General features: G+C 38.0%; 3 protein-coding genes across 10 annotated transcripts; 2 read left to right on the forward strand and 1 right to left on the reverse strand.

The window, feature by feature from the left end:
- Positions 1 to 13,620: 13,620 nt before the first annotated feature.
- LOC131240589 (pre-mRNA-processing factor 39-1-like) lies at positions 13,621 to 37,523 on the forward strand. Of its 8 annotated transcripts, none has more exons than XM_058238888.1 (14): positions 13,621 to 13,851; positions 15,083 to 15,611; positions 16,601 to 16,704; positions 18,818 to 19,047; positions 19,719 to 19,886; positions 27,524 to 27,884; positions 28,408 to 28,551; positions 30,149 to 30,301; positions 30,390 to 30,506; positions 31,681 to 31,761; positions 31,868 to 32,017; positions 32,546 to 32,851; positions 34,119 to 34,226; positions 36,727 to 37,523. In XM_058238888.1, the coding sequence occupies exons 1-14, from the start codon at positions 13,636 to 13,638 to the stop codon at positions 36,826 to 36,828; spliced, it is 2,769 nt and encodes a 922-aa protein (XP_058094871.1). In that variant the 5' UTR covers positions 13,621 to 13,635; the 3' UTR covers positions 36,829 to 37,523. The 8 variants fall into 8 exon arrangements, with proteins under 8 accessions (XP_058094871.1, XP_058094872.1, XP_058094873.1 ...); XM_058238889.1 differs by having other exon boundaries at positions 36,730 to 37,523; XM_058238890.1 differs by having other exon boundaries at positions 15,083 to 15,605.
- Positions 37,524 to 39,034: 1,511 nt separating this feature from the next.
- LOC131240590 (pentatricopeptide repeat-containing protein At4g02750-like) lies at positions 39,035 to 41,807 on the reverse strand. Its single transcript, XM_058238897.1, has one exon. The coding sequence runs from the start codon at positions 41,790 to 41,792 to the stop codon at positions 39,720 to 39,722; it is 2,073 nt and encodes a 690-aa protein (XP_058094880.1). The 5' UTR covers positions 41,793 to 41,807; the 3' UTR covers positions 39,035 to 39,719.
- A 1,333-nt stretch (positions 41,808 to 43,140) lies between these two features.
- On the forward strand, positions 43,141 to 47,747 carry LOC131240591 (28 kDa ribonucleoprotein, chloroplastic). Its single transcript, XM_058238898.1, has 4 exons — positions 43,141 to 43,649; positions 44,372 to 44,473; positions 46,797 to 47,069; positions 47,464 to 47,747. Exons 1-4 carry the CDS (start codon positions 43,248 to 43,250, stop codon positions 47,515 to 47,517), a joined length of 831 nt encoding a protein of 276 aa, XP_058094881.1. The 5' UTR covers positions 43,141 to 43,247; the 3' UTR covers positions 47,518 to 47,747.
- Positions 47,748 to 50,936: the final 3,189 nt, after the last annotated feature.

Below are 50,936 nucleotides of genomic sequence, written 5' to 3' on the forward strand. Positions count from 1 at the left end.
TTTTACTTTTTAAGGTAGATCTTTTTTTCAGTGGTGGGTGGATTACGTGATTTGGATGGGACCAATGAACCTGCCTCTCGTCACTTAGCAACTTTACACACGTGTGTAATGTCAGGGCCCATCATGACTGGGCCAGGCTCCGGTCCAAAATTTATCTGCCCGTTGATCATCGGCTACGCATGCACACAGATTCTTCAAGTTGCCACCACTGGCCAATGGTCAAGGCCTTGAATACTTGTGTGACCTAGGGTTGCCATGAACCTCCTAACCAATAACATTTGAAAGTTGTTCAATGGCTATATAAGTTTATTCTTGACCATAAGTATGGACTTGGGTTATTCCACTTCGATAAGGTTAAGTAAATATTATAGTTTGACTTGAAATTCGGTTAATAACATATGTGTACACTGTGGGGTGTGCCAGAGCTTATTGTAGTCATTAACACGTGTATGCAGTACGAGTCATGTTGAAATCAATGCAGCTTGATTCAAACCGAATGCCTCTAACCCCAAGCTAAGAAAGAGAGATATTGAAAACTTGACAATTCAACTACCTATTTAGCCACTTGTAATTAACGTTGAGGTAGTTCCTCGTGCATATTTATGACACCTCCTATTAAGAAACATTCTTCTCTTCTTTCGTGTGTATGTATGCATGCATGTAAGGTTGTAATTGCGGTCTTATTTTCTATGACATTCTTCACATTCTATCTCTAGTAGTGGTCTATACAATGAGATGCGCAATTAGAGAGAGATATTCTATTAATTCATTTTTTTAGGTATTTCTTATTTGGAATTCCTTGTACGAGTGAGAGATAAGTAAACATTGTATTTTTATTTCTTTTATTTCCAATGAAGAAGAAAGTTCCGTGTTACTACCCTATGGAGTAGGTATATTATCTAACTACGTAAATTCATATACATCATCTCTTGTTTTGGTTTAGCCTTTTTAGCCCCTTGTTTAATCATTTTTATATTTTATATTTCGACCTCACTTACATTTATCACGTGCCGTGTGTGAGTGTTGTTCTGCAACAATTAAAATTGAGCAATTTTCAAATGAAAGGGTTTATCATTTTATTGAGTTCTTTTCACAATGATTTTTTACTTACTGTGATAGCAAAAGTTTATTAATTAACATGGCATGGGCATGATATATATATGTGTGTGTGTGTGTGTGTGTGTGTGTGTGTGTGTATATATACATATGTATATATACATATGTATATATATACATATGTATACATATCGAAAATAAACATTACAAGTAAAAGAGAAAAATCTTGGCGATATAGCGATTGTGACATAATGACATATCTTAATGCTAAGGTCTTTCTCAATCTAATGACTTGCACCTAAATGAAGAAAATTACACTACAAACTAAGTTAAAGTCAATTCATCGTAGCAACGTAAATAAATTGGATTACATTACTTATATAACAATGTGAATTGACTAAATTACACTAAGAGTTATGATAAGCTAAGAACTAAACTAATATAAGCAGCGTTGTACTGTAGAATTGTGTTGGGTTGGGTTCAAAAGGGCATAGAGCTCTTTAATCTTTCTCATATTTATAGAATTCCTAGGTACTTATTGTAAATAAATTTTCGTAGCCACTCTTTATGGTTGTTAATTTAAAAATAACTATTTGGGCCTCTAAACATTTGTGGCCAATCATGCAAAGCTATGTGTATCAATTGTTTGTTGCGGGTTGGCAATTGGTTGTGCGCATGTCCTCGGTTCACTATACAATACGGGAGTTCTCCATAGGCCACGTATATATAATTGTTATCTTTCCGTATACTTAAACTTGTATTGTGGCCCCTAAAAAAATTGGCTAACTTGGTGTTGTTGTTTCATTGCTACGTAGTTTCTTAAGCAATCTTTCACTGTAAGAATCTTTTTTATATAATGATATGGTGCATTGGTCATATCCATCACTAAATATAGCCGTATTTCAGTCATTACCTATTATCAGTCATGAGGTCGTCAAAATTAGTAGTTGACTCTGACACAGGAGTAGGATATGTGACATGCATCTCATGAAAGTAGGTCAGTAGCTAATTGGACTTGTTTCTTTTTAGATTACTTACGAATTTTTTATTGTGATCAAATTCAACTATCAAAGTAGCTGAAAAGATTTTCCATTTATTTCTTATTGCGATTTCGTTACCACGTAGCATTATATGAGTCGTTATATCTAACATGGTCCAATTAGGCATAAACAATTACTAAATGAATTTAATATTATGGATCTTTTTAATATCATCTATTATATTAGTTTTTGAAAAGAATATTTTATTAGAGAAAAAATGCCTATTAAACCTGAAAAATGATAGGCTATTCAAGGTTTTTTTTTTTTTTTTTAAATGTCATACTGTTTTCTTACTATTAAAAAAAAACTTGACACCTACCACGTAACATTATATGAATCATTATATCTAACATGGTCCAATTAGGCATAAACAGTTACTAAATGAATTTTAAATTATGGATCTCTTTAATATCATTTATTATATTAGTTTTTGAAAAGAATATTTTATTAGAGAAAAATGCCTATTAAACTCGAAAAATGATAGGTTGTTCAAGATTTGTTTTTAATGTTATGCTGCTTTGCTACTACTAAAAAAGAAAAAAACTTGACACCTACTTATTCATGTTACCTTGCATGTTGAACTATTATCTTATAATGCATATTTGATATGTCTCAGTATGCAACAAATCTTGTTATCCATCTTCAAGTGTAATAAATATGTCACATGTAACATGTGTCTATCATATGCTATACTTGTCACATGTGTTAGCTTGTGCTTGCTTTACACATGCTATGTATATCATTATACATCGACAAACACCTTATAAGTGCTACATATTTTACCATACATTTTAAGATCATTACATGTACTTCATATGTCAGTGCATATATTCAAATATTTCACATGTGCCACGTGTATAGAGTTTTCAATATCGATAAGTTATACATGTGTAAAATAATCTTTATTTGAAATGCTTAATAAACATCATTGGAATTAGTCAAGACGGAATGACTAAGATAGACAATATGAAAATAAATTTTGGCATAGACAAGTTACCTAAGAGTAACATTTTATTGTTACCAAATGTATCATTGGTTAAGTAAAATAAAATGTCTACTTGTTAAAACATAATAAAAAATCTTACTCACTCATACATGTAAAGTTAAAATGGGTGATAAATGAAAATTTGTTAATTCATAAGAATTTGAATAGGCAACTTGACACATGTGTCAAATTAGAGTAGTTATACATGGTTTGGACCAATGTATCTGTTGGATATATGTAAACATATCATATCTTGAGGTTGTCAAAAGACCAGATTGGGTCAAGCCAAGATTTGTCTAAACATTGCCTCCACAGTAAAACCATAACAATGAGCCCATGCTTACCCTACGATAAATATATCCATTTGAGTTAATGCCCACCCAAGCCTGAGCTATTTACCTTTCGTGAATGCCCTTCAAATCTTCATTGGAATAAAGAGCTATGTGTACAGACACACACAATTCAACACAAGTTCATTAATGAACAAATTTAAATTTTAGACCTAGCTTGGTCCTATACCTAATATGCCAGCCTAACTCAGAACTAGAGCAGGGCAACTCAAAAACCCAATGAGCTAGCTAACTCGTTGATTGTTATATCCTTTGTTGAAATGTACACTTTTAGACTAATGAATAATATAAATAATATATATATATAATGATTTATTTATTGTTTATTATTCATTATAAATATATATATGTGAAACGAATATAATTAAAGATGGATTTACTGTAAGACTTCACCAAGGTCTATATATCACCAATGAAAAAAATATAATAAGTTCGATATGAAATGTATTGTGAAGATTAACTTGTTTTGATTCTTCATTGGACCTAAAATATTGTTATAGCTAGCAGATAAGTTAGGATAGCTTAATCAATGGGCTTCTCTACATGGTGTGATTGTTGTATATACGGTGATTCTCTACCTCATGATATCATCCCCACACATATGTAGGTGTGTGCATGTGTATAGATTGAATGGATTTGAAAAGTCGAATTAAATTTAACTACTTCGCATTAACTTGCACTTCGTACACTTGTTATGCTTATCCTCGGATTTGAGAGAACTTATGGTCCTAGTGAAAATCTGATCTGCTCAAAGGATCATGGTAAATTAGGTGGTTGATTATGTTCCCATGAAAAATTTCACGAATAATATATAATTACCGTAAGTTCAACCTTATATCAGGAATTGAAATGATTAATCAACATGACCAGCAAATTAAATATTATAAATCACTTTTTATTAAACAAATGATTTAAAAATCATTACATGCATTATTTTATGAAATCAATGGTTTGGATTTATTTATAGATAATCAATCATGGCTGTGAGATATGACATACTTAAAATAGTGAACCTTAAAGCGGTACGTATGAAGACACACACACACACATATACATACGATAGCATGAGATAAGGTAATCATGTATATACATGTGATGAATAAGTATAAATGTTTAAACTTGCACTAGTTTAACTTTAATAAAGTTATTCTGTAACAAAGCAAGTGTATTATAGGTGTTGCTTTTAATTTAAGTAACTTACATGGATTGCTTTAAAGAGATCCATCTGCAATAAGAAAAACTTTATAGTAAAGGCTTATAAGTTTATAAATATATGAGAATAATATAGAAGACCAGTATAGTTTCATACCTTAAAGAAACTTTCTTTGCACATAGTAGAAACTTTTGGGTGATTGGTTTTAAAGAATGAGTAAAAAACAATTAGAGGCAATCATCTTGCATTTTTCATTACAAGTACGTTTTAAGTTCATGTTAATACATGTGTGTGCAAACATTTTTCACAATTTTCACAAATAATTTAAATGTTCATATTTGATGGCCATTAGAACATTAACTTTGGGGTGGTTTAAGATAGAGTAATGGTCACTATTTTAAAATGGGTTATATATATAGTTGCAACTAATCTTCCTCATACGTGATTATTTATTCATTTTACACTGTGGAAGAATTGTGAATACACATTTATCAAACGATGATGATAAAGAAATTTCAAGGCTTATTTAAATGCATGAATTCAATCAATTCATGAATTTAAAAGTTCATTAACTAATCTCTTTGTGAAATTAAAAATTCATTCATTAGTTAATTTGTTACTTCAGATTGTGATTATCAAATTCATGATTTTTTAAAATTATTATTTGATTGGCATGATCAATTTAAACTTTAATAAATGTTCATTCACTTGGAATTAGATGATTCAAACATTCTAATTTATATTCATCAAAATTAATTATGAAAATCAAGTATAGCATAAAGAATCATTGTTGTGGGATCACGTGATTTTTTTGTCATTGATAAATTAGTATCTACTTTTAAATTGTTTATATGTCAGTACCTAAGTTTTTAAAAATATGATTAATACATTGTCTGCTTGACTTTAATTTACAGATGAGTAACGGAAAACTTTATTTTCTTGAAAAAAATCAATTTTACTATCAAGAATATGAAAAGACAGTTTTACCCTTGATTTTATACGAGCAAAAATTGATAATTGCACAAAGGTATATTTGGATAACTAAATTTTAATAGGTTTAAAGGAAGATTTGGATAATACACATACACTCTGGTGGGACCTGCAGAATTGTTCTAATACAATCCAATACCAAAGAAAGAACTCCTTATAGTACTTTTGGTTCACCGGCCTTTATATTTGGAGATGACTTTATAGTCATGCACGCAGCAACCCTATATAGTTAATAATACTTTACAAGTGTGATTTCAGAGACATGCTTCATCAACAATCTTACTCAAAAATTGTATGGTTTGGATGTTACCTACTAAGAAAAAAACATTCACGTATGCCATAATAGATACCATTGATATTCATGCACATGACTTCACATTTTGTATGCTTTTACATCCATCCAAAAGTTGAATATAGAGTTTGACTAATAAAATATTTTTGTTGAGTCCATAGCCACTGATAAGGCTTAATCATCCAATATATGTGATTTTTGTATTGTGACACATCAATGATGAGCCTCATGATATGGACGGTTTTAATCAGTGTACCATATATACAAGGTTTGATACCATGAGACAGATGTTGGCCTATGCCCATGCACACATCCATTACACATGTAGCATACCCGTACCATAATTCAAAATGTCCAAGTCAGGGGGCCTATTGTGGTTTGGTTAAAACAATGAAACCACATTAGGCAGATGATCATCCTAATCGTCTATTTGGTGACCATCAAATGCACGGTTATAGCCAACGAAGTTCCGTCCAAATTCAATAAATGAAATGTCTATTGATCAATAATGTTGTTGGTCCTATCCAATCAATCTGATAATGGATTTGTGGCCCACCATTTAGACCGTTTGGAGTAACACACATGTATCCCATGTGTAATATGGTCATGTCCATTTGTATGGGCAACTATACTTCAATCAAGTGATTAGAGAGTAGAACTATCACATCCATGCACTTGTAGACACGTAGATATGAAAACACTTGTGAGATAAGATCCTTCCATGATGTTGGAAATAATAATTAAATCTTCTACCTAAAAAAGCATAAGAGGAATGGAATGACCCCCCAACATCAACCAACTAGGTGGTGTTGGATGCCATACGGTCCGATGTGATGTACGTGTTTTATATTCACATCACTCATCTATTTTTTCATCTTATTTTAGGGCAAGAGCCTAATAAAAGGCAAATCCAATTACAAGGCGAAGCATACTACGGGAAAACAATGGTGATTGAATGCCTACTGTGGAAACCCTCATAGGGCCCAGTTTGATGTTTATTTTCCACCCAACCTGTTGATTAGGCCAAATAAACCTAGAAGAAGGGAAAACTCAAATATTAGCTTGATCCAAAAGTTTTATTGCTCCCAAGAAGTTTTCAACAGTAGGTGTTCAAGCCCCACTATTGTAGTGGTAGTCAACTTGATCTTCAGATGTCTTTAATTTTTTTATTAATACTCTAAAATGAGTTGCCAAATAAATGGATAGCGTGGATAAAATAATACATTATGATGGGGCCCATAGAGCACTATCCATAAGCGACTCTCGTTACTAAAAGTGTCAATATGCAATTTAAGTTATTAAATATGAGCATTCTCACTATTTACTAACCCATAAGTATTCAAAACAGACTGTGGTCAATAATATGACTAACGACTTGAAATCTTAGGCGCTAACATGAAAATACTTTGAAAGCAGGCGTTGACTTATCAATGGCGAAAGTGGCAGACATGCGTACAATAGTGACTCCAATACAAATTGTCCAATCGTGAGTATGAGACATCCATTATATATCTCACCTTTAATGGTTCATCTCTCCAAAACTACTTTGATTGGGTGAATTTAGCTATCCGATAAATTATTTGGAAAATGTATAGTTCATATACATGCTTGAATGTGTTATAATAAATTTGATCATTGATCTAGCCTATCCATCTTAAGAGCCCTGCCTTTAATTTTTCTTTCATATCAAACCTCACCCCAGTCCAATGATCCCAATCAACTACCAATAACTATGAAAATGGATAGTCCACATTGATTTACTATAAAAGTATTATCATTGATTAGACTACCCTTGATGCGAAGCCCGCCATTGAGTGCCTTTTAAGGAACCACTCCAATGTGATCTTGACCATCTAATCAATGGATGTGAAATGGACAGTCCATATTTATATACTTAAAGAGCTCATATTAGTGATTTAGACCATCCATCAAGTGAGGTTAACTTCTCTTTGTCAATCCTTCATGAATAAGATGATCTTGACTATCCAATTAACAAATGAGAAATTAATTATCCATATTCATTATACCAAAGAAAACACCTAACAATTGTTCCAACATTTAGATCATGCATCCCTCTCGTATGATATGAATCATCTGTCATGTGAGCCTGCTATTAATTTTCACCATTCTTAAAAGTCACACCAATGCTTTTAACTATTCGATTGATGACTATGAAAATGAATGACATATATTAATTACAACAAATAAGCTTTTACATTGATTTTATTTAGCTTGATTAAGGTTGTAAATGGTCAGGTTTATAATGGGTTTAGCCAAAACCAAACCCATCCGTTTACTAGATGGGTTTGGGTCCAAATTTTAGATCCAAATCCTTTTACTAAATGGACGGTCTGGGCCGACTCTGTGTCAACCTCATCAGACCCATTTATAAATGGGTTTGGGTTTGGTAGGGAGAGATCCACCCAACCCTTTATTAATAGGTCAGGTCTAATGGGTCCTGTCCTCTTGCATAGCCCACTTGAGTTTTTTATCCATCATTTTGATGTCATGTCTTAAGTTGAGCCGACAAAATGGATGGACAATGCATATTTCTCACAAACATCATGCATACCAGCACAAGAACTTCCTGCAAAGGTCTTTCACATGCAATCACATACATCCTAATTCACTAATCTCACCATTTTTGATGCATTGATTCGGATTTTGTGGATTCCCGTATTATCAGTCGGACATGGGGTGGATTGCTCATTTTCCCATGTTACTTGTCAAGGTATGAAAGTATTTTTACCAAGTTTAAAATCGAGTCTAGATGGGTCCATTGCAACATAGACCAAACCAACCCATTTACTAAATAGGTTCAGGTCGGGCCTAATATAAAGGAAACTAGATATAGTCCCATTTAGTGACTAGGTTAATTCTTTGACCTAGACCCGTACCATTTAACAAATGGGTCGGGTCTAACTGGGTTGGGTATAAATATCTTGTTGAGTCCATGGGCTATATATGATACATGACACTTTTGGTTGCCTAATCCTCCAAGAAATCACTAAACAATGATCATAACCATTAAATCATAGCCTAATTATGCCCTTATAGGTACATTATTTGCTTGAGCTAACTATGAAATGTTCTTTGTTAATTACTGACAAAATGAGGGGAGAACTAACTACTACCAAAGTGCCAATTATCTTTTTTGTATGCTTTCTTTACTGCAAGAATTTAGGGGAAGCATATTATGAAGATTGTGTCAATTGTAGATGTTCAATTTTGTAATTCCTTGATAGAAAACATGTATATAGTGGCATCTAAATATTGATTTCATTTTTTGGGTTGTCATTGGTATGGACCATGACATGTGTAGGTTAGGTTTTGTCATGTATTTGACAATGGAGGAGGTTGTAAGTGCAAGTATTTGTCAATTGGTGTGTGTGTTGTGTTATGAGTCCAATGAGCTCCCGTGAAAGTTGAAGAATTGAAGACTCGAAGACTTATAACACTCAAAGGCTTAAAGATTTAAAGATCATAAAGCTATGCCTTAGTTGAACCTCAACCTTATAACTCCTAGAACAATGCAAACCCTAAAACATCTCCCTCTAGATGGCCTAAACTTAAAAGTTTTGACTAATTGTAAAAACTTAACAATATTTAAATTGTGATTAATAGGATATGTTCCATTTATTTAGACCATCACTACATTGCTAGACTATAAGTTCTGCTTGAGAGCTTATATTTGGAATACACTGGATTCCAAATCACAGATTAATGTGATTTTGAATCCTCAACTGTGTTTGGTTGCTTATAATTAAACGCATTGGAGTAAAAAAATGCATTGAATTCTGTAACATATTTACAAGATTTTGATTTAATGTATCAACTTTAATGTCCCTAATTAATAGCCATATATGATGTTTGACAGAATGATTGTAATAAATCTATTGAAGTATATACTTTGGCAAGAAATAATGAAATTTTATGCCTTCGGTGGGCCACAAACACATTATCGTAAATGAGCAACTCACCAACAAAATTTAATTATTAATTTATATGGGCAATGCTTAGACCATTCGAGTCATTCTATTGATATAATTTTAATGATCCGGATGATAATTTGATTGTTTTAGGAGATCATGAGCGTCTAACATGTATGATGGATTATAAGCCCAGCGATACATTTGTTACATGCATGACTCACTTGCCTTTAAAAAGGGGCCAAAAAAGTCATTTGATTTTGAATAACAAAAAAAAGAGAGAAATTTCAAAACATAACAAAATTACATAGTTCAAATGCCTCCGATTTCAAATACATATGAATCACGTTGCAAGATGACTTTTAGATTCATAGCGCACTTAAATACATTCAAATCCATGCTGCCAATCAACCCTAACAGCATGATCCATCAATAGCCATACCTATGGGTCAATGTTTGGCTTGCAAAGTAAAATTTAGGCCTGATTCATGATGGAGTAAAATAAATAGGCATGGGACCAGCTCGAGCATGAGTCCAACACTTGTTTTTTTTTTTTTTTGTTAATTGAGGCTATTTATTAAGCATGCTTAAACCCAACCCAATTATTAAACACGCTTAATTTTTAGGCCCGAAGTTGGCTCTCAGGCCCAATATTCCAACTCAAGGATGGCCTGAAGCAGGCTAGGCCAGAAAGGTTAATAAGCTAACCCTACTCATTGATAGCACCATCAAAGTTTTTATTTATTTATTAAATTTTTTTTTTTTCAGAAACAGGAAACAAGTGAATTCCATTATAAATGCAGGCCAATGCTACAAGCCATGCACATGAATAGGCCGTGAGGTCATGCATCCAAGCCGCTCATCAAGTAGGGCCCCAACAGGATGTGGTGAGTTCGAAAGGCCAGTTGGACGGGAAGTGAATTTGCTTCATGCCTTTGCCTAAATGGACTTTGTTCAGGTAGGGGGTCCATGAGGCCCACTATGATATACGAGTTTTATCCGCATCGTCATATTGTTTGGCTCGAAATTCGGTCGTTGATATGTGTGTGCAGCGGCAGGCATGCCAAAGCTTGATATAGCTTGATCCAAATTGAATGCCTTTGACTCAAAGCTCCGAGATAAATTGAGAAGCTGAGAACTTAGCAACTTAGCCATCCATGATCAATCACCTATAATAAAGTTAAGGTGATCTGTGAATGGAAAAGTTCGTAATTCTAATGAGTCCCTTATTCCTTTCACCCGAAATGATTTTTTCTCGTTTGATGACAAAAAATTAACAATTAACACAACATGTGAATGATTAAAATATAAATAAAAGAAATTGTATTTATCAAATATAAACACTTACAAATAAAATATAGAATCTCATATGATCCAACCACTGCGGCATATATGCTGAGGTCATAAAGCTAAAGTCATCATTTGTTAAGCAACTCGAGCGTAAACGAATGGAATTATAGTATAAGCTAAGCTAAAGTCAGTCCAACATAGTAGCATAGGTAACTGAATTATACTACTCCTAACCTAAAGCCTGTCCGACATAACAACGTAAATGGATTGAATTACACAAAATGGCCAAGTCAAACTAATATAAGTAGCATTGCGCTTTGAGATATGTTGTGTTGGGTTAGCGATGGCTTAGAGCTCTTCGATCTTCCTCTTATTTATAAAATCAAAGAAGCACTTTAGTAGAGGCCCAAGTGGTTTATAAACAATTGTTTGAGAGAGATCTTTATAGCCACTCTACATATTTACTAACGTGGAAATAACTATTTTGGCTTGTAAACAATTGAGGCCTATTATGTAATGTTGTGTATAGTTGTTTGTCGTAGGTTGCCCATTAGTTGCACACATCTTTAGTGTATTATACAAGTGGCAGTTCTTTGTAAGACACCCACATGTAGACAATTGCTGTCTTTTTTTTTTCCCCATTTGAATGGACATTGTGCACTATAAAAATAGGCCAACCTGGCATTACTTTTACATTACTTTTTACCTCCTTGAATGATTTTGAACATAAAGGTTTTTTCTATATGATTGTGCATATAGTTTGAATCCGTCATTAGCTATGATTGTATTTCGGTCCGCAAGGCCAGCAGGTTGAATAGCTGGCTCTGTCATGTGACACGCATCCTATATTATTATCTAGGTGAAGGTTGCTTATAATTTTTTGGTTTTTAATAAAATCCGGTATTTGAGGAGGTAGGAAAGATCTTTCCATTCATCTCTTACTCATATTTGTTACCACATGGCATCACATCTAATCGAGCCTGTCAAGGTGAATAGTTGACTTCATCAAGTGAGTGAAAAATGTGATACATGTCCAGTGATAGTAGTTAGTTCTTAAATTCCAACCAAATTTCATCATTGAAAAGGTACGATAGATATTTGCATTAATCTCTCACTGGAATCTATTGTCACATGACATCATCAATGTTAAAAAAAAGAAGAGGTGTAAACACATATTCATACCATTCATCCATTTTCCAAATTATTGTGAAACACGAGTTAACAAATGAGCCAAATTCAAAGTGGAAGTAAACCACACATTATAACTGCCAGCTTTCTTAGCCAAAGGTGATACTTATCTGCCATCCAACTTGTTGATCAGGTCAAGTAGACCTCTCTAAAACGGGAAAACACAATTATCACTTTTGAAACTGGCTCTCACGAAGTTTTAAATGGCCGGCGTTGAATCCCCACTGTGTGTGGTCCACTTGAGCCTAGGATCTGCCTAGTTTTGGGTTTATATCTTAAAATGATTTGATAAAATGAATAGTTCGGCGTGTATAAAAGCCATACATTGTGGTGTGTTCATCAAACCCGTTGTCTGGACAGAGTCCACGGGCGGGGCAGGACGCAACCTCTTCCATTCCGACGCATTTAAGTTGAATCATTTACTAACACCTGTCTAACTTCCTCTAAGCCATCCATTGCTTTCCGTCAACTCCAATGGCCAGAATGTCCCAGAAGGCCCGATTTCTGAATGAATCAGGTCATTGCCAATGCAGGTGGGCCCTGACCGGCTTTGATCTCGAATCCGCATGACGAATGGCGTTGTGTGAAGCTAGCCTGTGAGAGATTCCATGTAGGTTCCCGAGGAAATACTGAAGAAAGAAAGGAGCTCTCGCCGGAAATGGATTGACTACCCCTGCCACCGGCCAATGGCTGATGGTCGGTGCTCTGTGGGCCCACCATGATGAATGTTTCTTATCTATGCCGTTCATCTATTTTTCTAGATAATTTTATGATATAAAACCAAAAATGAGGTATAATACAGGAAACATTTTTGAATGAGCTTCGACCATTAAAAACCTTTTAGGGGCTATAAAAGTTTTGGATCAAGCTGATCATTGTTTTCCCTTTCATCTAGGCCTGTATGACCTAATTAACAGATTGAATGTCAAATAAACAGTACAATGGGCTTTAGGAGGATTTTAATGGTGGATATCCAATTACTATTGTTTTCCTGTGGAGTGGTCCCCTTGAGATTTATATACCTCTCATTTTTGGAATCAAGCCGTAAAATGATATGTAAAAATGGATGAACGGAATGGATGAAACACATTCATCATGGTCGGCCCACAGAGCACCGACTGGTGGCAGGGGAGTACCCCATCCGTTTCCGCTCTTGCCACACTTGGTATTTGGGGGCACCTGTAAGATCCATCCATTCATCAGGTAGGTCCCACAATGTACAGTCTTGGCAAAGAAAATCAGGCGGGTCCAGTCAATGGGCGAAATGTGCACGATAAATATATACGGTTCATATTCGACATGCAGTCGAGGGCCACCTGATGGATGGACCACCCGACTGGGCCAGGGCGGTCCACGTGACGAATGGCGCCTAGCTCGCACACGTGTACCCCGAATCCTCTTGAATCAGCCCTGACGCATCCTAACCACTCATCTTCCTCAAAAGAGCTTCACCCCGTAAGTTCACTTCATCACCAGCACAGCTCGTATTCTCTTCTCCCACCACTTGAGCTACACCACCTTGCGAGCGAAAACGAAACCGTCCTTTTGAAAGCTCTCTCTCTCTCCCTCTTCCTTTCCGTGCGCAAGTAAGTGTCCTTTTCGTTCTCTTCGATCCTCTCTGCATGAATTCTTTTTCTCATTACTACGCCGAAACCCTATTTTCACCTTCTACGACTGCTCTTTTTTAAGGCTTGTGGTTCTTTTCTCTGGTTTTTAGGGTTTTTCATGGATGACTCTATCATTTTTCCTTCGCTTCTCGATGTATCGATGCAGGAATTAGAGTTTCTACAGTTCTTTCTTTCTTGATTCTGCTTCTCGTGTAGTACATGGGCTTATATTTTTATAACACAGAAATCCCTGGGACGCTGAAGAAGCTATAAATCAGGGTTTCAAAATAGGGCTTTGTTAATCTCCTTTGCGATATTTTCCAGCTTTGATCTTGCGTTCGAGTAACAAAGTAGTTTACCTGATTGTATTTTGAGGTTTCATTACTGCTGCGATTTTTTATTTTTTATTTATTTTTTGATTCAGTCTTGCAGGAAGTGTTTCTCAATTGCGACGTCCATTTCTTATGTTTGTTGCATTGCATTCTACGAAGATGCTGATTGAAAATAGATGATTAGACATTAGGGCTCGTTTGGCAGACCCTGAAAATGAGTTCATCTCATTTTAGTTAATCCAAATTATGTGTTAAAGTTCATATTGTTGGTCATTAAGTTCATTTTTAATAATTAACAAATAGAAATATGGTCTCTAATTCATAATTACGGTTAACAAAAATGAAATGAACTCATTTTTAGGGGAAAAAAAGTCGATTTGTTACTTTTTTGTAGTCTACGATTGTCATCATTTGCACTTGGATGCTCAATTGGACTAAATTGCAATAGTTCAATCAAGCACAGAGGAAATAATCAGAATGGAGCCGGGGTTATTTCAAATTGCAGTTTGGTGCTGATTTAGGTGGGAGGTAGCATGATTTTGAATTCTTAACTGCTATTTGGAGCTAGTCAGACATCCCTTTGCATTTTAACGAATTTTATTATTGCAATTCAATTCAATTCAATTGAGCCATCCGAATGCAGCCTGTAAGTTCCAATACGTTTCTTTATCTGTTTTCTTTTTCCCACTGTGCATGCATTGGTCAAAAAGTATGCCAGAGAAGTCTCAAACCTGAAAGTCTGAAACTAAACAATGCTTTGCTTGCCATCCAGAACTTCTGTTTTTTCCCCACATTCAGCTTGATGATGCATTTCTGTTTTGTTTTCCCCCCTTTCTCAAACGCTAAAAGAGATATATTTGCAATTTGTAGCTTATCCACCCCTGGCTTGCGTTGGCATCAACAAATAGAATGGCAGATAGTGAACCTGTGTTTGCACAAACAGCGACTGTCATGGAATATCCACCCATGGGATATGCCTCTGCCGACTACGCTGTGGCCCATTCGACCACTGTTTCCGACGGTGTTTGTACTGCTGGTGCTGCTAGCGGGGATTCAACTGTCTCTGCCGCTCCCACAGATCCTGTTCATCCCGTGCCAGATGGTTCTAGTGTAGGCATCGGAAATACATACAATATGGATCCAGATTTAGTTAAGTCAGAAGCTCCCCTCGACCCAACATACAATGTCAAGGCTGTTGGAGTGACTGATGCCAGCGCGAACGTTGGCAGCGAGGAAAGTGTGGTGGTAGAATCGAATCCTCCCCTTGGTTATGATTCTACAAATGGCAATCATGTCAGTGAAACAAGGAGTTTCGCTGCGGCAGGAAATGGTGAGAATGGGAGTGCTTTGAATGAGGCTGGTGAAGCTGCTGTTGACCCGCAGTTTGAGGAGGGTACTGGTATTTCTTTCTTGCCAGTCATTGACTTGTGGAGTTCTCTTAGCCATTTATTGTTTTTTTTTTTGCCCTGAAAACTGTTCTCCTTCTCCCTTTTCTTTCCCCTCTTTTGTTATGGATTGCGGACAACTGTTGTCCGTATGCAGATTCTCGGATTCTTTCAAATTTAATCGTCGGTTTTTATTTTTCATTATCTATTTGTAATAGACATATTGGTTTAGAGAATCTATTTGGCAAAAGATATAGAAGTCACTCATGGTGCACACAAGGGTGAGGTGACAGTAAAAAAGGTAATGATATTCAATCAAATAAAACCACTATAGATGACTCAAAAGAGTAGATTCACATTCATTCGACTTCATGGATTGATGGTAAATTTGTATATAGTTGAATCAAATCAATTACGTAGAAATCAATTGTAATATATTTAGATAAGCATGCCATTAAAAAAGAAAACTATTTAGGTAAGCAACAGTTAGATTTGCTTGAATTTGGTTCCTAGGCATGATTATGATCTGTGATGTTGTCAAGGATGTCTGAAAATTAGAGTTCTAGTCTTATGAAATCCAACAGTTGTATTTAGTTTATATCCACCCACTACCACAACCACTTCTACTAGCAATGACACATCATTGTACCCTCCCATACATGCATTCGTGAACAACTACCCCTTGTACATTCCCTGTGGTTGGAGCTTGTTAATAAATTTTCAATTCGGATCCATAGCAGCTGGTAGGAATCTTATCATTTGGCTGTAGTTCAACATTGAGATCTTTCCATGCTTTTGTTTGTGATATGGTTCGAAACTTGGAGTCCCTACATTTTTCTAGTACTGACGTCTTGTTTGTGGTCAGACTCAGAGCCTTCTGTTTTTTTTTTTTTTAAATTTTTTTTTTTATAATTGTTATTTTTTTTTAACAACCTATTTTGTGATTAAAAAATCAGGATGATGTTGGGTTTTCTTTGATGGACTTTTTTCATCCTTTTTCCAGCGATTTCTACTGAAGAAGATCGACTATGGAGCTCTGTAAGGGCTAACTGTCTGGACTTCAATTCCTGGACTGCGCTCATCCAAGAGACAGAGAAAGTGGCAGAGGTATCTTTATTCTTCACAATGGAAATGATTCATCCCAGCTTTTCTGTTTGTTATTTTTGTGGATTGGGTTAATCGAAATGAGTCAAATGACTATTGCTCGTACTCATGGTTTAAACAACGACGGTGTATCCATTAATTTATTCCTACTATTTTTCATCATTGCTTCCTATTGTTACTCTGTTATGAAAATAGACTATTTTAATAGCTAGGTGCTGTTTTCCAATTTTTAATAGTTGGTTATGCAGAAACTGTAGGCTGAATTTCTGTGTTGAAATATGTAACGTGTAAGAGAAACCTTGGTTTGACAATGGTACGACTTTGTAACTCTTGTTTGAATTTCAACGGCTACGTAACTCTTGAAAGGAGGCTATTGTCTAAAACTTTGCTTCATGTAACATGCATCAAAGAGGTGTTCAGGGCCTGTTGGCACTTGACAGTTGACATGCTTCTGCAATCAGTGTTTCCTACACCCGTAAAAAACCATTTTCCTTTGGTGTTAGATTCGGCACTACTTTTTATCTATATATCTTTTCTAGGTACTATCCTTATAAATGAATTATATTTCATGAAATGTTTCTTTTAAGAGCATGGTATAACTGTAGGTACACAATTAACAATATGGAACTCAAAATTAGCAAGGTCTGCTCCGAAGTGCAAACTTTCAATTTAAAACAAATCTAAATGATCACAATTATTGATTAAACAGTCATTTTGTGGTTTGCAGCAATTGTGCTTGTATTCATTGCTTCACCTATTCATTGACGGCAACCACATGGCTGCAAGATGATCCATGCACCCATCTGGAGGGCCAGATTGTGGATGCCTCACTCCAATCTTGGTCTGTGAGTAGTGGATTTTCCACATTAAACATGGACAATGCATTTCTTTCATTTCTAAATGTCCGTTCAAGTGGCATTAATCATTAAGTGAGGGTTATCACATCAGCACGATATCAGTCATGACTCATGTGTGCAAAACAAGTTGGGGACCACCAGATGGATGCTTTGGATTATCCGACCATGCATCCACGTGGCCTTCACTGATGGATGGGGTCAAGCCACTGCATGACTGCAGCGATCTCAAGCCCTGCCCATAGAAAACACTACTCTGAAACAAAATGCGAGTACACAGTACACCAAAAGAATTCAAGTTGCCACAGGACTCTAATGTATGCTGCGTAGACAATTTACGAGTGCCTACGTATCAAGTGTCATATGCAGCCAGAGTATCCAATAACTCCCCAAAGTCCAAAATAGAGGGGGTCAGGCCATTCGAGCCATCACTCTCTCCCCCCAACACACACGTGCACAAAAGAGAAAAAAAAAGAAAAAGACAGCAATGAATAGAAAAAAGCAGGCAGAAGAGAGTTTCTACCTGACAATAGGGCTGTCACGGGCCAGGTGTAGGGTTGTCTTAGATCCTCGTTTTGAACTGTTCGGGATGGACCATCTATCACGGGGTCAGGCGACTTGAGCCATCATTCACTCTCCCCCAAACACACACACACGCACACAAAAGAGAAAGAAGAAAAAAGCAGCTCCCCCCAACACACACACACACAAAAGAGAAAAAGAAGAAAAAAGCAGGCAGAAGAGAATTCGTACCTGATACTAGGGCTGTCACGGGCCAGGTGCAGGGTTGTCTTAGGTCCTCATTTTGAACTGTTCGGGATGGACCATCTGTCCAGGCCCATTCAAAATTTCACATTTCCAAGGCCTAGGCCCAGCCCATTGACAATCCTACCTGATACCACTGATTCTGGATTGCCGGAATCTGGACTCTGGTTTACTCACCCTAGGAAGTTGGTAAAATTGCCAGAGAGGGAGGGAGGACCCTTTTCACACATCCAAACAACCCCGTAAAATATATTTACAGAAGTGGGATTTTACCTACATGCAAATGACCCTTAGTACAATCATGTTACCTTCCCTTCTCTTGGCTGGGCCATTCACCAGTAAAGGTATTCCTTTGAAAGATGTCCAATTAGATATGCAATTTAAGCATTTAAAAAAAATAAAATAAAAATGCAATGTAGCTGTGTCTTCACTAAAAGAACAATCTTGAAGCTGTTTGATTCTAGTGGCTTTAACCCATCTATTTTCCTTGTCTGCAGGATAATATATTAAAAATTCAAAAAGTATATGATGCATTTTTAGCAGAATTCCCGTTGTGTTATGGTTACTGGAAAAAGTATGCGGATCATGAGGCACGTTTGGGTGCTATTGACAAAGTTGTTGAGGTGTATGAGCGAGCTGTTCAAGCTGTGACCTATTCTGTCGACATTTGGCTGCACTATTGCATGTTTGCAATATCAACATATGGAGATCCAGATACTGTTCGAAGGTAATAACAGTTTATTTCTTCTCCCCTTCACTTTGGGAGTCGTGTTGCAGGTTGAAGTTCTGTTTTCTTGCTTGGCTTTCTTATTATGACCATAATCTGCTTGTGATTATGTATTGCTTTCTAACCTTTATTTCGGTATGCCTGGAACAGTGATACCTCACATGTATGGGTATGGCGGAAAGGTTTGGTGGGTATGCGCTTTAGAGATACTATTCTCTAATTTGCAAATCCTTGATTCTTTTGAGGCTACTATTTACAGTAGCTGCTTCTATTTCCTTATAGGATTTGATTACATCTTTACATCCTCATTGTGTCCCTTCCCTTTCTCTTTTCCAAAAGGCCTGTCTAGTAGTCTTATAGTCCTGCACGAATTACTGGTGTCTTTAACTTTGACACTCTTGAGGCTATCATGGGTGCGTCACTATACAAAATGCTGCTGGGAAGATCACGTTCAGTTAAAGGCTAAGATGGCCTCTGTGCTCTGCTCCATTTCACGGACATAGTATGGTTTTTTCAGGAAGGTAAATGCAGTGCATTTGTGCCTAACTTTGGAAGTGTGATATATGTTCGACATTTGCGGCAACTGTCTCCCTTATTTGGATGGTTTCACTGGTCAAATTAATGTCAATATAGTTACCGTAACCAGATTACATAATTTCATGGTGTTTCAGGCTGTTTGAGAGAGGATTGGCATATGTTGGAACAGATTACTTATCTTATCCCCTTTGGGATAAATATATAGAATACGAATACTCACAGCAGGAATGGGGCCACCTGGCTATGATATACACCAGGATATTGGAGAATCCTATTCAACAACTAGATCGCTATTTTAACAGGTAATTCCGGTAATTCCTCTTCTCACAAATTTGCATGCTCATTTGTCACTTCATAATACCTGTGGCATTTATGCTTCTTAATCTTCTTTTTTTATTCACATGTCCTGCTGTTTACATGCCATCCCTTTGGGGTCGAAGTGTAAAGTACACTTACAATTGACAGTACTGGAAACATTGTTCCAATTGTAAATACAGCAAAATGTAGCATACCATGACTTCGATAAGTTTCTCTTCAATTTTCTTTCTTTCCCTTTTTTCTTGAAAGATCTCTCCTTTGGGCAACGGGCTATTCCAGAGTTTGGTATTGTTAACCAGTGTTTTAAATAGCGTGTAGCGTGTTGTGTACTGTTCAGCCCTCTATAGCGTGTAGCATAGGCTATATGATACTTCTATTTTTTAAATTAAAATAATAAGGAAATATATGATAACTAGTAAGAACAAATATAAAAAACAGCAAAAAAAAAAAAAAGAAAAAAAAAAAGAACAGAAAAGAAGCCTAAAAAATGCTTCATTTTTACAAGTATAAGCATATGTCAAAACAAGTTATCAAAAGGCAACCTACTTATATCCAAACCAAATCATTATCAGTTCAACAATTTTCTAAGTAAACTATCTTAATTAATGTCTAAGTGAAACCACGGATCACAAGTTTTAAAAGAGATTATAGAATCCCACAAGTCATAAGTTCAAATGGTACAATACTCAAAAGTCTCAAACCATGAAACCCGGACTCTAGACTCTAGACTTGAGGTCACCTTCATCATCTAATAGATCGTCATCATTGTCCTCATTCATTTTGTCGCTAAGCCTTCTATCGTCAACATCTCCATTTGCATCATTCATCTCATGAATGGTCTTGTCCATATCTCCTTTCTTTGCTACAAGAGCAACAAACTGTCCCAAAGGACCACCTAAACATTAAGGAAAGAGATTCATTTGTTACTTCTTTTTTGGAAAAATGTTCATGTAAAATTTAATCTTGGTAGCTATAACTAGAAGTACTCACTTGTAGCCTTTCTTTTTTTAAAGGAAGGGGGAGGATTTGAGGGACAAAGGAGGATTAGAACCACTAGTTGATGTCGATGGTGCACTGTTGCTAGTTGGATTATCAGAATCCAGAATAGTTGCGATGGCACTAATATCAAATGCTATGTTTTGGTCTTTGAGCCACGATGCATCACTTTGGGAAACATGCCCTTCTTTCTTAGCAATACACTCATCATCTGTAGCGATGTGGTCAACCCATATAGCATCCATTGCCGCCCTTCGCTTTATGCTTCTCTCACTCAATTTCATATTGTACGTAACATGTACTAAAGAGTTTATCTTTTGTTACTCTAGCTGATTTCTCCTTTGTGTGGATCTACCAATACCATATGATGATTTATGTCAAAAACTTGTTAATATACTAAATGACAAATTTAGAATATTGAAGTATAAGTCACCTGCTCAAAAGTACTCCAAATTTCTCAAACAGCTAAAAACATTTCATGTGAGGCTTAAAAGCCGGATTGCAAACCCCGTAAACTGTGGGGTTCAATCTCCAAAACGTGCCTATCAATCAGCTACACAAATTAATTAGAAATTAATGAAATCCTTTTACCAATTATAGAATTATTTATTATTATTATTATTATTTTTTTAGAATTATATTATACATAAAAATGCAAATATAAATCACCCGGGGAATGCTTCATTATGGTATCTTCTACCAGCCAAGAGCCAAAAAACCCTTATCCAAATGAATATTAGCATTGACATGCTCATTCTTGTTGGGGATCATCCTATTCATGTACTCTCACAACCCTCTTTTTATCTCTGGTTGAGTAGGGAATTTATTTAAGGATTCAAATAGTACCCAACATCATATAGAGGATGATGAAGCTGGGGAGTCCATCTCTCATATCTTGTTTCAAATTGGAACATGTTTCGTATTTACATTATTGCAATTCAATGCCATCTTCACCTTTGCCAAGCCTATCGATTCATAAATGAAGTCCATTGCAGGCCCACTCCTCTGAATTGACTTCTCTCAAAACACTCACCAAGGGCATGGTGCTCTTAACGCATAAGGCAACTTGCGGCCAAAACTTTGGACCAAACATTGTGATGGCCTGTACTTTTACTCTTGGTCTTTTAGCGTAAGAATATGAGCACCATTGTTATGATGCAAACATGGATTGAAGATCTTTATTTTGCTTATAAATACTTCGTAGGGTGAGATACGCAGTTGTAAAGTGTGTCACCGCTGGGCGTAAAGGATTATTATTGTTTGCTTTTCATCGTGTTGAGGACAATTCTATGTTCATAAATAAACTTGGTAACTGTTCTTTCAATATAACGTTCTTCCCTTCTCCATAGCTTTTTCTCGAACATAGCTCGAGTTGTTATTTTAGATAACCTAAACCGCATTTTCTTCCATGATCTCTTGCACAATATCATCAACATACTTAAACAATAAATTTCCATCCTTTATTGAATATGAAGCATCAATAGATTTGTAAAAATCATTGTTAAAAAAAAGATGTGTAAAAGAAAATGTCGTTAAAAAAAAAAGACTTGTAAAAATCATTCCTAGTCGGACTATTAATCAAGAATTGATGATGCTTCTACTCTTTCCATTTGTCCAACCATTTGACGTCATTGAGCATCCACTCCAAGATTCTTGTATGCTTTCATTAAATTTGTCAATATTATTAACTTCCTCCTTAAATACCTATGCTCTCATCTATTGCATGGATGGTGTCTTCAAACCTTGCCCAAACTTTCTAATAGCCTCTCACATGGTTGGAAAGTGTGGGCTATTGCACAACCCGAATCACAAAGCATTCCTCCCTTCATTATGATGGCCGTAACTTGTGGCCAAAACTTTGGACCGAACATTGTGATGGCTTGTACTTTCACTCGTTTTGGTCTTTTAGCCCAAGAACATGAACATTATTTTACGACAAAAACATGGCTTGAAGACCTTTCTTTTGCTTAGAAATACTTTGGAGGACCCTAAGGGATTTGGGCCAACATAGTGGGTTTGCTCTCTATGGGCGTGGGTTCGACTCCCCTCCTTAGCATTACCCGATGCACTTGGTTGCGGATGATTGCGTGTATATGCAGGGAATGGTCTCACTTAAAAAATGGGTCAGGGACACCCTGTGTTGTCCAAAAAAAAAAAAAAAAAAAACCCTTTGGAGGGTCCTTGTCAATTTTGGAAAAGAAAAATTATTTTTAATTTAAAATTAATAAAAATTATTATTATTATTATTTTTTTGAAACTTCCCTTCAACCAACTGTCAAATGAGAACTAATTTTGAAGTATTTAGGAGTGTTTGATGAAATGATCATCACATATACTCAATGTTATGCATTTAATTTGAATATAGTTGCATTGGTTCAGTTAGACAAAGGAAACCTATTATGTGCACTTCTTTTTTGAGATGTTATGATTTAAAAGTGAATTAAGGTCTTTTTTTTTTTTAATTAAAAAAAATCCCTGAAGTTTCATTAAAAAAATCAACCATTTTCCCAATGTTTCCCAAAAAGTGTGATAAATTATCCGATACAAACCTATATCCTGTGTGATAACCGATATATATTTGTATCCCAAGGGTGCAATACATTACATGATACTGATATTTCGAACACTGCACACACCATAGTGGTCCTCATGCAACAAATGGTTGTAGAACAAGCTTATTCTACAATGTTTCACAGAACTAGCCTTTCAAAATGGAAAAAAAAATGAAAAAAGAGAGTCAAAACATACCCTAAATTAATATTAAATCAATCAAAATAAAATGAAACTTAGTAACTGAGATAAATAGTAAGAGATATGCATGTATTTATCTTTAAATCAACCAAAAAATACAAATCTTCAGCTCCACAGCTGTACGGACACTTGAAATGGGGAATCTTGAACTTTTTTTTTTGTTTGGGCTCAAATGTCCGTGAAACCTTAGCCCCATAATCTTCTCATAGGGCCCTGATCAATCCCTTAGAGTGTTGTTTCCAATGGTTCTCTGGATTGAGAGAATCGACACAATGTTTTTTTTTTTTTTTGGGTTGGAGGGGATACCTGTGGTCAAGTGTTAGGGTTTCGAGAGAGGGCTTTCAAAACCCATTGTTTTATAAGTGGTGTTTGATTACTTTTGTCCCATGTGTGAGGAGGATGAGTCACCACCATTTTCAAGTGCATGTTGAACAAATAGGGAAGAAAAAATCAAAATAATTTGACATACTGAGCAGTGCACGGTACATATTGATGTAGGACACATGATTTAATGCTAGCATGCAACGTGGAGATTATAAAAGAGTCCATAAAGTAATTCAATTGACAAAAGATGCTAATCCACCAAGTAATTAAGAGTAAACAATATGAAATAAAATCTGATTTAACTTAAATCACATGCCCGCATGCTAGGAAATCACATAAATCAATTAAAATTAGGCTCAATGGAAGGATAAAACTTCCAATTTAGCATAGGCATGTTCCACACTCAAGGGACATATTTGTAGGTTTTATGATTATGGTTAGAAAGAAAAAATTGAAATTTGAAAAATTAGGGTTCATGAGAAGTGAGGGTTTCGGAATTTTGGTTTTTAGAAATTGGGGAAAATAGGAAATTGAAGATCTAGGGTTTAGAACGTTGTAATGGAATGGAAAAGAGGAAGACAATAGAAGAAGAAGAAGAATACATTTCGAAGAAGAGAAAGAGGAAGGATGTACCTTGGAAAATCCACCGCCAAACAAGCCTCTACCTTTTCACAATTTAATTGGAATGAATGGTTTTTTTTTTTTTTTAATTTATTTTTTTTAAACCCTAGAAAATGAGGAAAATTCCTTCACACGAGAGTGATGTAGGACATATGATTTAATGCTAGCATGCAACGTGAAGATTATGAAAGAGTCCATAAAGTAATTCAATTAACAAAAGATGCTAACCTACCAATTAATTAAAGAGTAAACAATAGGAAATAAAATATGATTCAACCTAAATCACATGCTCGCATGCTAAGAAATCACATAAATCAATTAAAACTAGGACCGATGGAAGGATAGACCTTCCAATTTAGCATAGGCACGTTTCACACTCAATGGACAGATTTGTAGGTTTTATAATTAGGGTTAAGAAAATGGAAAATCTCAAATTTGGAAAATTAGGGTTCATGAGAATCAAGGATTTTGGAATTAGGTTTTTTTGGAAATTGAGGAAAATAAGAAATTGAAGATTTACGATTTAGAAGGTTGTAGTGTGAAGGAAAAGAGGAAGACAAGAGAAGAAGAACAAGAATACCTTTCGAAGAAGAGAGAGGAAGGATGTAAGAAGAAGAATACCTTTCGAAGATGAAGAAGAGGAAGGATGTACCTTGGGGAATATACCACCAAACAAGTTTGTACCATTCCACAATTCCTAGAAAACAATGAGGAAAATTCCTTCACATGAGAGAGCTTCTCTCTTCTTTTTTCTTATCAAATCTCCACTAGGGTTGGAACTCCACCTTCCTTGTGCTTTTATAATTAAAAATTTGGAATTAAAATCCAGCATAATTACAAATATGCCACTCACTTAAGTAAAGTTGCCCATCATCCAAAATAAGAAAATTAAAAATATATTATCAATCTCAACCATCAAATAACTTCTAAAAATAACAAAAAATATAAAGAAAGCAAGATCAGAGTCCAAGGGGCCATTATCTAAAAGATAAAGTGGCCCGATGGCCGGATCGACAAGATCCAACGGTCGGATCATCATGAAATAGAAATCTTATGACTAAATTGATCTCTTTAGCAGCCCACATGCGTCATCCCAAGGTGGGGTCTTTCCGATGCACATCTAATGCATATGGGGTCTTCAAAATGACCCAACGGGCCCCATCTGAAACTCGTCACCCATCCACAAAGAAAATTGCGTTGATGTGAGAGGTCGTCTTCGTCTCTAGTACATCCAAGTTGGTCCTCTGATGTCCCCATTAGAGAGCTCTAGGGTTGGAAGTCCACCCCCCTGTGCTTTTATAATTAAAAATCCAGCATAATTATAACTATGCCACTCACTTAAGTGAAGTGGCCCATCATCCAAAATAAGAAAACTAAAACATTTATTATAAATCTAAACCATTGAATAAATCTTAAAAATAACAAAAAACATAAAGAAAGTATTATCAAAGTCCAAGGGGCCCAGATCAGGAAGATCTAGTGGCCCGATGGCCTGATCAACAAGATCCAACGGTTGGATCAACACCAAATAGAAATTCTATTATTAAAATGGTCTCCTAAGCAGCCCACATGCATCATTCCAAAGTGGGGTCTTCCTGATGCATGTCCAATGCATGTGGGGTCTTTAAAATGGCCCGACGGGCCCCATATGGAACTCGTCTCTCATCCACAAAGAAAGCTGCGTTGATGTGGGTGGTCGTCTTCGTCTCTGGTATACCCAAGTAGGTTCTCTGATGTCCCCATCACATACGCTACATGCTATGTCACGTGTACGAGATTTGCTCTACTTAAGTGTTTTAGCCACACTATGCTATGTAGCGTACACTACATGGTATGCTACAACACTATTTAAAACATTTCTGTTAGCTTAGAGTGGCAATATTTCTTGGTTCCGCTCCATCTGTGTGTTCTCTAGGTTGTAATGCATACCAATGTATCGTGTAACATGCCCCTTAACTTTTGTGGAAGCAATGTTACCTAAATTGCCTCCTCTATACAAATTGTGCAATCCAGATTATGGGTCGTTTGCTATATGGATTGCTATTTTTTACCGATCTGAAACTATGGTTTGACAATCGTAGTGTTGATTAAGTTGTAAAGTGAGTGGAAAATTATTCTTTGATTTACATGCATACGGTGTAATACTATGCATGTGGGAATTGGGATATCTAATATATTATTCACCATTTCATATAAAAAGCACAATATCAATTTGTATGTAAAGTCATATTGCATATACTAAGTGTATGTGCTAGAGTGACTCACATGATCCCACCCCTAGCGTTCAACATTGGGAAGAAGTACCATACTGCATGCCCATTCCTCCACATACCGGATCGACCCACGATTCAGGTAACCTTGTGTGGGAGCTACTTTGATTCTTCTGAGCAGTGTTACTTGTAGGTAAATGGCCATGCATGCGGTTCATCTATAGTCCTCGGTTCTACAGACACAGCACAAACAAATATGCACATGCGCGCGCATGTGCACAAGCTACACTCCACATGTTTGTTCAAGATAATTGAAACAAATCTTCAGGATATTCTTGGTGGGTACCTGCCTGTGTCCACCTTCCATTCTTAGTAACTATGATACTACTTTAGTTGGAAACCCATAAAAAATGTTTTCCTCAAACACTTTAAGTTATAGATTGTTTATTTATTTATTGTCTAAATTCATCAGAAGGAATAGGATTTTTTTTTTTTTTTTGCCAACTATTCCCTTGCAAATTGCATTTTAAGTTCATCAGTAGTTTAAGAATTGTGAATCAAAACTGAAAATTTGTTCACAGGAGCTAAAGACATTTGGTTTGGGTGCTGTTCAATAAAAAAAAATATTGGGCAATTTCAGGGGCACATTTTTCTGCATCTTTTATGAATAGCACACCTTTTATGTTTTAATCATCATCTTGGTGCTGTTGGTGTTACAGTTTCAAAGAATTAGCTGGAAGTCGGCCCTTATCAGAAATACAGACAGCTGAAGAAGCTGCTGTGGCAGTTGCCAGTTCGAAGACTAGTAGCCAAGGAGTCGATGGCAGTGTTCATCCTGATGGCATGGAACAATCTCCTAAACCCTTAAGTGCGGGCTTAACAGAAGCAGAGGAATTGGAGAAGTATGTCGCCATTAGGGAAGATATGTATAAGAAAGCTAGAGACTTCGATGCTAAGATCCTTGATTTTGAAACAGCTATTAGGAGGCCATACTTCCATGTGAGGCCCCTTGATGATCCACAGCTTGACAATTGGCACAACTATCTGGATTTTATTGAAAAAGGAGACGACTTCAACAAGGTATGTTTCTAGGGTCTCGTTTCGAGAGTTCTGGCAGTTCTCTTGTTCGGGTGTTCAACTGGTCGCATTTTTTGGTCATCCTACTTGTTAAATATATCTTCAACACCATTTGGAATGGCTATGAACTGACAGTTGAGTCATATTTGGCTGCATTATATGCCTTATTGGTTAAAGTGTTGGCTGAAGCAACCTTTTAAAATGCGAAATTGAACTGAGGCTAAAGCATGGGCATATTGTTTGGTTTCTATAAGGCTAAGTACTTCAAACCCTCATATGTTAGTGGATATTCAAGGTTCATAATCTGTGTTCTATTGTAGGTATAATATTTTAAAATTTCAATCTTACACATGCAGGTATCTTGTTATCTACTTAAACATCCCTGTCAGGCAAGGAGGGTCCCTCTTTTCATATTGAGGGGCCTCTCTGATCAGCCAACTGAGTACTCCTTATGCATCTCTTTGCTGTAGACTCTACACACACAAGCCATTGAGAATGAGAATTTATAGACCGTGTATCATTTCAGGTCGTCAAGTTGTATGAAAGATGCCTGATTGCTTGTGCCAATTATCCGGAATACTGGATACGTTATATATTATGCATGGAAGCCAGTGGAAGTATGGAACTTGCGAATAATGCTCTTGCTCGTGCTACCCAAGTTTTTGTCAAGGTATTTTTCTGTTCATCATAACAACTGTATGCATGCAATGATATGTGTAATGTCTAGCAATTTTTCTTTTACAAAATGGTTTTAAGTTGATGTACACTGTGGGTGATTGATTGGGCCAAGAGATATTTTGATGGCAGTAGAACTAGTGGCCAGTTGCTACAAGAACAGTGAAAAGTCATTCAGTACATACTGTACATTTAGTATTGCTCCTCTTGCATGCAAAATTTTAATGTGACATAACATTAATGTGTTTAATTGGCTGCTAAAGATAACTTGTTGTCTTCCATTTGATTTTAAATTTGAATTGATAACTGAACCCTTTTTACCTCCTTGCTTTCCTTCATTTTTTTTTTTTTTTGTTTGAAGCAATAATGATAATTTTATTGAAAAAAGGCCAAAAGCCAAATAATACAAAAAGGAAAAAACATAAAAAACTAAAAAAGGGCCCCTTAAAATTCTAACCAACCAACTGGAAACTGATCAATAACTAATACATTAGTATCCTGCGCCCATTCCATTACAGTCAATTTTACCCTGATAAAAACTTCCGAGATACGGCCCTTTCAATTTTTGAAGCAACAACTGTTTCTCTCTAACCAAATACTCCACAACCTTGCTGATAAATTCAGATGCCAAATCCGCTTCCTGACTTTACCCTTAACCCCTCCATGCCAAGCTAAGAAAAATTGATCTATCGAACTCGGAACAACTCATGCAACTCCACATAAACTGAAAAAACTGACCCAAATCTTCATTGCCAAAAGGCAATGAATAAAGAGCTGGTCGACCGTTTCTTTGTTTTGATAGCATAATAAACACACAATGGGGATAATCATGCCATGCCTTCGCTAATTGTTGATTGTGAGTACCTTTTTCCTTCCCACCAACCATACAAACGCCGCCACCTTTGAAGGAGCACCATAACGCCGAACATGGGCTGTGTGACATTCTTCCTGATCGAGATGACCCGCATCAATCTCTTATAGGGGAAAAAAAGAGAAACCCACACCCTCCCAAACCTTACTTTTAAACAAGTTTAGGGACTTCCACAATGAATTCTGTAGGTGATAGAATGGCTCACGTTCTTATTCACATAATAGATGTGCTTCCTGAGTATTCAGTTCCTTGATGTTGTTCCTAATACTTGGTGCTTTGCCATCGACTCTTTTTTTTTCCCCCTTCTAATCTTGGATAATGAGATTCTTTTGGCCAAAAGGGAAATTCTACTCGAGTGCTGCAAGCAAAAGGTCCAGAAAGCCCTTGACTAGTCTCTCAGAAACAAGCTTTCGAAAAATAAAGAAAATATAAATAGATAAAGGTTTCAAAAAATTACCTTTTCTGTTTAAATGGCCAATGGGCACAATCGAGTGATTTAGATGTGGCTCATGTGATTCACTGGTGCAATTTAGGGACATTTTTTTTTTCTTGATGATGACAGACATGGGCAAGGGATCTAAATTCTGCATTTGGGTAACAATGCTTGGTTTTTTTTTTTCCTGGATGAAAATTGTTTCCAAAGGAACTGTTTTTTTTTTTTTTTCCTTTTCCCATTATGATGTTATTTTTCTTACGAATTATTTATTGGTACCCTTGACAGAGACAGCCGGAGATTCACCTTTTTGCTGCTAGATTCAAAGAGCAGAGTGGTGATATTTCAGGAGCCCGCGCCGAGTATCAGCTCATGTATTCTGAACTTTCACCTGGTCTTCTAGAAGCCATAATCAAGCATGCAAACATGGAATTTCGACTGGTATGATCATCCATTTAACCTGCTAGAGATTCCACTGTTGTTCCTAATATTGTGAATTTTAAGCTATTCTTCTCTGATAATTTTGCAGGGTAACTTGGATGCTGCTTTTTCTGTGTATGAGGGGGCTATTGCCACTGAAAAAGGAAAAGAACAGTCTCAAATATTGCCAATGCTATTTATTCAATACTTGCGATTTCTCTACTTGGTAGGATGACTGTAATCAAATTATGATTTAAATTACTTGACCAAAAACATCTGGTTGACCTTGGATCCAGTACATGAAGCTTAAGTTGCTGAATTGGGGTTTTGTAGGTTGCATGTGGGTGTACCACCAACTTGTGGTTGGTGGAGCTTCCCAAACATAGTCCATATGGTGGGCATTTGGGGCTGCATGGAAAACAGATCCTGCATTAAGCGGGCTAGCTTTTACCTCCCCTTTTGCCCCAAATCATGGTTCGGATAAGATCAGGAAGGTCCTGTTCTATTCTCGACCAAAACCTTGTGTACTGTGGAAACAAAAAAATAACCTCGGGAATCTTCTTTTACACGGAGTTGTCTGTGTTTTCTGGTTATTAGCAGATGTTGCTGTAAAGCTCAAAAAGATGCTTCAAAGATCCTACATTATCTGGAAATGTTCCAGTTTGCAATTCTATGCATCTTAGTGCATTAAACTAGTTGATTGAAACTTTCTCTTTTGTACAATTAACATGTTGAAAGTATTCTTACATGTGCTGAGGGTCCAGTGTACACTATATATATATATATTTTTCTTTCTTAGAATGACTTATCCAAAAGATTTTAAATATTATCATTTAGGGGGTCCATAAGCTAAGCTTCCCTGCGAAATGTAACATTAAGGCAAGGGAATTACTTTAATTGCTCAACCTATCAATGTAAGGAAGTGAAATTGCATTCATATCCCTCCCTTGACTTCTATCTAAGTCCTTCTAGGTCGTTTTCTTGTCCTCGTTTAGGGCCTATTAACCTTGATCAAAGTTCCCTTCCTTACAGGCACACTCTCCAGTTTTCTTAGCACTTCCCTATCTGAATTTCATCTCCAATCGTGATGACCCCCAGGTTGCTTCGAAGAACATCATTCTTTATTCTATTCTTATAGTGCACATCCCTCTCAAAATCCTAAACTTTTTCCCTATGTTATTCCTTCTTAATGGTCCAAACGTCAAACATCTCCTCCATAGCTGATCTAATAGCTGTCTTATAAAACTTTTCCGCAAGTTTAATTGGATTGTGGAGATCACACAGCACTCTAGAAGCTCAACTATTGGGAAAAAGAAGCTCAATATGATGTTTCGGAGTTTATATTATTGGATGCAACAGCAGCATCCGCATAAATTTTATGTTCTGCTATTCTCTCATAGGTTGCCGGTAATGGAGAGAAAGCCAGGGAGATACAAGCTGGAGTTCTTGAACACGTGGAACTCTCAAAACCACTTTTAGAGGTCTTTTTCTCTTCACCCTTGTAATATATTTATATTCACCTAAGGTTTTTAACTTCTTCCATGCACTTTTGTATTTAACCTGTCTAAGATTACCTGAATTGTGCAGGCTGTAATCCATCTAGAGTCAATTCAATCATTCCCGAAACGAATTGATTATTTGGATTCATTGGTGGAGAAGTTCATAACACCCTACCCTGATAACCCGAATATGACGAGTATCACCGAGAGAGAAGAGTTGTCTAGCATATTCTTGGAGGTAATGGTTTGTAGTGTTGTTGGGAGAGCCATGGAAATAATCTCTTTGGTCAGAAGTGAACTACTAGCATGCACTTTCTGAAATCACTCAGCGCTCCTTATTTTCTTCAAATTACAAAGGTTGCTTGTAGCTCCTCGGAAGCATGAAAGTACCTCTAATCATACTGAGGAATAGCATACACACCGAATCCCCTTCGAGTTGATGTTGGTTGCTATGCCTCAGTTAAATTGATTTTAATCTTAAGTATTTCTTTTTTCTGGGCAGCTTTCTCAGTGGTTGACTGATTTGTGCATATGAGATGTGCAATGCCTCTGAGTTAGCTTTGGACTGTGCCTTCTTGCTACCAATTCCTCTAAAAAAACAAGAAAAAGGAAAAAAAAAGGAAAGGAGACCATGTGATTCAATATGTTAGAAATTCTTCTTGGAATATGTTTTAAAGTTGGAGATATTGGTACAAACGTTGGGAATATTATTTCTATTTCTGCAGATCAAGTAATTTTTATTTATTTGTTTGAACCTTTGTTGCAGTTTTTGGATCTATTTGGAGACCCACAATCAATCAAGAAGGCTGAAAATCGGCACTTTAAGCTGTTTTTACACCAAAGGAGTGTTGTGTCAGAGTCTAAAAAACGGCGTGCTGAAGATTTTCTGGCTTCAGAGAAGGCAAAGATGGCCAAGTCTTATGCAGCTGTTCCTTCACAAGCTCAATCGCTCATTGGTGCATATCCAAATGCACAGAACCAGTGGGCTGCAGGTTATGGACTTCAACCTCAAGCTTGGCCACAGGCTCCTCAAGCACAGGGCCAGCAGTGGAATCCTGCCTATTCTCAACAGGTATGAGGTGAACTAGTTAACACACAGGAAATTTGATTGTAAAGCACGTCTTGATAGATATGTGAGCCCAAACATGCATGTCAGCATGACAATGAAATACTAGTATGCTTCACCACTTTTTGCTTCTTTCCACCCTTAGTGAAAGCACAAGTCATTTAATCACTTATTTGTCCATGTATTTATGCATATTTTAACTGAAAGAGAAAAGGAGAGAGGGAGATGCTATTATTATTACTACTATTATTTGGAGATAAGGGAGATCCACTCACTTGGATTTTATTTTCCTTGCTGCCCCGAACGCTCTGTGAATTCAGAATTACGTGACTCTGCCCATGGCCACATATCAATTAAATGCATAGTTTGGCCTATACTTCCAAACACAGCTTAATAAGCTCGGTGAGTTTAAAATGAGATGATCCCACACATGGCCATGTATCAACCAAATACCTATTTTGGGGCATTTGTGGGGTTCTGTTTTCTATATTGCCTCGAAAAGTTTAGTGCATCAAAACAAGGTGCTACACCCGTGGCAGCACATGAACTGAATGCCTGGTAATGCCGGGGTATTTTCATATTGGGCTTGAGTGGGGTGGCTTGTGAGATGCAAGGGCACACTCGGGGCAGGCGGTCCGTGTGAGGTGGGTGACTTGTGTGAGGTGGAACCCATGTAATGTGGGGCTCACGAGGGGGTTCGTCCGAGGACCTAACACATGGGATGTGGGGCCTGAGCTATGAGATAAAAGGGATTGATTTGCCACGCTCTATCAGTTCGAGCTTTTAAAGCAAGTGGTTAGTTGTCCTGCATCAAAGTAGTATCAGAGCGGGAGGTGTCGTGTTCGAGACTCATTACCGGGGGTGATTAATGCAGGGGCATTTTCATACCAGGCTCGAGTGGGGTAGCCTGTGAGATGCATGGGCACACTCGAGGTGGGCGGTCTGTGTGAGGCGGAACCCATGTGATGTGGGGCCCATGAGAGGGGTTCGGCAGAGGACCTAACCCATGGGATGTGGGGCTTGGGCCATGAGATAAAGGGATTGATTCACCATGCTCTATCAATTCGAGCTTTTAGAGCTAAGTGGTTAGTTGTCCCGCATCACCTAGTTTGGGGTGCTTTCAATCACAGCTTGATTAATTTGTGGATGATGATGTCCAAGTGTATAAATAACTGGACAATGAACTTGTTCATGCTTGATTGCTACTGTTCACAGTTATTTCTTTTCCATGCCATTTTAGATATCAGATATAATCTGATGTTTCTTCTTCCAGGCTGGGTATAGTAGTTATGCTGGCTACAGTGGCTATCCCCAGGTATCAACAACAACTCCACAGAGTGGTGCTGCTTACACTTACCCTCAAGCATATCCTCCTGCCCAGGTACACGTCATTTCCATTATAGTCACTCTTTTCTTCTCTGTAAATTAACTGGTGTCCGGAACTACTTCGCCACTCATGAACTCAATGTCTTAAAACTTGGCTAATTCTTTCAACAATTCAGTGGAATTAAAATTATTAATTCTCCTTTAAACAATTACTATCATCTTTGCTAAAAAAAGGTCTGGTTTGCCATTTTGATTGCTCTTTGTGGGCTGTGTATTTGCATTTCATTAAGTCAGCCTTTTGCAAAATAAGTCTTTTGTTTTGATTGCTCTTCATGGGCTGTCTGTTTGCATTTTGTCTCAAGGGGTTTGCACTTTATCACAAAGGCAATATGTCGATCATCCACCTCTGTTCCTGAAAGGATCTCAAGATAGTGTATCTCTTTGCAATGTACTCAAGATGAAAGTACAGATACTAAATAATTATTTGATGGTTTTCAGTTTACACTTGTGATGATTTCTTGATATTGTCATCTCTTTTTCTTCTTTCTTTTGTCGGTCATCTGTGACTAACCTTGAGAGCTCGACCTTGTCAGCTTTTAAAAATCACAAACGGTATCCCACATATTGCTAACCTTCTGCATCTTTACTGCGTGGCCACTTCTTCATGGTACCAGTCACCTGAAATCCAGAACTTAGCAGTGGGAATTTTCTGCCCAAGGGGCTACTCCGCCAACGCTCCAGCTTAAGTAACAAGCTCTCACTTTCAAACCACTTCCTCTATTACCCAAGTATCCTGGCTATGCTCCCATCAACATCACTGTAGTAAAATTTATAATGTTGTTTTATTTTATTTTTTAAAATCTTTGATAAAATTTACAAGTATGCTTTCTAGTTACTCCAGCCTTGTTTGAGAACCAATATTTCCCACTGCTATACTTAGATTTGTCTCCTGCTCCCATTCTTTCCTCATGCAACCACGACCTGGAAGTTGATGGAAGTGTCACCCATGATCATGCAGACAACACTACTAAAACATTATAGAAGATCTTCACTTTATTCGTGTATATGTTATTGGCATGGTTTTAAGACTTGGAGACTTGGACTTGCTCCTTTTGGTCCTGAGTCTCTAGTTGTACCGATCAGGCAGGGCCTGGGGCTGACTCGTTGGAGTCGCCCCTTTTTCTCAAAATACGAGGAAAACATGAAAAAAAGTAGAAAAATATTAAAATAGGAATCTGGGCTAATTTTAAGATAATATCTAGTTAATGCGTGATCTAAAATTTAATGAATATCTTTTTGTTGTGCTGAAATGCTGAATGGGTATCTGATTAATTTTTTTTTAACTGAATAATTTCATCACATTAATTAATTCGTGGGAGGAAATCATCTCTAAAGACTACAATAACCTAGATCTATGGTTTCATTGCGAAATGCTGAAAAATGGAAGAAAATTGTAGAAGAAACAAGAAAAGAAAAGAAATTGAGCCCTAGTCGCACAGGATTGACTTGCTATGAATTTCTTTAGTTCAAAGTGACTTGTTCAAGTTGGCTTGAGTCAGTCTGAGTCTACCAAGCCCTGCAAGTCAAGCAGTGCATCTACTCAACCCGGGTACAACCACGTCCAAGTCAACTTGGTGATTCTTCAAACCATGGTCATTGGGGCTTAGCCTATTCTTGAAAAAGGTTGTCATCCTTGTCAATACCAATGTCGGGTCTTAGCTGCTGCTCCCATGAAGAATTGCCCTCACAAATGTCTGAAAGAATTACTGACACATCGGACAAATCTGTGATGTCATGGAGGATGTGACCTGGTCTCCACTGACTCAAAAAACTCACCCTCTCTTTCCAAATACTCAAGTACCTGGCAGATGAATGTATTCACTTTATTTAGACCTCTTGCACTAAAATCCTCCTGGTTCTTGGAGCATCCTATTCAAATCCCAGAAACCATGTTACCAGCATGTCTTTATTTCATAAAGAAGGCATGTATCTTCTGGTTAGCGCCTGGCTCCTACTGTCAGAATCGGCCATTGCTATCTGCCTCCGGGTTTAGTTAGTTTTGAACTTTATTTGGCCGCTCATAAACCCCATACCTGCTCATGCTTATTGAGGTCTTGTTGCTTCTGGCAAGTGATCCAGTCAACGGGGGTATGGATCTATTGCAACGGGTCATGGGCAGTATGTAGAAAATAAGCATTGGAAAAAATCCCATACGCCTTCTTCTAATATCTGGGATTACCAAGGTCACATCTTTTTGGGCCTGAAGAATCCAGTGTTTTGGCAGGGTATTTACATGCCTCATTTAATAAAATTTGCTATTAATATTTTGGGAAATGGTCCAGAGCAGTGTATGCATCAATCAGTGCACCTGCTTGTTAACAGCTGGTCACGGATTGTTGGCAGTCTCAGCCAAGCAGGTCCTTGAACAGACTGGACATCACACCTGAACCATTTGGTCAGGCTGCAGCAATCATTTGGTGTATATGCATGCATTTGGTCATTTGCCAAATGTTTATTGGTTGTTTTTTATTTTTATTTTATTTTTGATTTGTCAGCAGGCTTTTCCACCACAGAGCTATGCGCAGACGGCCCCAGCTTTAGCTCCTGCTCCACAACAAACCCCAGTCCCTCAGGCATACTATGGCAGTTATTACTGAGATGGCAAGATTATTGAGACAAGCTCTGCCTTCTGTAAACTAGAATGTCTTTTTCTTTTTTCCTGTTCTTTTATTTTTTCCTCCATAGAAATTGAGCTTTAATGATGTTATTAGGATGTCAGTGTGAGTTAGCCACGTAGGAAGGAAAGCTGAGCCGACCTCTTTTCACTCCCTATATCGAGATGATGAGAGGAGGGATGTGGAATCCGTTTTGGTTGCAACTAACCCAATATTTTATGCAATGTAATTGTATTCAGGCTATTTTTATGTTTCCTTCTCACCTCATGTTATACAAGCACACGGGGGAAATGCTTGCATAGTGATGCAGTGCAAGTGGGCCTGACCTATATGGAGGGATGGGATTGGTCGTGGCAGCTGATACCATGGGTTGCATGCGTCCAGGGTCTGCATGGTGGGGTAGGATGATCTCTGCCAACCACGTATATGGCGGACATGCACATGGCAAGCTCATATCCGTTTGAATTCAAAATTTGGTGGGAATACTGAAGGTATTTTGGACATCTCTTGTTTGTGTTTATGTTTAGTTGTAGTCTTGGATAACTAGTTGCAAGATTAGTTAGTTTTTGGAGTTTGTTACAAGGTTGTTGAGTAGTTAGAGGGAATAATATAAATACTTATTTCGAGAATTGTAAAGGGGATTGGATTGAATTTGAATGAAATTTCATTTATTGTAACTAGTGGCTTGAGAACCCATCTGTAATTTGGCCGGGTGACTGGATTGTAATTTGCAATCCAAATACTTTCCGATATCCCCTGAATTATTTCTCGTCTTATTTAGTCCAAATAATCTCTCCTGAATTATTTCTTGTTTTCTTTAGTGACCAAAGCATGGGGTTTGTTGATCTGAAAATCATGTACATGGTCACATTGCCACCTCCATAGGGACCTTAGCATTTTTTCAAAGCTTTGGATTGACTTGTGGGACCGCCTATCATTGATAGCCATGGTGCTAAAATCACATCAATGAGATGATCCTAGCCCTCTGAATGTTTTATGTCCAGACCCCTTTTCAAAGTGCTTTGAAATCCTAAGTAAATCCATGGTGGGTCCTACTGAGTAGATGTTCCATGATGGCAATGGGGCCTCCTTATATTCTCAATCTTGACTGTCCATTTTTATGCCCTGATTAGACGGTTAGGATCATCCAATCGGTGTGTTTTTTTAACAAAATGACCTGCAAATGGTGGTGCGGAATGAATGGACAATCCAGATGGATCAACGGTTCTCCCTCTTGCTTTCTGAAGCTAGAGGTAGACATAGAGATATAGAAGGTTGTCTAATTTGTCAGTGAGAGACGGTTAGGAGGATCGGCCCAGTGATGAATAAGTTTTTTTTTTTTTTTTTATCCTTCTAATTTTAGAAAGCCTTTTATTTTCACGGGGTACTGTTAAAGAGGAAAAGTATCTTCTTGTGGTTTAATGCAATGAGTCGTGAACCCTTCCATTTCATTAAGGATGCTCTCTCTCTCTCTCCCCGGGTGCATGGGCGTGTGTTTAAACGTTATAATCACTTGGTCCCATCTCAGTAAAATTGCCTTGATAAGGATGAAGTTGCTTAGCTTTGGCCTCGTTGGATTTATACAGATATCCCTAATCCAACACCCCACACAGCAAGGCTTTTCTCTTGACCAAAATCTCTAACTTACAAAATATGCAAATCCTTTTTGGTCCGGATTGCTTAAACTGTGGGGCCCACCATCATTTATGTATTTTATCCACTCCGTCCATCCATTTTACCAGGTAATTTTAGGGCTCAAGTGGACTACACAGGAAACAATGTGAATTGAATGTCCACCGCTGAAAATTTCTGGGGGGGCACAGAAGTTTTGGATCGAGCTGATATTTGTGTTTTCCCTTCATCGATGCCTGTGTGATCTTATGAACGGGTTGGATGACAAATAAACATCACTGCAGGCCCTGGGAAGGTTTCAACTGTGGAAATCATTATTCCCACTGTTTCCTGTGGTGTAATCCACTTAAGCTTTGCATATGCCTCAATTTTGGGCTCAACCCATAAAATGAGCTGGAAAAACGGATGGCGTGGATAGGTCACATACATTTATGGTGGCCCCAACGGAGTTTACTCAGAACGATAAAGCCTGGGTGCCCAATCCGTTTTCGTTTGGGTAGGAGATTCTAGTGGGCCACATCCATTCTACACGAGATTAGTTGCACTAGAGCAGCAGTTTACTTAACTGTGATTTCTCAAGTCGTATAAAAGAAAAAAGAAAAAAGAAAAAAGAGAGAGCCCTTAATTGCAATTAAGCAGAGGAAAGCACCACTTTTTTTTTTTTTTTAATGGACAAATTTTATGAAGCTAAAAGGAGAAAATCTAAGAAGGTCACAAACACCCCCAAAGAATTACAAAATTCTCCAATCCTCCCTTCCCTAAGGCCTGTCCACGAAGGCTCCCATAATCATGCGTCCGAAGTGCCCAGTCACAATCATAGCAAGAATTAAAAGGATCTCCAACTGGACCCCTTTGTCCTCAACCACTCCTAATATAGTTCGATTCAATTGTCCTCAAACTCTGAAGATGCCCAAGATCTCTAAATGGTCCATTTCACCATTCCAACAATAGCTCTCTGATAGACCTGTTAAACAGCCATGATATCCCAAACCAATCAAGAAAAAGAGTTTGACCAGTGAATCTGGCGCAGAGGGCATATGACCTGCTTAATCCGATTTTGCAGGATCCCCCACCTAACAGATACTTTATATTTCGCATTTAGTTTAATAACAGTAGATGAATTTGGTTGGAGAAGACTTGAAAGCAAAACATGGTTGGAGCTAAACTGTTGGGATTGCACCAGAAGGCCTAGTATATCTTTACTAATGCAACCTCAAATCCAAATGCACCCTTTGTAAATATCAGCTCATATCCATGTCCTTATTCAGATAATCTAACATACCATAGACTCTATCAATCTCAGGGTGCAATCCATCCCCTGCAAGAAACACATGCACCCTATTCTTCACCTCGATCCAACTACACCCTGGTTGTTTTTTCGCGCCCCTCTCCTTCATCAAAACCCACATCCTCTCTGCATCTCTCTTCCTTCCAACACCCATATACATCTCAGCCAAGATCATATATGCACCAGCATTCCAAGGCTCCATCTCCAAAACTCTCTCTCCTGCCATCTCACCCACTTTCATATTCCTATGGACCCGACATGCCCCCAGCATTGCTCCCCACACGCTTGCACTAGCCTCAATGCCGTCTTCTCTCATTCCATTGATGAACTTCATTGCTTCCTCTACAAACCCATATCTCCCTAACAAATCAACAATACAAGTGTAGTGCTCGCAGGTTGGCTGAAGGAAACACTTGTATCTCATGAAATTAAAATAGTATTGGCCCTCATCGATCATGCCCGTGTGGCTACAGGCTGACAGAACGCCTATGAAGGTTACCTGATCTGGTTTGATGTCAGTTAGTCTCATCCGTTTGAAGAGTTTTAAAGATTCCATTCCATTTCCATGGTGGGAGAATCCACATATGATAGAATTCCAAGAGATGGTATCATGAGTCGGCATGTAGGAGAATTCCATGAAAGCTGAATGAATGCTTCCACATCTAGCGTACATGGTGATGATCGCATTGCTAACCGCAACAAAACAGCCAAGGCCCACCTTGATTATATGTCCATGAGCCTGCGTTCCGAAATCTGAGGATGGTAATATTGAGCAGATGTTTAGAACACTTGTGAAAGTAGCATGGTCGGGAGCCAGACCTTCCGCCTTCATTTTGATAAAAAGTTTCAGGCCTTCTTCACCTTGGTCATTCTCTCCTAGACCAAAAATGGTAGCATTCCACAAAGTCTCGTCTCGATGAGGCGCCATCTCGAAAAGCTTACAGGCAGTGTCAGTTTCGCCTAATTCAAAGTAACCCACGATCATGTTCGTCCATGAGATGATGTCACTAAATGGGTTTTTCTCGAAAAATGCATGAGCTTCTTCAACGAGCCCGCCTCTTATTAATCCTAACAGAATCGAGTTCCATGAACGCGGGCTTTTCTGAGGCATTTCGCCAAAAATTCTCAATGCATCTTTCAACCTTTGACTGCCCACCAATCCATCAATCAGTTCATACCACGAATTTGAATCCCGTTCTGGCATTTTGACAAACAAAGATTCTGCCACTTCGATTCTGTCATTTTCAATGTATCCAGCTACTATCGCATTCCATACACGAACATCTCTTTCCGGCATTTCTTCAAACAGTTTACGAGCCTCGATAATCCGGCCCAGTCCTGCTAGCGCAGAAATCATGATGGTCCATGATGCCATGTCCCGCACAGGCATTTCTTTAAAAATCCGTTCTACAAAATCAAATGAGTGAGAATTCAGGAGCCCAGCCATCACAGTGTTCCAAGAAATGGCATTTCGTACAGGCATCTCATTGAACAAGGAAAGGGCTTCATTCGTCATAGAATTATGCACATAACCCACAATCATTGTATTCCATGAAACTACATCTCTGACAGGCATTTCATCAAAAACCCGCTTAGCCCAATCGACATCACCATACCGTAGCAGCCCCGCAATCATCGTATTGTAAGAGAAGAGATCGCGATGGGGCATTCGATCGAATAAACCGACAGCTTGATCCAATTCGCCATTCTGAAAGTACCCTCGGATCATCGAATTCCAAGTGACGATATTTCGGTGGGGCGTTTCGTCGAACAGCTTCTGTGCCTCTTCGACGAGACCATTCCGCATGCATTTCCCGATCTCTGTGTTCAGAGATATTACGTCGGGGAGGAATTTCCCAGCATGATTTTGCCGGAGGAAAGATGAATTTACCGGGAACATACTTCCCGTCCGGCAGACGGAGAGAATTCCAACGATTTTGATGTATGGAGGGGAACGGTGGATGAAGAACATGCTCCATCTATCTAACGGCCAAGCGGAAGATTTGAAAAGAATGGTTTTATCCATCAATCCATATAAATATAGGCCAGGTCAATTAAAGTCCATAACTAAGTGGGCTTCACATATAGGCCCACTTAGCATTCCTTCCCCAACAGGCCCATTCCCAATGATAGGCCCAAGTACGGTCACATTCGCCAGAAGTTGGGAACTTCCCATGAAATCGAGCTGTGTGGGCCCCACCGTGATGTGCGTCGAACATGTACCCCATCACTCAGATGCACCATTCCATGGTGGGCCACGGGCTTAAAAATAAAGTCAATCCATGATTTGTGTGGGACACGCCACATACAACAGTTGATAGTTGTTACCCTCCCGTTAAAACATTCATAATCATTTATTGGGCTCACATGGATGTGTTTAACAAATCCATCCCATCCATTATGTGTGTCCCACTTCCATGAGGGGTCAGACCAAGTTTCAGCAGCATCCAGGTAAGCCCCACCTAGTGCTTTTATATGTTTTAAGTATGTCATCACATAGTTTTAGATGGTAGGGCTCACATGAGTTCCATACACGGCTGATTTTTAGCATATCCCATAAAATAAAGGGGACCCATTAAATGCACGGTTTTGATGTTAGATACACATCACAGTAGGGCCCACGCAGCTCGACCTCACAGGAAGTTCCCACGAGGTCTACCTTTTTTATATATATATGTGTGTGTGTGTGTGATGTAAATATGTTCATGTTTTCATCTCATGTGAGTGAGGCCATGATCAACGATTAAAACCGTTGATATGAAAGGCCCAACCCTGGATGGCCCATGCAGTTGCGCAGGGAAAATTCCTTAAACTGGAAAATCCTAGCTATAACTTTTGTTTGTTTTTGCGGTCAAATGGGCAATGTTTTGAAGGGTTAGGATTTTTGCATCACGAAGATTTTGATTAATTGGGCATCCTTGGTGGGGCCATCCTCTTCATGGTCCAGATCACTTGACGTGAAGATCCGAACAGTACTGTTCATCTATTGGCCGGACCATCAAATAAGTCCTCTTGCATGATGAATGTGATCTTTTTAGGGTTGGTCCACTGAATAGACGGCCACGATCCATGACTCTCCTCCACAGAGAGAGGTCCGACCATATTAATATAGCCTCTCTGTAGTCCATACGTAACATTTCCTCATCTAGAAGCTCTTTTTTGTTAAACTTAGTTTGCGGGTGCTTCAAACATCTTCCCCACTTATTCAGGATGTAATCTGTAAAAAAAGGTATACAAGGACAAAAAAGTGCAAAAACCAATTTCCTACGTGGAAAATCCAATCTTATCTCAATTTCCCTCAACCCATCCAATTGGACTAGAGCTTGCCACGTCATCCTAGATAACACACACCCCCAACTCTTCTTCTCTCTCCTACTCCAACCATCCATCTTCAGTTCACTGCCATGTGCTCATACACCATAACTAAATAAACCGCCGTCACCACCACTCCCGCCGCCTCTTTCTCATCAATTCCGGCAAAATGGCAGCCATTGGATCTTGTTTCTCTGTGGCCACTATCCGATCAAAGCACTTATCATCGTTGGATAGTACGGTCCTTGGGATCACTTGTCCACGCGCATTGCCTGTAGTGACAACTGTAGCTTACAATCATCCAATCGACTCTGTGTCAATCGGAATCGCCTTGATCAAGTGGCGGGTGTCTAAGATCTCGGCTGCTGTGGCCCAGGAGGAAGTGACAGCTGCGATTGAGACGGAGCCCATCGAAAATGAGGAGGAAGAAGGAGAGGAAGGATCAGTTGAAGAGGGAGTAGAAAGTGAACCTTTGAATACAAAACTTTATTTTGGTAATCTGCCTTATAATTGTGATAGTGCCCAATTAGCTGGGATTATTCAAGATTATGGAAGCCCAGAGATGGTTGAGGTATGTCTCATAATTTTCTATTTTTAATTTAATTTAATTTTAAGTTTTTTATTTTTTTTGGTTTATAGTGGATGCGATCAGCCATGGTTCTGTGATCAAGATCACTTGACTGTTGGGCCCTGCCATGGTCGACCGTGGCTCGAAAATTGTCCATATTCGAAGAACCCAACGAACGATGTTGGGACTTCTTTTTGGTTGATTGATTGTGGATGGTTTTTCTGTTGGGGACAAATCAAAAGGTTAAGATTGTCTTGTGAGTAGGATTTTTGGGCATGGTCCATTGACAGTGAGTAAGATTGTCTTGTGATCTTCATTTTGTGGCCTATGAAATATATGCTGAACCTAGTAGATCCATCAGCCCATCACATAAATAAGTTTGGATTGCCAATGACCTGAGAGAAAGCCTACCACACCAGGTAAGGAATTGGGCTGGGGCCGCCTTGGGCCACCGAGCAATTACTCTGCCCCATTTCAGTCGGGGAAGTTTAGCTGGCTTGGTCAAATTATCGGGTCTCGTTAAGATTCAAGGGACGAGATGAGGTTTGTGAAAGTGCATCCAAACGCATATCGCAGATTGGCATTTGGGTCAAAGCGCAATTTAGGTATCAAATTGCCCTTTTGAGGGTGTGTACTAATGGGGCCTTAACAGCTCTTGTTCTGCTAAATGCTGATACATATTCATGGACTAATGCAACTCCAAACATGTTATGTCATTCTTTCAGGTGCTCTATGACAGAGACACTGGAAGAAGCAGAGGTTTTGCTTTTGTTACCATGAGCAGCATCGAAGATTGTAACGCGGTCATCGAGAATCTGGACGGAAGTGTAAACCCTCTCCCTCTCTCTCTGCATCTGTATGTATGTATGCATTCATGTCTCAGATCACAGGAGAAAACAGTAGAGAGCCATTTGATGGTGCTGTTTTTCAATTTCATTAGATCACAAGCTTAACAATGTCTAGAAATAGCAGTATAACTCAACACATTAATAACACAGCATAGGAGATTTGAGCAGAAAGCATAAGGTGGGAGTTTTATTTTTTATTATTATTGTTTTTGTAGGCCATTTCCATGCAGACATTATCATATGCGGGACTTGAGCCCGGTTTTCCCTCTAGAGAGGGCACAGACTAACCAAGTCCACTATCCCACTGTCGAGCTGGGGGTAAGAACGTTGTGCATTCTCAATGCCCTCAAACTCGCATGATTTTTAGATCTTCAACAACATAGGGAAGACATAAACATTTAAACTAATGGAGTTTCAATGGTCCCATAGTCTCTCTAAATCAGCAGTCTTATATGTGGAGATGAAGGCAGGCAGTTAGTTTTGAACCAAACACCATGTCACAACAGAACCAAACGCCCCTTACTTCATTGAGAACATCAACCATTGCAGAAATCCTCTCAACCAACAGAGAATTGCTGATTACATTTGGATATGCAAGTATGGTGATGAACTTCAAAGGGGGAATGAGACAGGGTTCCCTGATACGGATTCACATTTTTACTACAAAAATCCTTGATATTTATGAATTTCCAAAAAATTGCGTTGGCTTTCCAACGCAAAACAATCTTTTTCGAGGGTGAATAATGAATATGCGCTTTGTCTTTCTTTTCTTTCTTCTTTCTTCTTTTACCTAATTGGGGAAGTCCAGTATTATAAGGCTCATGTAATGTGTGTATGGAATCTAAACTGTCCAATAGATGTGCCTTGCCATGATGATCAGATGACCCAAAACTCAGGCCAATCCAATCATCAGACGTTTCAGGACTCGAGAAAAGTCCAAAGTTTTTACTTGAGAAAATCAGAAATCTTGAGGATTTTTTTTTAAAAAAAAATTATAAATGGTTATATGCATGTGCTTTGTAACACAAGGCCCCCATTAAGTTGGGGAGTAAGTAAGTGAGTGGGTCGGCTTTGAAACTGAACTATTAGTGTTTTGCATGTAAACATGATCAAATTAGCTAATTTTCTGACCAACTTCTCTTAAGAATACAATGGAGCTCAAATAAGACAATCAACCGCAGCAGGTGCATGTTGGAAGGGGAAGAGATTTCTGTCTACTTTCTCTATTGTAAATCTCGAATCAACGAGGTAGAAAAATTTGTAAAAAAAAGAAAAATGAATAAGGTCCATTTACTTTATGAGGTAATTGATATCGTTACTTTCCTGAAATAGTAAACTTTCTTAAAAGTATTAACTTATTAAAAGTCTTAAAGACCTATCGAAACTCTTGTAGAAGATTCAAAACAAGGACTTAAGTGATCATATGATTCTTCAAACCATAAAATAACTAAAAATAGCAAAAAAAATCACAACTTAATAAAATTTGACCCCTGAAACAATTGAATTTTGTAAAACTATTCTGGGACAATAGCCTTTAGCATTGGCCAAGATGTAGAGATCATCGATAGCTTTTGAATGATAATACATGCGCAAAACGAATAATCAATTGGAAATTATGGCTGTCGGAAGCTATAATGCATGCTAGACCTTGGATTGAACTTTCTGGCCCGATTTCTTCTGATCCTCATCATTAATTAGATTGTCTTGACTTTGTCCTACATTAGAATCTAACTTACTTTAATACCATTTTAAGAATTCAAGGATGGAAGAATGTGACGAATATTTCATTTTAGCAGAACTAATGAGATTAGAGCTCCAAGGTGCACAAGGCTTACCTCTCTGAGTAACTTGGATACTGAAACTGAAACCCATTTTCTTGGATAGGAGTCTAAGATCACATTCTGCAAATAATCAATACGCAGCTAAACCAATTGTATTGTAAGAAAACGGCATGCCAAAATGTGCATTACTCGTCTTGAAATGGTAATGCATTGTTCTCTTCTTTGGTTCTAAAGGATGATAGGCAAATTCACCCTTGCAAGAAATTAAAACCCAGTAGTCTTTCTCACCATGTATTCATGTTTTGAGGAATCCTAAAACATGGATGTCTACTTTGTTATTTGAGATCATGAATTCTAGTCTGCTCTTTTTCTCTATGCATGAATTATTTATGTGGAAATCCAACAATACATTTGTTTCCTTTTCGCTAGCTTTTACCATGTTCGAATGCATGCATGGAGAGATTCTGCATTTTTTTTAAACCTCATCATGATCTTTTGTTGTTTGAAAATCTTAAATTCAGGAATATGGTGGGCGGACGTTGAGGGTGAACTTTTCGGACAAACCCAAGCCCAAAGAGCCTTTGTATCCTGAAACTGAGTACAAGCTTTTCGTGGGTAACCTGTCTTGGTCCGTCACCTCCGAAAGCCTAACCCAAGCATTCCAAGAATATGGCAATGTGGTTGGAGCTCGGGTTTTGTTTGATGGCGACACGGGCAAGTCTCGTGGTTACGGTTTCGTATGCTACTCAACCCAACAAGAGATGGAAGCTGCCCTTGAATATCTCAATGGAGTGGTACCAACTTCTCCTTGCATAAGTTCTCCTTACAATTCAGTAGAGACTTCTCTAGTATTTGGTTAGAAGGAATTTTGGGATACTGGGCCTAGTTCGCCGAGATGTGAAATTCCATACCTGTGGGGCCCACCGTGGAACAGGATGCAGTAGAAACATCACTGGAAGACATTAATTAACCCTTTTATCAGTGGCCTACAAATAGACAAGGAAAAAAAAAGGTATGACAGTGGTCCACATTGAACAAAAAATAGGCCAAAGATCGAATGGACTTGATCATCCAATCTGAAAATATTCTCTGGGGGCATTCTCAATAGTTGAGATGAGAGCTCTTGGTTATGGATTCTTGTTGAACATGAGGATTCAAATGACATATGCTTCTCCCATGAATTTTCAGGAGCTGGAAGGGCGAACCATGCGGGTCAGCCTGGCACTAGGCAAGCGATCTTAAAAGAAAGCTAGCCTTGGATTTGGGACATTTTAAGAAGGAAATCCGACTCTAACGACGTCTTGGGCAGATGATGGATGTGTTCTTCCACTTCTACAAAGGCATCCCCCTTGATGGGGAGATTGTTTTCTTTTCATTTTCACTTCCTCTTGTCTATACTTTGTGGATTGGGAGAATTCCTTTGTAGAGAACTCAACAATATTGTTAGTTAATGAAAATGACCATCTCAATCAGTAGCAACCAACAATAAATCACATGCGTCCAAATGCGGGGCCCACCCGCGATGTGAATTTGGAATCCAAATTGTGAAACTGGCCCACCTCCACATGTTCATGGTACTTACCATACATGCCCGGAATCATCCTTATTTACAGGGGGCCTTGTGCAATCTCACCTAAAACCTATATATTCACTTCTGATGAGCCACCTTAGTTTTTTAAAGCGGCTTGAGTTTCGTTGTGTCACTTCATCCTAGTGGGGAACACCTGATGAATGGTTCGGATGATATATACACCAACAAGGTGGACCCCACATTCCATTTGGAAGTTTATCCATTGGATGCCCCCCTCCCCAACGTCCTCGTTGTTGTATGGCTCCACGTGAGTTATGGATCAGGCTGGATTTTGGGATCAAGGCCTAATATGGGGTGCACCTAATGGACAGATTGGATGGCCCTCACACATCATGGTGGGCCCTATAGAGCTTAATTCCCCTTCACTATGTTATAGTGCTCCTAGTTGCATTTGTTCACTTGGAAAATCCAATAGATTGATCTGAACTGTCCATTAAATTCAGAACACAGTTCATGGGCTACCTTGTAAAATTCACACTGATCGGATGATTTAATCAATCCTTAATTTCGCCTTATTTTTTTAACCATCCTTTTTCCAGGCCATGGATGGGATGGCTACAATTGCCTAGCAAAGGTGATTCTTTGAAATGATAAGCAATCCATGACTGTTCTTAACAAATAGATGGATTGAATTATTGATTGGACCTATTTTTGTGTAAATGATCTTGACAATTCATTTTCAAAGTCATTGATCTAATGGGTTTATATTGTTAGAGCAGTTTGATGTCCACAGAATACACCTTTAGAAGTAATAAATAGTTTAGATTAATGAATTAGATTGTATTAATGTCCCAATGCAACTAGGAGCCAAAGCGGATGGCCTTGTTAGGTAGTCGGGGATATTGCCGGTGACCTAATGTGGTGGGATTTGATTAGGACATATGCCACTGTCGAATAGGAGACTTGATTAGGTATGTATACGACCGAACAACTAGTGCAACTAGAGGACAGGAGATATTCTGAACATGCTTTGCATGAGCCCATCTCTAACATCATCATGTGGTTTAATTGAATTCCCTTACTAGTGCTACGAGAGGACTGAAGGTATTCTGAACATGCTTTGTGTGAGCCCATCTCTAACATCATCATCATCATCTTCATCATGTGGTTTAATCAAATTCCCTCACCAGTGCTATGAGAGGACTATATATATTCCCATTTAATTTGTTATTTGATGGCAAAGGGGCCCCAAAAAAGCAGAAAGATGAAGTTTCAGGAAGCACAATGATGAATTTAGGCATGTGAGTAGACTGGTCGCTGTTGATTTGTAGACCCTTGTGATAATGTCCTCTAAAAGATCCTCGCCTTTGTAATCATGTCTTCTAAAAATCCTCCCTAGATCCTCTTTATGTAGGCTAGTAAATGACATTTTCCAGTGCATGTGTGGCTGTAGAAAATGGGGCCACTGTCACCAAACTCTACAGGATGGGAATGTGCATTGCCAGGGACCTCGTTACTCGCTGCTGATCTATGCCCTAAAAATAATGCTTATCCAACGATCACTTAAGCTAGCACGTGAGTTTTAAGTTTTTGGTTGCATGTCTATTGCTTTCTATGGGTGGCCCACCTATAAACCTGAATTTTGGATCATCCGTGATCATGGTGGGACTTGATACGCGGGTTAGATGGCATACAAACAAAACGGTAGACCTAAAAAAATAGTTCCACACATGTGCTGCCCACAAGTAGCATTTAAATGAAGTTATTCTTCATTTTAAGGCAAGGGAAGGGTTTTAAACCAAAATAAAGGTGATGGGTAATTTGGAGGTGAAGGCCTACGTTTTGCCGAACCACTTTTTATTTGGTGCTGACTATTAACCCGTACATATGAAATAGATTCCAGCAATTTGGAGGGTCCGGATATGCCCTGAAATGAAAGACAATTCCGAATCTACTTTGTCTACTAACAAGGAATCGTCACACATGACACTCGTATGTGAGGATATGAGTCACTGAGGATTTAAAAACATGACAGACCTTTTTTCCAATTACTGCCACATCCACTAATTTATTTTCTATGCGCAATGTGACATGTACTAATTGCCATAAGTATCAAACTCTACTTAATCTTTCATTCATAAATGATCAGTTTAATATCGATATGTGGGCCATCAATTCACATGATATTAATTTTTTTGTTTTTGTGAAGGCCTACCAACTACCTTGCTATTGGGGAGCATCGCACTTGAGTTGCACTGCTGCGCCGCCTGCCACACCCCTCATTTTAAAAAATAAATAAGAAGAATAAGAAGAAAATCTTTCACTCATAAAACGTAAACCTAAAATCCTTTCGATGGTGTACTTCCCACGTGCCAAATAACTTTTCCTATAATATAATCTGAGCAATTTTTTTTTTTTTTTCTTCTCTTCTTCTAGAAGTTACCCCCTAAACCGCCAGAGTATGCTATGCAGTGGAATTAGTATATTCTTGAGTCATCATTCAATTCCTCCCTGAATTTTGTCTACCAACGGGGGTCCCACCTCGATGTATATTAGAAATTAACATTGCTAATCACGTATGTATTGTATATCCAGGTTGTCCATCAGTTTTGAGAGATTATTAGGTCATGGTCTCAAAATGAAAGTAATACAAATCTTATGCGGACAGCACTGTAGGTATTGAATTCCCACCGTTAAAAGCTTCATGGGGCCACTTGGATCAAGCTGCTATTTCCAAGGTTGTGTGACTTTATTAATAGGTTGGATGGCAAATAAACGCAAAGGTGGACCCTAGGAAGTTCTTAATGGTGGGTAGCATGGGCTAAACCACTGATTTGTTTCTGCTTCATTTTTTGGACTATGCCCTAAAATGTGTTGGTACCGACATCTTGGATATACAATACATAAATTGAAGTGGACCCCACAATCAAGGTTGCACCCACCTAATTGGTTTTGGGGTCGTAGATAATTGATGCATGATGTACTGCAGATGCATTCTTAGCACGACTAGATTACAAGAAGTCTAAACAAATACAATAGTTCCTTAGAACTAGGATCCGTCCTTCTTCGTAGGGCATGAAGTCACCGGCACCATGTTTATCCAGTTAGAAAATATTCATTTAAGATAGGA

Source organism: Magnolia sinica, chromosome 3 (genome assembly GCF_029962835.1).
Source record: "Magnolia sinica isolate HGM2019 chromosome 3, MsV1, whole genome shotgun sequence".
Classification (NCBI taxonomy): domain Eukaryota; kingdom Viridiplantae; phylum Streptophyta; class Magnoliopsida; order Magnoliales; family Magnoliaceae; genus Magnolia; species Magnolia sinica.

Bases quoted from the DNA above. Each gene is read 5' to 3' on its own strand.
- LOC131240589 (XM_058238888.1), top strand. From the start codon at position 13,636: ATGGCGCCTAGCTCGCACACGTGTACCCCGAATCCTCTTGAATCAGCC. The intron at 13,852-15,082 runs GTGCGCAAGTAA...TGCAATTTGTAG, and splicing joins CTCTCTCCCTCTTCCTTTCC to CTTATCCACCCCTGGCTTGC. The intron at 31,762-31,867 runs GTCTTTTTCTCT...TGAATTGTGCAG, and splicing joins TCTCAAAACCACTTTTAGAG to GCTGTAATCCATCTAGAGTC.
- LOC131240590 (XM_058238897.1), bottom strand. From the start codon at position 41,792: ATGGATAAAACCATTCTTTTCAAATCTTCCGCTTGGCCGTTAGATAGA.
- LOC131240591 (XM_058238898.1), top strand. From the start codon at position 43,248: ATGGCAGCCATTGGATCTTGTTTCTCTGTGGCCACTATCCGATCAAAG. The intron at 43,650-44,371 runs GTATGTCTCATA...TCATTCTTTCAG, and splicing joins GAAGCCCAGAGATGGTTGAG to GTGCTCTATGACAGAGACAC. The intron at 47,070-47,463 runs GTACCAACTTCT...ATGAATTTTCAG, and splicing joins TTGAATATCTCAATGGAGTG to GAGCTGGAAGGGCGAACCAT.